At 43.2% G+C, this 72089-nt stretch overlaps 1 protein-coding gene and 1 pseudogene across 1 annotated transcript; both read left to right on the forward strand.

Annotated features, from left to right (window-relative positions):
* Positions 1-11819: 11819 nt before the first annotated feature.
* LOC148007061 (sperm motility kinase Y-like) lies at positions 11820-48599 on the forward strand. The gene is made up of 5 exons (XM_087602445.1): positions 11820-11907; positions 13047-13169; positions 27575-28495; positions 47737-47859; positions 48568-48599. The coding sequence occupies exons 1-5, from the start codon at positions 11820-11822 to the stop codon at positions 48597-48599; spliced, it is 1287 nt and encodes a 428-aa protein (XP_087458571.1).
* An 18024-nt stretch (positions 48600-66623) lies between these two features.
* Positions 66624-68163, forward strand: LOC148007062 (sperm motility kinase Y pseudogene; annotated as a pseudogene).
* Positions 68164-72089: the final 3926 nt, after the last annotated feature.

The raw sequence follows: 72089 nt of genomic DNA on the forward strand, positions 1-72089 counted from the left end.
ATAGTATATTTAAGTGATCCCAAAAGTTCCACCAGAGAACTACTAAAGCTGATAAACAACTTCAGCAAAGTGGCTGGGTATAAAATTAACTCAAATAAATCAGTAGCCTTCCTCTACACAAAAGAGAAACAAGCCGAGAAAGAAATTAGGGAAACACCACCCTTCATAATAGACCCAAATACCAAAGTACCTCGGTGTGACTTTAACCAAGCAAGTAAAAGATTTGTACAATAAGAACTTCAAGACGCTGAAGAAAGAAATTGAAGAAGACCACAGAAGATGGAAAGATCTCCCATGCTCATGGATTGGCAGGATTAATATAGTAAAAATTGCCATTTTACCAAAAGCGATCTACAGATGCAATGCAATCCCCATCAAAATATCAATACAATTCTTCAAAGAGTTAGACAGAACAATTTTCAAATTCATCTGGAATAACAAAAAACCCAGGATAGCTAAAGCTATCATCAACAATAAAAGGACTTCAGGGGGAATCACTATCCCTGAACTCAAGCAGTATTACAGAGCAATAGTGATAAAAACTGCATGGTATTGGTACAGAGACAGACAGATACACCAATGGAACAGATTTGAAGACCCAGAAATGAACCCACACACCTATGGGCACTTGATTTTTGACAAGGGAGCCAAAACCATCAAATGGAAAAAAGATAGCATTTCCAGCAAATGGTGCTGGTTCAACTGGAGGTCAACATGTAGAAGAATGCAGATCGATCCATGCTTATCACCCTGTACAAAGCTTAAGTCCAAGTGGATCAAGGACCTCCATATAAAACCAGATACACTCAAACTAATAGAAGAAAAACTAGGGAAGCATCTGGAACACATGGGCACTGGAAAAAATTTCCTGAACAAAACACCAATGGCTTATGCTCTAAGATCAAGAATCGACAAATGGGATCTCATAAAACTGCAATTCTTCTGTAAGGCAAAGGACACTGTGGTTAGGACAAAACGGCAACCAACAGATTGAGAAAAGATCTTTACCAATCCTACAACAGATAGTGGCCTTATATCCAAAATATACAAAGAACTCAAGAAATTAGACCGCAGGGAGACAAATAACCCTATTAAAAATGGGGTTCAGAGCTAAACAAAGAATTCACAGCTGAGGAATGCCGAATGGCTGAGAAACACCTAAAGAAATGTTCAACATTTTAGTCATAAGGGAAACGCAAATCAAAACAACCCTGAGATTTCACCTCACACCAGTGAGAATGGCTAAGATCAAAAACTCAGGTGACAGCAGATGCTGGCGAGGATGTGGAGAAAGAGGAACACTCCTCCATTGTTGGTGGGATTGCAGATTGGTAAAACCATTCTGGAAATCAGTCTGGAGGTTCCTCAGAAAATTGGACATTGAACTGCCTGAGGATCCAGCTATACCTCTCTTGGGCATATACCCCAAAAATCCCCCAACATATAAAAAAGACACGTGCTCCACTATGTTCATCGCAGCCTTTATTTATAATAGCCAGAAGCGGGAAAGAACCCAGATGCCCTTCAACAGAGGAATGGATACAGAAAACGTGGTACATCTACACAATGGAATATCACTCAGCTATCAAAAACAATGACTTTATGAAATTCGTAGGCAAACGGGTGTAACTGGAAAATATCATCCTGAGTGAGGTAACCCAATCACAGAAAAACACACATGGTATGCACTCACTGAGAAGTGGCTATTAGCCCAAATGGTTGAATTACCCTAGATGCCTAGAACAAATGAAACTCAAGACAGATGATCAAAATGTGAATGCTTCACTCCTTCTTTAAAAGGGGAACAAGAATACACTTGACAGGGAATAGAGAGACAAAGATTAAAGCAGACACAGAAGGAACACCCATTCAGAGCCTGCCCCACATGTGGCCCATACATATACAGCCATCCAGTTAGACAAGATGGATGAAGCAAATATGCGCAGGCTGACAGCCGGATGTAGATCGCTCCTGAGAGACACAGCCAGAATACAGCAAACACAGAGGCGAATGCCAGCAGCAAACCACTGAACTGAGAATAGGACCCCCGTTGAAGGAATCAGAGAAAGAATTGGAAGAGCTTGAAGTGGCTCGAGACCCCATATGAACAACAATGCCAAGCAACTAGAGCTTCCAGGGACTAAGCCACTACCTAAATACTATACATGGACTGACCCTGGACTCTGACCTCATAGGTAGCAATGAATATCCTAGTAAGAGCACCAATGGAAGGGGAAGCCCTGGGTCCTGCTAAGACTGAACCCCCGGTGAACCAGATTGTTGGGGGGAGGGTGGCAATGTGGGGAGGATGGGGAGGGGAACACCAATAAAGAAGGGGAGGGTGAGGGGGATGTTTGCCCGGAAACCGGGAAAGGGAATAACACTAGAAATTTAAATAAGAAATACTCAAATTAATAAAAAAAAAAAAAAACAGTGGGGAAAAAAGGCAGCATCAATGCACAGCAGCATTCCTCACACCACACAGTCCGTGCACAGCAGCATCCCTCACACAACACAGTCAGTACACAGCATCATTCCTCACACCACACAGTCAGTGCACAGCCGCATTCCTCACACCACACAGTCAGTGCACAGCAGCATTCCTCACACCACACAGTAAGTGCACAGCAGCATTCCTCACACCACACAGTCAGTGCTCAGCAGTATTCCTCACACCACACAGTCAGTGCACAGCAGCATTCCTCACACCACACAGTCAGTGCACAGCAGCATTCCTCACACAACACAGTCAGTGCACAGCAGCATTCCTCACACCATATTCAATGAACTGCAGTGTTCTTCACACCACACAGCATCCACAGCCATGAGCATCTGCACACTTTTTCACAAAGCTCGAGTGCAGAATGCCCTTCACTGATTCCTTTAAAACAAATACTGGCCACATCTGCAACACTGCCTTGGACAACGACTTAACATACATTTCCAGTTTATACCGGCCAGCACCCTATGCAAAAACAAGGTCAGAACAGCACAATGAAATCATACAGCAGGAAATGAGCAAAATCCTACCCACATATACCCTGGAATCTTGACTAGTTAGGAAAATTTCTAATTTATGGTTCCAAACTTCTAAGAAAAATACTCCTGTAAAATGGACAATTGGGTCAGAAAATGCCTATGGACTTGGAATACTCAAAATGATTATTTATAAAGTCTAAAACAGCTACAAATCTAAAGGAATGAGAAACATAACAAGTGACCAGCCCTTACCCACATCAGGACAGAAAACCAGCTTGGAACTATATAATCCAGCATCTGCCTTCTCTATCTTCCATTTAAACATAATTTATAAATTTTAAAACAAGAAATTAACTTCTTGGAGGAAGCAGTTAACAGCATTTTGTAAGGAAATATTATCAAGAAAGTACTCTACTGGAATTCATACCCTGGAAGTGAACAGTCAAATGCACTTACAATAGCATTCTATGGAAAGGTAATGAAATGTTTGAGAAAAATCTTAGGTATTGTATATAATTTCAGGATCATCAATATTCTGCTTAGAGATCATAATATAACAACAAAAGAGTTTTTGGATCCCATAGGGAAATATTATACAATGCAGTCATGTGCATGAAGCCTTACCCGGACATTACTGGAATTAGCAAACATTATGTGTATACTTTTGTACTAACAATAAAAATAACTTACCTTAATAACTGTGAGATAGTATATCATATAATAATGTATCATAAAAAGTGACTTCAACAAATGAAGAAAAATTTCTAAAGAAGGAATCAAGAAGATGTTATTTTATATGCACACCATCTGTATTTCCACCCAGTAGTTAACATTTTAGTTTACCTTTTTCATTGGTGAGACTGGTCCATTTTCTCCCCTGCAGTAGGGAGTAGGGACAAGGCAGCAGTCATCAAGTATGCAGTGTGTTACCGTTTCATAGGCATACAACCTGTGTTTTATTTACATATAAATATATGGATGTGTGTAATAAAATTATGAATAAAGTAATAAATTACATTGTACATTAATATATAAATAGAAATTATATATTATAAAAGAGAATTGTCTTATATAGGGTTCTTTAGAGTTACAGAACTTATGGGTAATCTCTGTACAGAGAGACAATTGGTTGATGACTTGCAGTCTGTAGTCCAACTCCCCAACCATGATCAGCAGCAGGTATGAATGGGAGTCCAAGGATCTAGCAGTGGCTCAGTCCCACAAGGCAGGCAGACAGGCAGGTGAAAAAGAGAGACTCTTCCTTCTTCCAATGCCCTCATGTAAATCCCCAGCAGAAGGTGTGTCCCAGGTTAAAGGTGCATACAACCACAGCTGGATCTGGGACTTGCTTTGTCCCAGGTGACCTTGAACTCAGAGACCTCCTTGCCTTAAGCTCCTGAGATTCCTAGCCACTTTGCCTCATGATCTCCATGCCAAGATGCAGTTCAGAAACTTGTATCTCCCAGCCTCAACATCAGGATCAAAGGTGAGCTTTACAATTCTGGATTGTAGTTCATTCCACTTATAGTCAAGTTCACAACCAGGAATAGCCACTACGAGTATATACGATGTGTCATTATACATGCACAATATATATATATATATATATATATACACATATACATATATATGTATACATATAAATTTGAAAACACCACAACATTTTATTAGTATATGTTAACCGAGTAAAGTGACAGATGTGGCATTTGTCTGCACATCATGCATGGGTGGGAGAAGAAATTATAAGCCCTTGCATCAAATCAGGAGCTGCAGTTAACAGCAGCTGATAGAAATTCATTCTTCCTTGGGGGAAGGCCATTGGTACGACTTCCAGTGAACAGCTGTATACACAGTATGCAAGCCCGACCAGGTCTAACAGGGCTTAATGAGATACAAAAAAATGTGTTTATGTGTATTTCTGTACACACACACACACAGACAAACACACACACACACACACACACACACACACACACACACACACACACACACACACACACAGAGGGGTGGTTTAGTGGTGCTGACTTTTAACCCAGGATCTGATTCCGGTGGACCTCTGTGAGTTCTAGACTAATCTGATTTACACAGCCAGTCCCAGACTAACCAGGGCTATAGAGTCAAAAGGGGGATTCTGAGAGGAATCTTTTAGAATTTGGAGGAGAGAAGTTAGGGTTGATAAGACCATATTTTACTGTATAGATGTATGGAAATTTAAATAAGTGAGAAAATACATGAAGTAACTGAGAGGAAAAAAGTACACTCAATAATGGCAACTTTTTGAACTGACTTTTGTCCAGTTACTTGGCAAAGCAGAAATAAATATGCCTTTAACTGATTTCATCTATGGCAATGCCACTTTCCTTGAGTCAAAACACTTAACATAGATGATTGGAAATGACCTTGAAATCACAGTTACCCTCAGCATCCATGGGCTACATTGAAAATTTATAGTTCTGATTAAGAAGCTGGAAGATATTTCATAACTTTGTATTATCCACTGCGGATTATTTTATAGATCTATAGAATTCCACAACTCAGCTGTTAATTCATTCAATTCTCCCAGTAAACATCCATGATACAGTAATGATGCCCTAATCTCTTTGAACAGGTGCTCTGGTGCAGAGTTTGCCTGAGATAGCCCAACAGCTGCATCCTCTCTTGTCTCCTTCTAGAGAGCTTCATGACTCTGCTGAACAGAATATAAAGTTGGTTATTTGTTTGGATTTTACTTGGGATTTTTGTTTTTAGCCTTTTCCCTGATATCTTTCCATGATATATATTCTATTTTTCTAACTTTGATTTTAGTTCATTTCAAGCACATTATGCTACATGCAAAATTAAAATAACCCAGCACTAAGTCTGGCTAAACACAGGCATCAGAGTTTCACGCAGCCTCCATGGCTACTTCTATGCACTTGTTACTCTGCATCCTAAGGCTCGATTGCTAAGCCGATTGTGAACCAGTTTAACATAAAATACCTTGACTACTCAAGATGAAATTGCTCTTTGTTTGAGCATGTGAAAAGATAGTCTTTTTATGAGCCAAATTTAATAATAACCAATCATAAGTCTTTTCTCATGCCTTGTGAAGGATGGCATAAGGAATCTTTACCTTTCTTGTTTGGTTCTCTAGAATTTTCTAGTTCTTCAGGGTGGCTCCCTCTGCCCTTTCTGATCCAGAGAACTCTGGAAGGAGTCCAGGGCCTAATTACTTTTCCTATAAGCAGAAACATAAGGTCTTTCTCCCAAACTAGCATGTCCTTTAGCCAGTAACCAGAAAGATTTTTAGCTTGACATCTTTCCCAGAAAAATAGTAAAATAACCAGAAAATTCAAAAAAACACACATTTTGAAAATTAACTTCTCAACAAAGTAACTAAACCAAACAAGCACAGTAGAAACCTTTCTTTCCGGCCTTTTCTAATCTGCCAGGCCAGGATATTGAACCCACTTTTGAGAGAACAGGAACATCCTGTGAGACACTGAGACTTTCCTAGAGGATTTTATCCTCATCCAATCTCTGTTGTCTGCTTTGCAGGTTGTAGTTTTTCTGTTAGCTCAGCTTCTCCCTGCACAGCAGGAGCTCCCAGATAATCTGGGCCCATTTTCCCTGAGTTAGCTCTGAACCTCAGGAGGAATTCCCCAGGTGACTGAGGCCAAAATTGTGTCCTCTTCTATCCAATTAAACCAAATTAGCAACAACTAAACCAAACTTTATTAAAAGCAGGCACCCTTTACTTTCCCTCTCTGCCTGGAGCCATTCATTATACTGATTCTTTTTACAGGAGGAGAACTCAGAGCCTGATTTGGGTCTGTCTATCCCTGTGTTTAAGATTCCCATGTGCTGGAGTCCCTTGACTCATCTCTGCTCATTCAGGAATCTAATTCTCTCATCCCTAGGACAAGAATCCTAACTCCCTAGTGGATTGTTGACTACCACACTCGACGTCATCTATTGCATGTAGTTTTAAATTAAACCCATGCTAATTCATTCTATACTCTGGTATCAGTGGTTAGGTTCACCCTACATGGCTAGTTCTATGCAGCCATCTTGTCTTGGTTCCTGCTGTTAGTTTGCTAATTTAACCAAACAAATTTTAACTGAAGTGCCTGGAGTGCTGTTGCATTTCTCATCCCACCCACACCCTCTGGCTGGCCTGCAGAAGGCTGGGAAAAGTTCCTCTCACAGGACTTGCCTTCGTCATTTGAAATGAAAATACAAGAGGTTTATACTAACCAGATTTACATGGGTAAATCTCCAAACCAAAAACGCCAATGCAAGGAACATAAAACTCAATAATATAATGACAAAGTGTGCGATTAGATTGGACAAATACACCTCTACACCACTCTATTGCCCATTTATGAAATCTCTAGCTACTTGTGGCTCCTCCAGGCCACAGGAGTCTGCTCCATTTTCAACCTCTTCCTCCTCCATCTACTTATTGCCCACATCCTCCATCTCTATTTTTCTTTCTCTCCCTTTTCCAATGCATTCTGCTCTACCTTTTCCTTCCATTGTCCAATCAGAGGAAGTAACCTTTATTTGGCTAATTACTATTTCACCTGACATCATCTGAATATGTGATCTATTGCACTACAGGTCCACCCTGTTGGGAAAGCAAAAATACAAAGAGCAATCCACAAGACATTTTGCTCATTTTGAGTTAACACATATAGTAATTTCACTACATCTTTTTCATCATTTTTATTCTATTCTTATTAATTTATTTCTAGGGAATATTTGTAGTTTTTAACTACAATGCTTACACATAGTAAGGAGGAGTTACAACACCCTAGACCTGAGCAGAATCTCTGAGGAGGTATACTTCCACTGTCAATACAAAGACTTAAGGACCATGGGACACAGGAGCAACACCAAGGTCCCAATACCACACCATCAGCTCCCTGGCAGCCCCATGACCATCAAACTGCTTCTAAAGAAGCAATGGTGCCAGCCACTCATGACCAAGGCAGAGACAATGATGATGGTCGACCACCTGAACAGCATCTTATTTCCCCAAGTAAGAGCTCATTGAAGGACAACAGTTTTATGAAAACACCAGAAAATGGGGGTAAGGTAGAGGAGGATAAAGTCAGGCAAATATTTAGGCAAATTAGAGCAACTGTAAGCTAATGCCATGAGCACGGTATAGTACACAGTGAACTCAAACCATATAAGATTATGTTGGACATAAATGGATAAGTTAAAATCATAGACTTTCTTTCGCCTTAGAACACAAGTTGAACCAGGGCAATGCTGAACTGGCACTGTGGTGCTTTGTCTTTTGGAACGCCTGAACTCTTGCCCAGCAAACTTTATGATAGTCCACAAAATGACATTTGGACCTTAGTTTTACATGGTACTTAAAAAGTTAAGATCTTTACTCTGTATTCATACTAGATTTGAAAAGACTTGTTGTGGCAATTGTATTCTGCCACCTGTTGGGTGTTAGAAGAGATGGATAACCTGCTTAGCCTCTTAATGATACTCAACATGAAATATAGGATGACAGTCACTGATGTGATGATGTACCGCTGGTTAAAGGAAGACCGGAAGGCTTTCTCAAATCCCTATGAGGACTGAGCTCCATCACACAAGACCCTGTAATTGTGGACGACATGGAACATATTGAGTCCAGAGCCTAAGATATTACAATGTATAATCAACCCATGGGATCATGTTGCTTACTGTCCTGGCAAGTTCTCCAGGTGCAAGGCTGAACAACAGAGGCTCACACATTGAGTTCAGTTATTCCCTACCCTTAATGATAATGATTCATTCCCTTTGGGCTCAAGAGGAGTGGAAGCTACCCCACCCTAAGCACACTGGTCTCATCATCCTCCAATGGCTTTCTGTTTCTCTGCGGCCATAAACTGGTCCATGATTTGGCATAAGAGCCCCTGGTGCTGCCCTTCTCTCTTCAGGCCACTCCAGATGACACCCACACTGGAGAAACATGCATCCATGCCTCCAGTGTCGCCTGAATACACTAAATAATCAGCCTCACTGAGAAGAACAATGGCAATAAGAACACAGAAGCCAATCTACTCTCCTGGTATGCCTCAGTAGGGAGAAAGTCTGTCCTCAGCTAGTGCCAGCCCAGAGGCTTTAGGGACAGACCAAGCAAAAGTGGTGTTCCTGACACAATGAGGTCCATTGTCAATGGAGGTCCTGGGACAGTGGATGTGCTTCAACAGTTGAGGTCCTCAGAATATAGAGTAGAAGCTATGGAGGTCCCAGGACAGGGGAAGTGCCATATCAATGGTGCTTCGACAACTGTGGAGGTGCTGCAACAGTCGAGTTCCTTCAAATTGGAAGACTTGTGACAGTGGAGTGGCTGAGTTTTTGGAGGTACTGCAAGAGTGGAGGTACTGTGACAGTTGAGGTGCTTCATCAGTTGAGGTCCTGTAACAGTGGAGTTCCTAAGACATTTCAGGTCCTTTGACAGTGGAGTAGCAGCTGGGACAGTGGATATGCTGCTACAGTGGAGGTCTTGAAAAACTTCAACTGATGCACGAGTCAGGATCTTTGACCTAGGAGGTGATGGGACAGTACAGGTGTAGGAGAGCCAGTAGAGGTGTGGCGACAATAGAAATGCTATAATAGTGAAAGCCTTGCAGCACTAGAGGTCCTGTGATAGTGGAAGTGCTTCGACAGTAGACGTACTGTGACAGAGGAGGTCCTGCCAATTCTAGTTTCAGAGGAAATAGATGTCCTGAAAAGTGGAGGTCGTTCAATAGTGGGCTTCATGTGATAGTTGAGGTGCTACCACAGTGAAAGTCCAACATCAGTGGGTGGACACGCTGTGCCAGTTGAGGTAATGGAACTTGGATTTCCTGAGTTATTGGAGGTCCTGTGACTGTGGGGTCCTGGGAGAGTAGAGGTGTTGAGACACTGCTCTGTGACACTGGATGATCTTGTGACAGTTTAGGTGCAGTGACAATGAAAGTCCAGCAACAGTACACATACTGTGACAGTAGATGTCCTGAAAATTGAGGGTTCTGACAATGCAGCCGCTGTTATTGAGAAGGTCCTATGACACTGGAGGTCCAGTGATAGTGGAGGTACTGGGACAGAAGCCACACTGGAACAGTGGATGTCCTGCTACAGTGCACATCAAAGTGCTTGTAACTATGATGATTTTTGACCACTCTAACTTCATTTCACTACGCAAGTAATTGAGTCTGAGATAAGATAATACCTTGTCATGGTGCTACTTGAATGCCACTAGTTTTACCGTTAAGTCTGAAGGTCTAGGCTGTGACAGAGGAGGTCCTTTGACAGTGATGGCCCTGCAAAATAAGACATCCTACAACACTGGAGCTCCTGCAACAGTGGAGGTCTTGAGACTCTAGATTTACATTGACATTGCAGGTCCTGCGGCAGTGGAATTTCTCTGCGAGCTGAGGTCCTGCAACATACTAGTTGCTGAGAGAATCAATTTTCTGCAACAGTGAAGGTCCTACAATAGTTCAGGTCCTGAAAAGTAGAGACTCTGTGAGAGTAGAAGTACAGGGAAAGTGTATGTCCTGTGCCAGGAGAGGCCCTGCAATTTGGAGGCCCTGAGAATGTGGAGTTGATTTGACAACAAAGTTTCTACCACACTGGTGTTCCTGTGACAGTGTCCAACAAAGTCCTTGTATTAGAGAAGAAATAATGCCAGCCAGCAATGACCATGGAAGTGATGATGATGGTTGATCACCCCAACATCATCTCGATTCTTCAAGTAATTTAGACCAAAACAATACATCTATTCATGGAGCTGGTTGAAGGGCAACAGCTTTACAAATACACCCAAAAGTATGGCTATCTAGAGCAAGGCAAGGCCAGCAAAATATTGTGTAAATAATAGCTGTGATGAGCTACTGCTATGGGCACACAATATTTCACAGGCTCCTAAAGCCAAAGAATATTGTGTTGTACATCAATGGGAAAGTCAAAATTACCAACTTTGGCCTTAGTATCCCATTCCAATCAGGGTAAATGATGAACCAGCACTGCAGTACTTATACTTTTTGTGTTCCTGAACTCTTCTTTGGCAAATTTTATGACGTTCCAAAGAACTAAATTTGAACCTTAGGTGGAGTTTTATATTTCATGGCAGTCAGAAAGTTTCCATTTGACTCTCTCTTCATTCTAGAGTTTAGAAGACAGGTTGTAGCAGGAGTGTGTGGTGCCTCTGGTGTGGTGTCAGAAGGACCTACTTAGCCTCGTAATGACAGTCAACCCTAGATATAGGCCAAAAGTCACTGTGGTCATGATGCAACCCTAGTTCAACTAAGGCTAGACGCAGTTCCCAAATCCCTATGAGCAACTGATCCCCCTCAGGCCAGACCCTGTAAGTATAAGAGCAATGGAATATATAGGATTCCAAGTGCTGGAAACTAAGGACACTTCAACTGAACAAAATTATAACCAGACCATGGCATCCTACTTCCTTCTGCAAAGGCAGGAAGTTCACAGGCAAGACAGCACAAAATAGGCTTGGACAGTCAGCACAGTGGAGGTGTGGGGAAAAAGCAGGTGCTAAGGCAGTGGATGTCCTGCTACAGTGGCCTCCAAGTCCTTGTGAGGAAGAAGCACTTATGCCATCCAATAATGACCATGGCAATGATGACAATTGTGGTTAACCACTCCAACATCATCTTCAATAATTGAGACAAAAACAAGTAGATACCTTGTCATGGAGCTGTGTGAGATTCAATGTCTTCATAAATGTATCTGAAAGTATGGCTACATAGTGAAAGACAAGGCATGGGAAATACTTATGCAGATATTAGCAGCCTGGATCTACTGTGAGGGGCACAGAATAAATACAGGACTTCAAAACAAATAAAATGGTGGATAAGAACAATAAAGTCAAAATCATCGACATTGGCCTTAGTACCCAAGACAAACCAGAGCAAATGCTGAACCTGTACTACGGTGCGAACACTTTTGATGCCCCTGAACTCTTCCTGGGTTATACTTATGATGGTCCAAAGAACCACATATGAATGTTAGTCTTACATTTTATGGTAGCTGAAAAAGTTACCTCTGTTTTAATATAAGAGCTGAAAAGACAGGTTGTGGCAGGTGTGCATCTTGACCACTGTGGGGTGTCAAGAGAGCTAGATGACCTGCTTAGCATTTAATAACAGTCAAACCCAGAAATATCAGTCATAGACATGATAATGCACCCCTGTTTCAAAGAAGATTGGGAGCGTTTCCCAAATCCCTATGAAGAAATGATACCTCTCAGGCCACACCCTGGAATTTTGGAAGTAGTGCAACATGTTCCATTCAAAACACAAGACAAAGATTCTTTACATCAAAGAAAGTCTAAGCGGATCATGGCATCCAACTGCTTACTGGAAGGACAGGCAATTCTGATGCCTGGCTTCATACCCAGCCTCAGACAGTGAGTCTAGTAATGGCTCCATTCCCTACCCTTAATGATTATGCTGCTGTCCCCCTAGGACTGGACTGCAGAGGAGTGGAAACCAACCCACCATTGACACATTGGACTTGTCAACCCCATGGCCTCATTTATGCCTTTGTCCCTATTCTAGTCATAGAGCTTTCAGAAGAACCACTGGGACTGGCTTTCTTCTCAGGCCGCTACAGATGACCTGGACAAAACATACATGCCAGAGTGTCTTCTTCCTTCATTCAACAAGCAGCCTCAGGCCGAACAGAAGCATCAATGAGAACACAGAAGACAACCTATTATCTCTCTGTGCATGAGGAGAGGGCGAGTCTGTCCCCATCAGTGGCTGGCTAAGAGGATTCAAGGGATGGTCCAAGAAATTAGGAATATCCAAATGAAGCAGTGTTCCTGTGCTCAATCAAGCAAGAAAACTCTCCTGGGACAGGACAGTATCTCTCCTGAGAAATGAGGGCTGGAGACAGCATCCAAAAAATAAGCGGCAGGCAGGCAAGGACAGGTACCTTTGTGCTTTGTTCTACCCAGTTTGCTCTGTGTTGCTTAGCTCTGTCTCTGGTATCCATTTCTGCAAAATCGTTTCTGTCTTAACTTTTTAAGTACTGTATGATTCTTCCACCAATTCTTCTCCCTCTTCTAGATTTCTCCTCTTCCGAACAAGGACTCAATATGACTGATGTGTACCCCAGACTTCAGAGTTGTCCTGTTAACCCATTCCTTTACCAGGACGGTATCACCACCAAAAGGAAACGGTTCCCACAAGGTGAGGTCTTGAGGCCTATGGATTCATGCCATCTTCTAGGGGCAACTGATCCTTGCACATATGGCAATTAATCACAAGCGGTTTGGAACAAATTCTTATTTTGTCAAAAGTAACATCATTCTCCATTAAGCTTCAAAATAAATAACCAGCAAAGCCTTGTAATAAGTGATAGTGGTGTTGATAAAACAGTGCAGCACCCGTGACATTGTAGGTCCTTCAACAGTGGAGGCACTGAGAGACATTGTAGTCCGTGCAACAGTGGAGGCACTGAGATAGCGAAGGTCCTTTTACATTCAAGATCATGCAACAGTGGAGGTCCTGAAAGAGTGGGCGTCCTGAGACATTAGAGATGGGATTGGTACAGTGGAGGTCCTGAGACAATGCAGGTGTTGCAAGAATGGATGTCCTGCAACAGTGGAGTTCCTTGCACAGTAAAGGTCCTGCAATAGGAGTTGTCTTTAGACAGAGGAGGTCCTGCTACAGTGGAATTCCTGTGATAGCTGAAGTTTTGAGACAATGTCAGACCAGGCACAATGGAGATGCTGTGCCAGGAGAGGTTCTACACAAGTCGAGTTGGTGATAGAGTGGATGTTCTAAGACAGTGGAGATCTGGTGACAGTGGAGGTCCTGCACCATTGGAGGTTCTGGAAAAATCGAGGTCCTGAGACAGTGCAGTTGCTCGGACATTGGAGTTTATGCACCATTGTAGGTCATGTGAGAGTGGAGGTGCTGGGACAGTAAAGGTGATGGGACAATGGAGGTCCTGTGACTGTTTTGGTGCTGCGATATTGGAGAACCTTCATCAGTTGAGGTCCTGGCACATTTGAGGTCCTGAAATATTGGATGTCCTGCATTATTGGAGGTCCTCAGTCAGTGGAGATGGGCCTGGGACAGCTGAGATCTGGTAAAAATGGGGGTGTTTCCACACTACAGGTCATGCAACAGTAAATGCCCTGATACAATGCAGTTGTTCCAACTCTGTAGGTTCTGCAATAGTTGGTTTGCTAGAACAGTGAAAGTGGAGATCCCGCATCAACAGAGGTCCTTTGACAGGGAATGCCCTGCAACAGTGAACATCCTTCAACATTGGATTCCTGCAACAGTGGATGTCATGAGTCAGTGCCATTGAACTGACGGTGGAGGTCCAACAACAGAGGAATTATTGTGCCAGTAGAGGTCCTGCAAAAGTCTGGCTGCTAAAAGAGTGCATGTTCTAAATTGGAGGTCCTGCAACAGTTAAGGTACTGCAACAGTCTAAGTATAGATACTGTGCATATACTGTGCTAGTAGAGGTCTTGCACATTGGTGTTGCTCACCGTGAAGTTGATGAGACACTGAAGGTCCTGCCACAGTGGAGGTCCTTATAACAGTTGAGGTCCTGCAACAGTGGAAAAGCAGTGTCAATGGATAACCTGTGCAAGCAGAGTTCCTGCAGCTTGGAGGTCCTGAGAAAGTGGAAGGGCTGAGACAATGGAGGTCTTTTGACAATGCAGGTCCTTATAACCGTGATATAGGAGGTCTTGCGACAATAGAGGTCCTTGAAACAGTTGAAGTGCTGTGACAGTGGATGTTCAGGGACAGTAGAATTCCTGTGCCAGTAGAGATCTTGCAGTTTGGAGGTACTGAGTCTGTGGAGTTTCCTGACAGCCGAGGTACTACCACAGTGGATGTCCTGTGACAAGGGAGTTCTTAGGGTAGTGCAGGTTCTGGGACAGTGGAAGTACTGCTACAATGGTTATCAAAATGCATGGAAAGAAGCAGCAAGGATGCCACCCAGACCAGACCATGGCAAATATAAGGAAGATATTAATCCACCCCAACATCATATTGCTTCACCAAGGAATTGAGTCTGAGACACGTCTATACCTTCTCACGGAGCTCTTTGAAGTTCTACAGCTTTACAAATTCATCTGAAAGTCTGTGATAGTGGAGGCCTTAGATAATGTAAGGCCAGCCACAATGGAGATCCTGTTCCAGTAGAAGTTCTGCAAAAGTCTAGTTGGTGATAGAGTGGATGTCCTGAGACAGTGGAAGTCTGGTGACAGTGGAGGTCCTGCACCATTAGAGGTTCTGGATCATTCGAGGTCCGGAGACATGCAGGTGCTCAGACAATGGAGTTCCTGCAACAGTGTAGGTCCTGTGAGAGTGGAGGTGCTAGGAAAGTGAAGGTGATGGACAGTGTAGGTCCAGTGTAGGAATATTGTGTTCCTACAACATTGGAGGTCCTGCAACAGTTGAGGCTCTCATACCGTGCAGTTCTTCCAACTTTGGAGGTCATGCAACTGAATAGGTCGTGGGAAAATTGAGGTTCTGGGACAGTAAGGGTGTTGGGACAATGGAGGTGCTATGTCACCTGAGGTCCTGGGACATTGAGGTCCTGCAATATTGGAGGTCCTAAGACACTGTAGATGACCTTGGAATAGTTGAAGTCTGGAATAAAGGGAGGCTCTGCACCAGTAAATGTCCTGAGACACTGGAGATCCTGCAGTTTGCCTGGACAGTGAAGGTCCTACAAAAGTGGAGGTCCTGTGACAATGGAGGTCATGAATCGGTGCATGGGCACTGACCGTAGAGAGCCAGCAGCAGTGGACTGTCTTTGCCAGTAGAGGTCCTGCAAGATTCTAGCTGTTGTGAAAGTGGATATCCTACAACATTGGAGAGCTGGCATTAGTGAATGCCCTGAGACAATGGAGATCCTGCAGGAGTTGGTTTGCTTGGACAGTGAAGGTGCTACAAAAGTGGAAGTCTTGCGTAAGTGGAGGGGCTTGGCAAAAATGAATGTGCTGCCACACTACTGGTCCAGCAACAGTGAATATCATGAGACAGTGCATTTGCAGTGACAGTGGAGCTCCAGCAACTGTGGAATTTTTGTGCCAGTAGAGGTCCTGCAAATTCTAGCTGCTGAGAGGGTCTATGTCCTGCAACCTTGTTGGTCCTGCAACAGTTGAGGTACTGCAACAGTGTAAGTCCAGCTACAGTGGATATCCTGTTATAGTAGAGGTCCTTTAAATTGGCCTTGGTGAGACAGTGGACGTCCTGTGATAGTGGAGGTCCTATGACATTGGAGGGGCTGGAACACTGGAGCTCATGCCAAAATTGCAGTTCTTGTAATGGTTGCGGTGTTGTGACAGTGGAAATCTAGCGACAGTGGACATTCTGTAGGACAGTAGAGGTCCTACAATATAAAAGTCCTTGGACAGTGGAGGTACTGACGCACTGGAGGTCCTGTGAGAATGGAGGTTCTTATAACAGCTGTGACACTGGAAGTACAGAAAATGTAAATGTCCTCTGATAGGAGAGCTCCAACAAACTGAAGTTGCTGAGAGACAGGAGGTCCTCCAACAGCAGTGGTCCTAAGACAGTAGAGATCCTGTAACAGTGGAGAGGCTGAGACCATGGAGGTCCTTTGACAGTGGAATACTTTGTAACAATAGACGTGCTATGACAAGGGGGTTGTACAGTAGTAGAGGTCCTTGTTATAGTTGAGGTATTCCAACAGTGGAAGTTTATGGCCAGTGACTTCCAGTGCCCGTAAAGGTCTTGCAATTTGGAGGGTCTGAGACAGAGGAGTTGCCTGACCACAGACGCCCTACCACAATATTGGTCCTTTGACTGTAGAGGTCTTGGGATAGTTCAGGTGCTGAGAGAGTGGAAGTTCTTCTACAGGGGTTATCAAAGTGCATGCAAAGAAAAAGAAATGGTGCCAGCCAAACATGACCATGGCAAATATAATGAAGTTTTTCATCCACCCCAACATCATCTTGCTTCTCCAATTGAGTCTGAGACAATTCTAATAACTTATCGTGAAACTGGTTGAAATTTTACAGCTTTACAAATACATCTGAAATTCTTTCCACCAAGAAGAGGAAGGAGCCAAGGAAATATTTAGGCAAATGTTAGCAGGCTTTATCTATGGCTATGGGCACTGTATAAGTTCACAGTGACCCGAAACCAGATTATATTTTGTTAGAGAAGAACGGAAAAGTCAAAAGCATCGACTTTGGCCTTCAACTCAAGACAAACCTGGGCAAATGCTGAACTGGCAGCATGGTGCTTACCCTATTGGTGCACCTGATCTCTTCCTAGGACAACTTTATGATGGTGCAAAAAAAAAAAAAAAAAAAACAACAACATATGGATCTTAGGAGTAGGCTTATATTTCACTGTTGTATTTGACTCTGTTGTCATACAACATTTCAGAAGACAGGTTGTAGCAGGTGTGTACCCTGCTCACTGTGGGGTGTCAGAAGAGGCAGCTTAGCCTCTTAATAAAAGTCAATCCGAACTATGGGCTGACAGTCTCAGAGGTGATGATGTACCCCTGGTCAATGAAAACTGGAAGAGGTTCACAAATCCTTATGAAGAAGTGATCCCTCCCATGCCAGATACTCCAAAAGAGGAAGAAACGTAATATATTGAGGTTTGAGGTAAAATATTATAGATTCATTGCATCAAAAAGGTATAACCAGAACATGGCATCCTATTGCTTAATGTAACAGCAAGGAATTGCTTCACAACACAGGCTCAGCAGCTTTGTCCAGTTACGGTCCCATTCTCTACCCTTGCTGATTTCCCTCTAGGACTAAATAGGAATAGAAGTGAACACAACATAGACACATTGTTCTCCTCATCTTCCAATGGCCTAGTGTATCCCTATGATCATAAGGCTAGTCAAAGAGGAAGCATAGAGCCATTGGGCATGCCCTTCTTTTCAGGACACTCCCGACAACACCCACAGTGAACAAAGCATACATACACACCAGAAGTATCCTGTGTCTTCACTCAACAATCAGCCACACTTAGAAGAGCTGTAGCAACGAGAAAACAGAGGACAACCTACTTTCCTGATGTCTCTCAGCAGAGAGCAGGACATTCCCCAGCTGGGGATTTCCCAGAGGCATTAAAGGATGAACCAATTCCAATGGGGAAATTCACTGATGAAGTTGTGTTGCTGCTTTCCTTCAAGAATGAAACATTACAAGGGGGTGGAGGAAGAGTTTTCTCCCAGAAATGAGGCCAAGGGAGATTGTCCAGAGAACACGCAGATGGCAAAACCCACGTGCCTTTGTACTTTGTCCTTCCCAGGTTGCTCTGTGCTCATTCTTCCTCTGGCTCTGTTTTCCAGTTCCCCATAATTCTTACCTTCTTATATCCTCTAAGTATTTTATGATTCTTCCCCCAACCCAACCATCTCCCTCTTCTGGATTTCTTCTCTTCCCAGCAAGGACTCAATATGACTGCTGTGTAGCCCACTCTAGAGCGTGGTGCAGCTGAATGCATCCATTCACCTGAAGTTTATCACACTCTAAAAACATCAGCTTCCACAAAGTGAGGTGGAGAGTGGTATGAGCTCATGAAGTCTTCCATAGGTTACTGGTCCTAGCACACACAGCATTTATCACAAGAGCTATAGAACAAATTCTTATGCGGTCAAAAGTAGCATCACATTTCATTCAGCCTTAAATCTAATAACCAGCAATGACTTTGAAAAATTGAAATTACAGTTGCTGCAACAGTGCAGATCCTGTGAAGAGGTAGGTCCTGCGACAGTGGAGGCACTGAAATAGCGCCGGTTCTGTGACAGTGAAGGTCCTTTGAAAGTGGAGGCACTGAGATCGTGGCGGTCAATCTATTTACAGGGGAGCTGCTGCACAATTGAAGGTTCTGCTACAGTGGAGGTCCTGCAAAATTGGAATTGCTGATACAGGGGTATTCCTGTCACTGTAGAGATCCTGTGGCAGTGAAGTTGCAGAATCATGGGAGATCTTGCTTCAGTTGATGTCCTGAAACACTTTAGTTGCTACGGGTGGTGCTATGACAGTGGAATTCCTGGGATAGTGGAGGTTATAGGACAGTGGGTGTACTGAGACAGTTGTAGTGCTCCTACAGTGGAGGTCCCGCAATAGTAGTGTTGCTTGGACAGTCCAGTTCTTGGACAAAGGAGGTCCTGTGACACTTGAGATGCTGAGACTCCTGAGCTCCTGAACAGTAGAAGTGCTGTGATAGTTGAAGTGCTGAGACACTTGTGGTCCTGTAACAGTGGAGTTGACACACAGACAGTGGACTTCCTGAGGTAGTGGTGGTGCTTAAACAGTGGATGTCCTGTGACAGAGGAGGTCCTGCAATAGAGGAAGAACAATATATGCTGGCTGATGACCCAGAGCTTCCAGAAAATAGACCACCAACCAATATATATCAGAGGATGGCATTATTTGAAACCAATGGGATGGAAGGCCCTTTGTCCTGTGGAGATGTGATGCTCGAACATAGGAGGAGGCTGGAGTGGTGGGTTTCGAAAAGTTGGGTGACTTTAGGAGCAGCATCATAGTGGCAAAATGGAGGGAGGAGGGAGAAGATGTAGGAGTGGGCATTTGTGGATTGGCACCTAGGACGTTGGACATCATTTGAGTTGTTAAAAACAGTGGAAATGATAAGGTTTACATTGTCTGACCCAAACCTAAGGGATACTACATAAGGAACACAAAAACCCACAGGTGCTCACCAACATTCAGATAAAATTTGGCCTTTGGCGGTCTACTCCAAAGAAACTCTTCCAAGAACACTGTTTAATTTTTTCAAACAAAGTTTAAGACTCTTAAGTGTACTCTCAAATCTGCCCTAATTTGCATAAATCGGTCAAAACTGTTGGCTTTGTAAATATTTCTATCTTGTCCCAATAGTCACATGCTGGTCATCCCAACAACAAGATACTTGTCAAGGTGGGAGTCAATCAACATGGGATCCTTTTTCCAACTCGGCATGCAGACCCTCAGCTCACCTTCACACACACACACACACACACACACACACACACACACACACACACACACACACAGAGAGAGAGAGAGAGAGAGAGAAAGAGAGAGAGAGAGAGACAGACAGACAGAAACACAGACACAGATTCACAAACACATGCACACACAAACACACACAGACACACACACCCATGAGAGAGTGATAGATCGAAAGTGAGGTAGAGAGAGAGAGAGAGAGAGAAAGAAAGAAAGAAGGAAAGAAAGAGAGTCCTTATCATCTACTATCTAATGCATATTGTGTGCTCTTGGAGCTGAGCACAGAGACTTGCACATATAAACCAGTCCTGTACACCTAGGAACATTTTCTGATCAGTATTTTCTCTTCTTTATGCAGTTCTTAAATTATCTTTAAGAGAGTGTAGGGCATTGACCTACTATGAAATCTTGGACCTAAAGGTACATTTTAATACAAAGCTTACATATCACTTACAGATGACTCTAGTAGGAAGTACATTAAGTTCAGAATCTTTCAGTCAGAAACCCTTAATGTATATACCCCATTCTAACTGCCTTCACTTAACCTCATGTTTGGACCACTGTTCCTAGCTGGAGATTCCTGTTTATCTCCCAGAATAAAAGGGAGGCTCCATGCAAAAGTGGAACAGCAGATTCAAGGTGGGACTGTTGGGTGACATTACCGTGAACACCAGGGACTGCCCCACAGAGGCAGGTATGGGCCCTTTCTTTCCTCCTGGGGAATCATTAGCTACATTGTCCTGAGCAGGGAAGGATCCTCTCATTCTAGCAGATGTTCTGGATGACACAAGGAATGTGAATAGATTATGAAATCACTTTACCACATTTCTTTCTGAGGCAGAGACCCTTGAGACCCTTGGCTCAGGAGTAACAGTTCCAGATAGCAAGGTGAGGTCAGTGTGGGCCCTGTGTTGACCTATGAATAGTTATTTATGTTAATCACCAAATCTTTAAAACTTACAGCATGTGAGAGAGAAGACTCCCAGGAGTCTCAGCTAAAACTAATCAGTGAGTTTTTAAGAACAAGAACAAGTAGGAAATTTAAATTCATGTGATTGCTACAAATAAAGCAAGACACTGTCACTAGATCACCTTTGTGTAAGGGCCCTGACGACATACACAACTTAAGATGTGAAGTGCTCAGCTAGCACTCTTCGTGGCATGAACCCAAGACACAGTTTCTCTGTGTCTCATCACCTCTGAAGCATGGTCCACAAACAATGGCAACAAACCTTCTCTTCCTTAGAGTTCAAAGTTACCTTTATTGTTAGTGATAGTTTCCACAGTTAACTAACCTCTACTGGATAGACTAACCTTCTCTGAGCTTCTCCCAACCATGTACAGATGGTACATTCCTCTGCACATGAGGCCTGTTCCTCTCAGGCCTGCTGTTCTCCTTCCCAGATTAGAAACTGGATACCTTTCAAGCCTATATTCTTAAGTCATCTATCAACTTTGGGTACATGATAAGCACAACATGACATTGGGTGCCAAATAACACTTTCATACCTGACAATGAATATGATCCAGGGGTACCAAACATGGAAACTGGTCAGGTAAGGTCTGGTAACCCCCATGCTATCTCCATGTAAAGATGAAGATTGACACACCTTTCCAAGCAGACTTTCTCAGTTTTCTCAGCCCACACAGCAGTCCTTTGCTGAGCTTCCTAACTCCCAGTGACTGATGAGAGTACATGAGAAGATGCCTGATTTCTGGAAAGCCCTGGGCCTCATGACCCACAGTAGCAGCAGCTTCTGATCACAGGTGATTTCAGGAACTGAAAATGCCTAATGTTCCTGTGTTGATTTGAAGATGCTCAGCCCAGGGAGTGGGACTATTTGCAGATGAGCCCTCATTGGATAGGTGTAGCCTTGATTGAGGAAGTGTGTCACTGTTGATGTGACCCTTATGTTTCTTGTCCTAGCTGCATGAAAATCAGTTTTCTAGTAGCGGCCTTCAGATGATGATGTAGAACACCCAGCTCCTCCTGTACCATGTCTGCCTAGATGCTGCCATGCTCCCACCTTGATGATATTGAACCCAACTGCTGAACTTGTAAGCCAAACCCAAAGCAGTGTTCTTCTTATAAGATTTGCATTGGTCATGGTGTCTGTTAATAGCAGGAAAACCCTAAGTAAGTCACTTTCTACCACAGATTACGAGGTTAATTGAGTGATGTCATCACCTGAGGAGACATGGCCTCTTATTAAGGTTCTAATGTCCTAAGTAATTGCAGGCTCTCTTCTGGCCTAGGCATTGGCTATAATATTAATCTTCCCAGTGTCTTTTTCTCTGTAAACTGTACATTTTGCATTTCTATTTGCCCCATTTGCTCTTTTTCATTGAAGTCCTATACCTCAGTATAACAGAGGCCATACTGGGCTCTCTTCAAATTTTCATCGAAGAAATTTGTTTATTACTTTTTAATTTAGCCTCAGGTAGGTTTTTACGATGTGGGCGGAAGGAAGCCACATTTTTGTAAAAGCATCATACAAATTATCCCAGACCAGTTACAAGTATTATTGCCTTCTGAATCCACTTGTCCTGGGCTTCCACATTCTGAATACGTCTTGGCACTCCTGACTCCCAAGCTCCTGCCAGTATACCCCATTAAACTCTTCTTAGAGCACTGGGCCACTTCTAGTTCAAAGTTCTGAATTCTTGCATATTTTCCAAAACAAGTAACAAGCACAAACTGGCAAGGTCAGGTATCACAGAGCAAGAGTCCACTCTATTACATCCCCTTCTGCATTAGTTACCTTTGTATTTCTGTGACAGATATGCCATGAGCACAGCAAACTATAAAACATGTAGGCGATTAGTGATCCTATTTCACAGACCACCTGTTACCACAGGTTAAGTTCCATGACTACAGGGCACAGTGGAAGGAGCAGGAAGCAGAGGACTCACATCTGGAATCACAAGTACAAAGCAGAGAGTGCACATGGAGTGGTGCAGTGCACTAAAACCTCAAAGCCCAGCCCCACTGGCATTCTTTCTCCAGCAAGGGCACACCTCCTGAGTCTTCCCAAACAGAGTCACCAACTGGGAAAGGAGTACTCAAATGCCCGAGACAGTGGAGGATAGCTCATGCAAAATGTCATGATGATTCAGGAATTCGAATCAGTAACATAGAGAACCTTCACTCTGGGTCAATGTGTGTTGCTGCAAAGCCAGAAAGCTGCTCTCCCTCCTCTTGAACATAAGATGTGGATTAAGTACAAATGTAAACAAGCATCTCCATGGAAAATCAACAGCCCTGTTAATCTGGTAATACTTATAGGATAAGTCCAGAGGTGCTGGATACTTAAATCACAGAAGAAGCCAACACAAACTCAAACCGTTTAGTCTATAGGAATAAAAATACCACAGAAACCAAAATGGGTAACGATATGGAGCAAACGCTCACTCACTCAGCAGATAAAATTACACCTAGCCCTTACTCACAGACCTACTTCATAAACAGTGTACATTCTGCTGGTACCTACTCAACACAATCCTAAATGCTGCAATCAAACCAAATGGTTTCTTACTTTGTTGAGTAGGACTTAAAAACACTGAAGTACTCTGAAGGAGGTTAATGGAAACTTCTCAGGGCCTGGGGAAGATGGCTAAGGGAGTACAGATTAACAAAGCAACACAACCCAATTTCCCCACCAGCAAGCAGAAACCGGCCTGATGTCAGTTGCCAATTCCTGAGGGTTTAAGAGAAGCCTACAGACTGGAAGGACAGAGGTAGGTGAGATTAAAGTACAGTTACACTGAATGCTCACTTGAGGAATGGGAAGGGTAGCAACCTGAAAGTGCTCGTGTGTGTTTGTGTGTGTGTGTGTGTGTGTGTGTGTGTGTTCCATGCATGTGTTTCTGTGTGCGTGTGGTTGGGTTGTTGCTGTTGTGTGCTTAATTTGAGACAGAGTGTTACCACAAACTGAAGCTGTCCTAAAACTCACCCTGTACACAAGGGTGGTTTGGACAGTAAAGAGACCTTCTCTCTCCTGACAGGGGGATTAATGATGTGTAGCACAAGCTATGTGTGAATGTAAATTTCAAAATCTGAAGATTTTATAAATCTCCTTTGGCTTGCTTTAACAATGCTGGTGATTATAGCAATACATGGTACACAGAGGACAGAACAGAATATATAGTGTGAGCTTTTGAGATGGTTCAGAGGTGAAAGGAATAGCTGATGATCTGAGTTTAGTTCCAGAGGCACTGTTAATAATCAAACACAAATGTAGCCGACTTTTATCCTGTGTAAAAATCAGTCAGGGCATCCACTCATCTAAAGTCTGGAAGCTGGGGAAGGGAACATGGAAAATGAATATCCTAGTAAGAGCACCATTGGAAGGGGAAGCCCTGGGTCCTGCTAAGACTGAACCCCCAGTGAACTAGATTGTTGGGAGGTGGTCGACAAGGGGGGGAAGGATGGGGAGGAGGGAAGGGGATGTTTGCACGGAAACTGGGAAAGGGAATACTGGAAATGTATATAAAAATACTCAAGTTTATATATATATATACACACACACACACTGAGGTCAACCCAAGATAGGGCATAGAGCAATCCACACATCATGGGATTCAACGGGGCATTTTATGAAAGAGCTATTTCCCAGGAGCACACCTGTGTGTCAAGGCCTCCCTTCCAGCTAGGCCTTTGGAATCTCCAGGGCTAAACACTGTCTCTTCCTTTGCAGAAGTGAAACATAATAAAAATTCACACTTCACAGTACAGTGAATAGCAGTAATCGCGAAAGGTGTAAATAGAACCGATGAGTACCAGAGTATGTGGATTGATGTTATATGAAATGTGTTTGGATGCCGTGCAGTATCCTCTTCCATGTACCTACATACTGAGCAACGACCCTGTACAATTTCTCTCTAGACAGAACCATCTGGAATTCACTCACTGAGGGACTTATGCCCTGGAGTGGCAGCTAAAGGTAGGACTTGTGCAACCATGTCACGAAGCGAAGAGACAGAGATGCCTGGATTAAATGGAGAGAAGCAGATTGGAATGGTGGAGAGGCTAACCTGCCAACAACTCCAAACCCCCAGCAGGATGACAATGGAGAACAGCGAGCAGTTTCCCAGCCAGCCTCACTCACCATAGCCAGACTTCTTCCAGTCCTTCCATTTTCCCAAGGAAAGAAAAGTTCAAAAAGCAGGGGCAGGGAAAGAAAAACTGCTCTACTCTCAGGAGCCAAGGGCAAATCCCCTGGCACCTCCCTGTCTGAGCCCATAAGCAGAGACAGCCCAGTCCTGGGATCATCTCTAGAGGCTCAGGACCCAGGCAGATGAGCCCTTGAATCACAAAGGGTTCCTCTACAGCATTCTATGGCTGTCAGTCCTGAGTCCCTGAGCCTGAGGTGCTCTGCACAGCTATTCAGAGAAGCCTTCTCCTGATCTCTGTACAAAGATCTCTGTGTTGGATGTCAAAGGAGAGTGTCCACCCAGCATGGGTGGGGCTCTGGCCCTCTAATCTGTTGGTCCATGTTAACTTCTCCACAGAGAAAGCTTATGAGCTTTGCTGATGCATCCATTAGGCGTTTGGGGGATTCAAACTCAAGTCTCTGCCTAGTCCTGCAGCTTTGTCTCAGGTGTTTGATGATAACCTAGAGCCTTTCTGAGGACTTATGAGAACAGTGTCCTCTTGATGGGTCAGTTTAGAAACAGCTTTGTCTTTAAAAAAAGAAAACTATACCATCAGTTTGAGGCTAATCTTTCAGTATTCAAAGATAACGTGACACCCTGAGTGTAGACATCAGGACTTTAAAGCAGGATGCAGAGTAAACATTCAAAACAGAGAACTATGGACAGCTAAACATCTTACAGGGTTTTATTTCTAACAGCCTAAAGTCTTTCCATAGCCCATAGAAGCCATGGTCTCAGAGTCCTTCCCAACCATGTTGACAGGTCCTATTGTGACCTCATGCGGAGCGATTGTGAGGCGGCCCAGCAAACACATATTAAGCTGTTGCCAGGTCTGGAATTCTTTGAGTGTTTTGAGAGGAGGTGTGGAGTGGAGCCCTCTGCGACTTGGTTGTATCTAGTGAGCTGTGTGTGGTTGTATCGAATTTTACTGAACTGTGTATATGTGTATGTATCAGTGTGTGTAAGAGAGTGTGTGTTGACAGATTGGCCTGTGTGTGAGTGCGTGTACACTTTTGCCTGTGTGTTTGTCAGTATATGTAGGAGTGTGTGAGTTTACAGGTTTGTATGTGTGTATGTGTTTGTATGTGTGTATGTCTTCTTGTGAGTATGTGTATCCCTGTGTGTATGTGTGTATGTGTCTGACGTGTGTTTTTCCAGGTTTGCTTGTGTGTAAGTATGCGTGTTTTGTGTGAATCTGGGTGTTTGTAAGAGTTTGTGTGAGTATAAGTTCACTTCTGTGTATTTCTGTGTGTGTGCCTATGTGTGTGCCTGTGCCTGTGTGAGTGCCTGTGTGTGTGTGTGTGTGTGTATGTGTGTGCACGTGCCCATCCCCTTTTGCCCCTTGTATCTATATTACCTGCACCTCAGTGCAAGAGAGTGTAGAGGCCAGAAGTCACCCTGGCTGCTGTTCCTGAGGCAGGTTCTCAACCGTATTTTCAAGACAGGCTCTCTCACTGGCCTGCAGCTGCCCAAGTATCTGGGCTGGCTGACCAGTCGCTCCCAGGCATTTGGTATGCCAGCCCCATAATATCAGTTTAAAGGCCTATGTAGATGGCTGGCTGCCTATTTCTTGATTGATTGATTTTTGGATGACTTCAAGAGAAAGAATTAGGTCACATATTGCCACGCCACTGGCTATTTCCTTATTGGGGTTTTGTTTTTTGTTTTATTTATTTATTTATTTATTATGGATTGCTGGTTTCATTTTTTAGTGGTTTTTATGTTCTCACATGCTATATTACTGCTTTGATTATTTACGGTTCTGCAGTCGGATGATTAACTCTATCTCCATTTTCAATGCCCTGCGGTTTCATCCTTTTACATTATTCCTGTTTCTCTATTTATTGAGTACAAGTAATCATTGGCGTAGACTTGATATAAATTTGCCCTTTGTGACACTTTGACTCTTCGGCCTTTGTTTAAGGTTTACTATTCACTGATATTTAACTGCCTTATTCCTTGTGGTTGGTTAATTTTAATTTTCAGTATTTTGCTCTGGAGAGTTGTGGATTTTTGTGGATCACTAGGTCCTGAAATTCAATGGAGTTTTCCCTTAAGTGTTGGCTTTTTACATTTGTTTGTTTTGTCTTATACTCAGTCTTTCTCCTCTCATTTCTTTTATCTGACCTTTTTCTTCAAACAATCCATTCACAGTATTGATCAGCTTTGGCCGCCCAATCCTATTGTAGTATAACGATTTTTATTTTCATCATTACATTTAGTATTTGTGTGCTCTTGGCTTTCTCTTTTGGGGATGGTTATTTGGGTGGCTTTTACTGATGATTCTTCATATTTCCCCCTGTTCATAATTTTACTCTATTTTTCTAGTCTAGTCTTTTCTTTGTTATTATTTTTTTCTTTTTGTTTCGTTTGTTTCTTTTAGGTTCCACATTTGTAATTTTAGTTCCTGAATTGCTCCATCTTTTTCATTATTTGATTCCATTTGTTTGTTATTTTTAGGTAGCATTAGTACTGATAAAATGCCTACAGAGACTGAGGAGGAGTTACCACCTTCTAGTCCCGATCCCAGTATCTCTCAGGAGGGAACCTTTCATTCCCAATATAAAGTACTGAAGACTATTGGAAAAGGAAGCTATGCCAAGGTCCTCCTGGCCCACCACCAGCTCACAGGAACCCCAGTGGCGGTCAAAGTTCTCCGAAAGAACAAGCAGTGGTTCCGGCCAGCCATGACAGAAGAAAACATAATGAGAAAGATCAAGCACCACAACATTGTTTCTCTCTTACAAGTCATTGAAAACAAAACTAGAATATACCTCATAATGGAGCTGGTGGAAGGCCAACAACTCTACCAGTACATCAGAGAGTCAGGGCACATAGAGGAGGATGAGGCCCGGCAAATATTTGAACAGATATTATCAGCAGTGAGCTACTGCCATGGAAAGGGGATTGTTCACCGAGACCTCAAACTGGACAATATAATGATTGATAAAAACAAAAAGGTCAAAGTCATCGACTTTGGGCTTAGCACCGAAACACAACCTGGACAAATGCTAAACCAGCACTGCGGTGCATATTCTTTTGGTTTCCCGGAACGCTTCCTTGGACTTCTGTATGACGGGATGAAGAATGATATGTGGACAATAGGAGTGGTCTTGTATTATATGGTAGTGGGAAAGCTCCCATTTGATTCTGTGATCATCCAAGAATTACAAAAACAAGTTGTTGCAGGGGTGTATCCTGCCCCCTGTGGGGTTTCAGAAGAACTGGAGAACCTCCTTAGTGAATTACTAACAGTAAATCCAATGTATAGACCAACAGCCAGCGAGGTGATGAAACACGCCTGGTTCAAAGAACACGGGAAGGGGTTCACAGTTCGTTGTGAAGAACTGCTTCCCCTCAGGCCAGACCCTGAAATTTTGGGTGCGATGAAATGCATGGGATTTCAAGCCTCTGTAATAAAATACTCCCTAATAAAAAGAAAAATATAATGTGGAAATGGCAACTTATTGCTTCCTACAACAGCAGGCTCTCCCGGGGTATGGCTGCAAGCCCAGGCACAGCAAGTGAGTCCCATTGCAGCCCCATTTCCTAGCCTTGATCCTGCTGCTGCTTTTAGATTACAAAGAAAGAGGAGTGGAAGCTTGCCAGTCCTTGACACCTTGCAGGTGTCATTCTCCCAAGGTCACATATCTCATTATGGCCAGAAGGTTCATACAAAAGGAGGAAGAAAGTCCACTGTGGCTGGTCGTCTCAGGCCACTATCGATGACACCTACACAGGACCACTATCACAAATGTGCCATGAGTGTCCCATACATTCGAACAACAAGCATCTTCAGTGAGAAGAGTAGCAACAAGGAAATAAAAGAAGATAATCTAGTCTCCCACAGAGCCCCATTAGAGGATAAGCCCATCTCCAGCAGGGTCCGGCAGAGAGGTTTTAAGGTGTGGACCATGAATATAGCAAATGCCCTGATTAATCTTTGTTGCTGCTTGCCAGGGAGAAAGAAACCTCGCCTGGGGCAGAACAGCATCTCACCCGAGAAATGAACCACAGGGAGAGTCCAGAGAACAAGCAGCAGGCATAGCCCAGGTATCTTTGTGCTTTGTCCTTTCCAGTTTGCTCTATGCTCCTCCTTCCTCTTGTCTCTGGTTTCCATTTTCCCCACAATTCTTACCTTGTATCTTCTCTAAGTTCTTTTATGAGGTTTCCCCAACACCAAGCCTTCTCCCTCTTCTTGATTTCTCCTCTTCCCAGCAGGGACTCAATATGAATTCCCCACTCTACAGAGTTTTCTTGTTGACCCATCCCTTCAGATGGACTACAGCTCCCCCTTAGGCCAATAGCTCCCACAGGGTGAGGACTAGAGATTCATGGGCTCATGGACTCATCCATGGGCTACTGGTTCTAGCACATGTGGTCATCAATCACAAGTGCTGCAGAACAGAGTCTTATGTTTTCAAATGTAACATCCCACTCCTTTAAGCCTTAAAATTAATAACAAGGTTTGTCACTGAATAAGTATCAACAACCTAGTTTGTTGGTTATTGTTGATGGTCAGAATCCTGCATGCATGCATATTGTTTTGCATACTGATTTTTTCATTCCTAAGACCTAGCAATTGATATATATATATATATATATATATGTAACATTTCTAAATGATTTCTTTCAAAAATCTTAACTGAGAAGTAGAAGAGAAGATTTGATAAAATAATAAGGCAATCAAAGCTCCAAATGGTAATCTAAGTATTCTACTGCATAAGATTTTTGCTTAGAATAAATTGACTTTTTTTCTCTCACAGTGCCATCTTGAAATTCTGTCATGTCCTGAGAATAAACAGGAGGTGATTTCAGACACATGGCCAAGGAAAAGACACCAGTAGAAGCTACAGCACCAACAGGAGAAACAGCAATAGCACCAGCAGCATTAGCAGCAGAAGAGGAGGAGGAGGAGAAAGAGGAGGAAGAGGAGGATTCCCCAACACCAATCTCCTCCCTCCTCTTGATTTCTCCTCTTCTCAGCAGGGACCCAATATGAATGATGAGTTCCCCACTCTACAGAGTTGTCTTGTTGACTCATCCCTTCAGATGTACTCCATCTCCCCCTTAGGCCAATAGCTCCACAGGGTGAGAACTAGAGGGTCATGGGATCATGGACTCTTCCATGGGCTACTAATCCATAGAGAAATGGGCCTGTAATACCAGACACTCAAGACACACAGTAGGTAGGGGGATCAGAACTTCAAGGCTAGCCTGGTCTACATCATGAGTTTAAGATCAAGAATCGACAAATGGGATCTCATAAAACTGCAAAGCTTCTGTAAGGCAAAGGACACTGTGGTTAGGACAAAACGGCAACCAACAGATTGGGAAAAGATCTTTACCAATCCTACAACAGATAGAGGCCTTATATCCAAAATATACAAAGAACTCAAGAAATTAGACCGCAGGGAGACAAATAACCCTATTAAAAATGGGGTTCAGAGCTAAACAAAGAATTCACAGTTGAGGAATGCCGAATGGCTGAGAAACACCTAAAGAAATGTTCAACATTTTAGTCATAAGGGAAATGCAAATCAAAACAACCCTGAGATTTCACCTCACACCAGTGAGAATGGCTAAGATCAAAAACTCAGGTGACAGCAGATGCTGGCGAGGATGTGGAGAAAGAGGAACACTCCTCCATTGTTGGTGGGATTGCACACTGGTACAATCATTCTGGAAATCAGTCTGGAGGTTCCTCAGAAAATTGGACATTGAACTGCCTGAGGATCCAGCTATACCACTCTTGGGCATATACCCCAAAAATGCCACAACATATAAAAAAGACACGTGCTCCACTATGTTCATCGCAGCCTTTATTTATAATAGCCAGAAGCTGGAAAGAACCCAGATGCCCTTCAACAGAGGAATGGATACAGAAAATGTGGTACATCTACACAATGGAATATCACTCAGGTATCAAAAACAATGACTTTATGAAATTCGTAGGCAAACGGGTGTAACTGGAAAATATCATCCTGAGTGAGGTAACCCAATCACAGAAAAACACACATGGTATGCACTCACTGAGAAGTGGCTATTAGCCCAAATGGTTGAATTACCCTAGATGCCTAGAACAAATGAAACTCAAGACAGATGATCAAAATGTGAATGCTTCACTCCTTCTTTAAAAGGGGAACAAGAATACACTTGACAGGGAATAGAGAGACAAAGATTAAAACAGACAGAGAAGGAACACCCATTCAGAGCCTGCCCCACATGTGGCCCATACATATACAGCCATCCAATTAGACAAGATGGATGAAGCAAATAAGTGCAGGCTGACAGCCGGATGTAGATCGCTCCTGAGAGACACAGCCAGAATACAGCAAACACAGAGGCGAATGCCAGCAGCAAACCACTGAACTGAGAATAGGACCCCCGTTGAAGGAATCAGAGAAAGAATTGGAAGAGCTTGAAGTGGCTCGAGACCCCATATGAACAACAATGCTAAGCAACTAGAGCTTCCAGGGACTAAGCCACTACCTAACTGGACTGACCCTGGACTCTGACCTCATAGGTAGCAATGAATATCCTACTAAGAGCACCAGTGGAAGGGGAAGCCCTGGGTCTTGCCAAGACTGAACCCCCAGTGAACTAGATTGTTGGGGGGAGGGTGGCAATGTGGGGAGGATGGGGAGGGGAACACCAATAAAGAAGGGGAGGGGGGAGGGGGATGTTTGCCTGGAAACCGGGAAAGGGAATAACACTTGAAATGTAAATAAGGTGGGGTTGGGGATTTAGCTCAGTGGTAGAGTGCTTGCCTAGAAAGAGAAAGGCCCTGGGTTCTGTCCCCAGCTCCGGAAAAAAAAAAAAAAAAAAAAAAAGAACAAAAAGAAATGTAAATAAGAAATACTCAAGTTAATAAAAAAAAAAACAGTGGGGAAAAAAGGCAGCATCAATGCACAGCAGCATTCCTCACACCACACAATCAGTGCACAGCAGCATCCCTCACACCACACAGTCAGTACACAGCAGCATTCCTCACACCACACAGTCAGTGCACAGCAGCATTCCTCACACCACACAGTCAGTGCACAGCAGCATTCCTCACACCACACAGTCAGTGCACAGCAGCATTCCTCACACAACACAGTCAGTGCACAGCAGCATTCCTCACACCATATTCAATGAACTGCAGTGTTCTTCACACCACACAGCATCCACAGCCATGAGCATCTGCACACTCTTTCACAAAGCTCGAGTGCAGAATGCCCTTCACTGATTCCTTTAAAACAAATACTGGCCACATCTGCAACACTGCCTTGGACAACGACTTAACATACATTTCCAGTTTATACCGGCCAGCACCCTATGCAAAAACAAGGTCAGAACAGCACAATGAAATCACACAGCAGGAAATGAGCAAAATCCTACCCACGTATACCCTGGAATCTTGACTAGTTAGGAAAATTTCTATTTTATGGTTCCAAACTTCTAAGAAAAATACTCCTGTAAAATGGACAATTGGGTCAGAAAATGCCTATGGACTTGGAATACTCAAAATGATTATTTATAAAGTCTAAAACAGCTACAAATCTAAAGGAATGAGAAACATAACAAGTGACCAGCCCTTACCCACATCAGGACAGAAAACCAGCTTGGTACTAAATAATCCAGCATCTGCCTTCTCTATCTTCCATTTAAACATAATTTATAAATTATAAAACAAGAAATTAACTTCTTGGAGGAAGCAGTTAACAGCATTTTGTAAGGAACTATTATCCAGAAAGTACTCTACTGGAATTCATACCCTGGAACTGAACAGTCAAATGCACTTACAATAGCATTCTATGGAAAGCTAATGAAATGTTTGAGAAAAATCTTAGGTATGGTATATAATTTCAGGATCATCAATATTCTGCTTAGAGATCATAATATAACAACAAAAGAGTTTTTGGATCACATAGGGAAATATTATACAATGCAGTCATGTGCATGAAGCCTTACCCGGACATTACTGGAAGTAGCAAACATTATGTGTATACTTTTGTAGTAACAATAAAAATAACTTACCTTAATAACTGTGAGATAGTATATCATATAATAATGTATCATAAAAAGTGACTTCAACAAATGAAGAAAAATTTCTAAAGAAGGAATCAAGAAGATGTTATTTTATATGCACACCATCTGTATTTCCACCCAGTAGTTAACATTTTAGTTTACCTTTTTCATTGGTGAGACTGGTCCATTTTCTCCCCTGCAGTAGGGAGTAGGGACAAGGCAGCAGTCATCAAGTATGCAGTGTGTTACCGTTTCATAGGCATACAACCTGTGTTTTATTTACATATAAATATATGGATGTGTGTAATAAAATTATGAATAAAGTAATAAATTACATTGTACATTAATATATAAATAGAAATTATATATTATAAAAGAGAATTGTCTTATATAGGGTTCTTTAGAGTCACAGAACTTATGGGTAATCTCTGTACAGAGAGACAATTGGTTGATGACTTGCAGTCTGTAGTCCAACTCCCCAACCATGATCAGCAGCAGGTATGAATGGGAGTCCAAGGATCTAGCAGTGGCTCAGTCCCACAAGGCAGGCAGACAGGCAGGTGAAAAAGAGAGACTCTTCCTTCTTCCAATGTCCTCATGTAAATCCCCAGCAGAAGGTGTGTCCCAGGTTAAAGGTGCATACAACCACAGCTGGATCTGGGACTTGCTTTGTCCCAGGTGACCTTGAACTCAGAGACCTCCTTGCCTTAAGCTCCTGAGATTCCTAGCCACTTTGCCTCATGATCTCCATGCCAAGATGCAGTTCAGAAACTTGTATCTCCCAGCCTCAACATCAGGATCAAGGGTGAGCTTTACAATTCTGGGTTGTAGTTCATTCCACTTATAGTCAAGTTCACAACTAGGAATAGCCACTACGAGTATATACGATGTGTCATTATACATGCACAATATATATATATATATATATATATACATATATATATATATATATATATATATATAAATATTTGAAAACACCACAACATTTTATTAGTATATGAGTAAAGTGACAGATGTGGCATTTGTCTGCACATCATGCATGGGTGGGAGAAGAAATTATAAGCCCTTGCATCAAATGAGGAGCTGCAGTTAACAGCAGCTGATAGAAATTCATTCTTCCTTGGGGGAAGGCCATTGGTACGACTCCCAGTGAACAGCTGTACACACAGTATGCAAGCCTGACCAGGTCTAACAGGGCTTAATGAGATACAAAAAATGTGTTTATGTGTATTTCTGTACACACACACACACACACACACACACACACACACACACACACACACAGAGGGGTGGTTTAGTGGTGCTGACTTTTAACCCAGGATCTGATTCAGGTGGACCTCTGTGAGTTCTAGACTAATCTGATTTACACAGCCAGTCCCAGACTAACCAGGGCTATAGAGTTAAAAGAGGGATTCTGAGAGGAATCTTTTAGAATTTGAGGGAGAGTAGTTAGGGTTGATAAGACCATATTTTACTGTATAGATGTATGGAAATTTAAATAAGTGAGAAAATACATGAAGTAACTGAGAGGAAAAAAGTACACTCAATAATGGCAACTTTTTGAACTGACTTTTGACCAGTTACTTGGTAAAGCTGAAATAAATATGCCTTTAACTGATTTCATCTATGGCAATGCCACTTTCCTTGAGTCAAAACACTTAACATAGATGATTGGAAATGACCTTGAAATCACAGTTACCCTCAGCATCCATGGGCTACATTGAAAATTTATAGTTCTGATTAAGAAGCTGGAAGATATTTCATAACTTTTTATTATCCACTGCGGATTATTTTATAGATCTATAGAATTCCACAACTCAGCTGTTAATTTATTCAATTTCCCCGTAAACATCCATGATATAGTAATGATGCCCTAATCTCTTTGAACAGGTGCTCTGGTGCAGAGTTTGCCTGAGATAGCCCAACAGATGCATCCTCTCTTGTCTCCTTCTAGAGAGCTTCATGACTCTGCTGAACAGAATATAAAGTTGGTTATTTGTTTGGATTTTACTTGGGATTTTTGTTTTTAGCCTTTTCCCTGATATCTTTCCATGATATATATTCTATTTTTCTAACTTTGATTTTAGTTCATTTCAAGCACATTATGCTACATGCAATTTTAAAATAACCCAGCACTAAGTCTGGCTAAACACAAGCATCAGAGTTTCACACAGCCTCCATGGCTACTTCTATGCACTTGTTACTCTGCATCCTAAGGCTCGATTGCTAAGCCGATTGAGAACCAGTTTAACATAAAATACCTTGACTACTCAAGATGAAATTGCTCTTTGTTTGAGCATGTGAAAAGATAGTCTATTTATGAGCCAAATTTAATAATAACCAATCACCGGAAGTCCCACACCCGCGGATCCCGGCCCGCAGCAGCTCTCTGCTCCCAAACCCTGTGGGAGAGAGACCTCACCGCCTGATCAGGTGGGCACTCCTGAGGCTGCAGAGCGGAGGAGACCACCAACACTGCCCACCCCTGCCCACATCCCTGGCCCAAGAGGCAACTGTATAAGGCCTCTGGGTTCCCGTAGGGGAGGGCCCAGGAGCGGCAGGATCCCTGCGCCTGAGACACCGCCGGAACCTGAAGGAAACAGACCGGATAAACAGTTCTCTGCACCCAAATCCCGTGGGAGGGAGAGCTAAACCTTCAGAGAGGCAGACACGCCTGAGAAACCAGAAGAGACTGCACTCTGTGCACATCCAGACGCCAGAGGAAAACACCAAACGTCATCTGGAACCCTGGTGCACGGAGCCTCCCGGAAAGAGCGGCGCAGATCTTCCCAGTTGCTGTCGCTGCGGAGAGGACTTGGGCAGTACCCCACGAGCAAACTTGAGCCTTGGAACCACAGGTAGGACCAACTTTTCCCCTGCAAGAAACCTGCCTGGTGAACTCAAGACACAGGCCCACAGGAACAGCTGAAGACCTGTAGAGAGGAAAAACTACACGCCCGAAAGCAGAACACTCTGTCCCCATAACTGGCTGAAAGAAAACAGGAAAACAGGTCTACAGCACTCCTGACACACAGGCTTATAGGACAGTCTAGCAACAGTCAGAAATAGCAGAACAAAGTAACACTAGAGATAATCTGATGGCGAGAGGCAAGCGCAGGAACCCAAGCAACAGAAACCAAGACTACATGGCATCATCGGAGCCCAATTCTCCCACCAAAGCAAACACGGAATATCCAAATACACCAGAAAAGCAAGATCTAGTTTCAAAATCATATTTGATCATGATGCTGGAGGACTTCAAGAAAGACATAAAGAACTCCCTTAGAGAACATGTAGAAGCCTACAGAGAGGAATCGCAAAAATCCCTGAAAGAATTCCAGGAAAACACAATCAAACAGTTGAAGGAATTAAAAATGGAAATAGAAGCAATCAAGAAAGAACACATGGAAACAAACCTGGACATAGAAAATCAAAAGAAAAGACAAGGAGCTGTAGATACAAGCTTCACCAACAGAATACAAGAGATGGAAGAGAGAATCTCAGGAGCAGAAGATTCCATAGAAATCATTGACTCAACTGTCAAAGATAATGTAAAGCGGAAAAAGCTACTGGTCCAAAACATACAGGAAATCCAGGACTCAATGAGAAGATCAAACCTAAGGATAATAGGTATAGAAGAGAGTGAAGACTCCCAGCTCAATGGACCAGTAAATATCTTCAACAAAATCATGGAAGAAAACTTCCCTAACCTAAAAAAAGAGATACCCATAGGCATACAAGAAGCCTACAGAAATCCAAATAGATTGGACCAGAAAAGAAACACCTCCCATCACATAATTGTCAAAACACCAAACGCACAAAATAAAGAAAGAATATTAAAAGCAGTAAGGGAAAAAGGTCAAGTAACATATAAAGGCAGACCTATCAGAATCACACCAGACTTTTCGCCAGAAACTATGAAGGCCAGAAGATCCTGGACTGATGTCATACAGACCCTAAGAGAACACAAATGCCAGCCCAGGTTACTGTATCCTGCAAAACTCTCAATTAACATAGATGGAGAAACCAAGATATTCCATGACAAAACCAAATTTACACAATATCTTTCTACAAATCCAGCACTACAAAGGATAATAAAGGGTAAAGCCCAACATAAGGAGGCAAGCTATACCCTAGAAGAAGCAAAAAACTAATCGTCTTGGCAACAAAACAAAGAGAATGAAAGCACACAAACATAACCTCACATCCAAATATGAATATAACAGGAAGCAATAATCACTATTCCTTAATATCTCTCAACATCAATGGCCTCAACTCCCCAATAAAAAGATATAGATTAACAAACTGGATACGCAATGAGGACCCTGCATTCTGCTGCCTACAGGAAACACACCTCAGAGATAAAGACAGACACTACCTCAGAGTGAAAGGCTGGAAAACAACTTTCCAAGCAAATGGTCAGAAGAAGCAAGCTGGAGTAGCCATTCTAATATCAAATAAAATCAATTTTCAATTAAAAGTCATCAAAAAAGATAAGGAAGGACACTTCATATTCATCAAAGGAAAAATCCACCAAGATGAACTCTCAATCCTCATCTTCGATTGGTTTCCAGATGATGATTGAGAAGCTAATTTAAAAAAAAATGGTGCCAGGTACCACAAGAGTAAGCACTACTTGGCATCTCCTTCCTTGGAGGTCTCACTGTTTAAACATAACAGATTTGATAGCTTGTTGGTAAGGTGAGGTCCAGCTTGTCTCCACTAGGTCATCTTCATGTGAATCCGGTAGTTATACGGTTTTGTTCTAGGGATATTTCATTTTTTTAATAACGGTTTTAGCTGACATTCATGGAGAGAATGAATCCTTAGAAGTGTGCCACTAGTGAAAGGAAATCCTGTCTAGAGTATGTTTCTTTACAAAGCTGTGTCACACCATCCTTTGGGCCCTCTGCTGGAAAAGTAGAATCAAGTCTCAAATAATGCCTTTTAAATTGTATCCTCTAGTATTATAGATGTAGGACAGTACTGTATCATACCTCTGTGGATGTAAAATAGCTTGTACCTGCTTTATGATACGTAGTAGTGACCGTGCTTTATCAGAGCTGTTTTTAATGATGTTGCTCAGAATGTTTTCTTTCCAGATGATGATTGAGAAGCTAATTAAAAAAAAATGGTGCCAGGTACCACAAGAGTAACAGAACTGTGCTGTTTTCTCGTGTTTTGTTTTTTTACTTTTTTTTTTTAATGGAGTGTGCTGGATGTCTCTACAGTTTTGTTCAGATGACTGCAGAACCTGGAAAAGCTGTTGCTGCTGTTGATGCATAACACACTGCTATTATTGGTCTTTTTATATAAATATAAATATATATATACAGATATATAATTTGAATTTTTTGAAACTTTAGCTGTGCTGTCAACTTCGGAAAAAGTATCCCTGTTTACTGTGTTGAGTTGGCACTGTACAGAAATTAACAGCCATATTGGTCTAGAAATGTTGAACTTAAGTTTTTTCCATTTGTACAGGGGTAACACACTGTATTAAATATGTAAGGTCTTATATACGTGGGTTTGATTACAAAAACTAATAAAGTATTCTCTAAATTAAAAAAAAAAGGACTTCTGGGGGAATCACTATTCCTGAAGTCAAGCAGTATTACAGAACAATAGTGATAAAAACTGCATGGTATTGGTACAGAGACAGACAGATAGACCAATGGAATAGAATTGAAGACCCAGAAATGAACCCACACACCTATGGCTACTTGATTTTTGACAAAGGAGCCAAAACCATCCAATGGAAAAAAAGATAGCATTTTCAGCAATGGTGCTGCTTCAACTGGAGGTCAGCATGTAGAAGAATGCAGGTCGATCCATGCTTATCACCCTGTACAAAGCTTAAGTCCAAGTGGATCAAGGACCTCCACATCAAACCAGATACACTCAAACTAATAGAAGAAAAAGTGGGGAAGAATCTGGAACACATGGGCACTGGAGAAAATTTCTGAACAGAACACCAATGGCTTATGCTCTAAGATCAAGAATCGACAAATGGGATCTCATAAAACTGCAAAGCTTCTTCTGTAAGGCAAAAGACACTGTCATTAGGACAAAACAACAACTAACAGATTGGGAAAAGATCTTTACCAATCCTACAACTGATAGAAGGCTTATATCCAAAATATACAAAGAACTCAAGAAGTGAGACTGCAGGGAGACAAATAACCCTATTAAAAATGGGGTTCAGAGCAAAACAAAGAATTCACAGCTGAGGATTATCAAATGGCCAAAAAGCACCTAAAGAAATGTTCAATATCCTTAGTCATCAGGGAAATGCAAATCAAAACAACCCTGAGATTCCACCTCACACCAGTCAGAAATGGCTAAGATAAAAACTCAGGTGACAGCAGAGGTTGGCGAGGATGTGGAGAAAGAGGAACACTCCTCCATTGTTGGTGGGATTGCAGGCTGGTACAACCATTCTGGAAATCAGCCTGTACGTTCCTCAGAAAATTGGACTTTGAACTAACTGAAGACCCAGCTATACCTCTCTTGGGCATGTACCCAAAAGATGCCCCAACATACAACAAAGACACACATAGCACCCTTATTCATAATAGCCAGAAGCTGGAAAGAACCCAGATGTCCTTCAACAGAGGAATGGATACAGAAAATGTGGTACATCTACACATGGAATACTACTTAAACAATTATCAAAAACAATGACTTCATGAAATTCATAGGCAAATGGATGGAAGTGGAAAATATCATCCTGGGTGAGGTAACCCAATCACAGAAAAACACACATGGTATGCACTCATTGATAAGTGGATATTAGCCCAAATGCTCAAATTACCCTAGATGCACAGAACACATGAAACTCAAGAAGGATAACCAAAGTGAGAATGCTTCACTCCTTCTTTAAAAGGGGAACAAGAATACCCTTGGGAGGAGATAGGGAGGCAAAGTTTAGAACAGAGGCAGAAGGAACACCCATTCAGAGCCTACCCCACATGTGGCCCATACATATACAGCCACCCAATTAGACAAGATGGATGAAGCAAAGAAGTGCAGGCCGACAGGAACTGGATGTAGATCTCTCCTGAGAGACACAGCCAGAATACAGCAAATACATAGGCGAATACCATCATTAAACCACTGAACTTAGAATGGGACCCCCGTTGAAGGAATCTTAGAAAGGAATGAAAGAGCTTGAAGGGGCTCGAGACCCCATATGAACAACAATGCCAACCAACCATATCTTCCAGGGACTAAGCCACTACCTAAAGACTATACATGGACAGACCCTGCTCTCCAACTTCATAGGTAGCAATGAATAGTCTAGTAAGAGCATCAGTGGAGGGGGAAGCCCTTTGTCCTGCCAAGACTGAACCACCAGTGAACAAGATTGTTGGGGCGAGGGTGGTAATGGGGGGAGGATTGGGAGGGGAACACCCATCGAGAAGGGGAGGGGGAGGGTCTAGGGGGATGTTGGCCTGGAAACCAGGAAAGGGAATAACAATCAAAATGTAAATAAGAAACACCGAAGTTAATAAAGATGAAAAAAAAAAATAATGGACTAAACCTCTGAACTGTAAGTCAGCCCCAATTAAATGTTGTTTTCCTTAAAAAAAAATAACCAATCATAAGTCTTTGCTCATGCCTTGTGAAGGAATCTTTACCTTTCTTGTTTGGTTCTCTAGAATTTTCTAGTTCTTCAGGGTGGCTCCCTCTGCCCTTTCTGACCCAGAGAACTCTGGAAGGAGTCCAGGGCCTAATTACATTTCCTATAAGCAGAAACATAAGGTCTTTCTCCCAAACTAGCATGTCCTTTAGCCAGTAACCAGAAAGATTTTTAGCTTGACATCTTTCCCAGAAAAATAGTAAAATAACCAGAAAATTCAAAATCACACACATTTTGAAAATTAAATTCTCAACAAAGTAACTAAACCAAACAAGCACAGTAGAAACCTTTCTTTCCGGCCTTTTCTAATCTGCCAGGCCAGGATATTGAACCCACTTTTGAGAGAACAGGAGCATCCTGTGAGACACTGAGACTTTCCTAGAGGATTTTATCCTCATCCAATCTCTGTTGTCTGCTTTGCAGGTTGTAGTTTTTCTGTTAGCTCAGCTTCTCCCTGCACAGCAGGAGCTCCCAGATAATCTGGGCCCATTTTCCCTGAGTTAGCTCTGAACCTCAGGAGGAATTCCCCAGGTGACTGAGGCCAAAATTGTGTCCTCTTCTATCCAATTAAACCAAATTAGCAACAACTAAACCAAACTTTATTAAAAGCAGGCACCCTTTACTTTCCCTCTCTGCCTGGAGCCATTCATTATACTGATTCTTTTTACAGGAGGAGAACTCAGAGCCTGATTTGGGTCTGTCTATCCCTGTGTTTAAGATTCCCATGTGCTGGAGTCCCTTGACTCATCTCTGCTCATTCAGGAATCTAATTCTCTCATCCCTAGGACAAGAATCCTAACTCCCTAGTGGATTGTTGACTACCACACTCGACGTCATCTATTGCATGTAGTTTTAAATTAAACCCATGCTAATTCATTCTATGCTCTGGTATCAGTGGTTAGGTTCACCCTACATGGCTAGTTCTATGAAGCCATCTTGTCTTGGTTCCTGCTGTTAGTTTGCTACTTTAACCAAACAAATTTTAACTGAAGTGCCTGGAGTGCTGTTGCATTTCTCATCCCACCCACACCCTCTGGCTGGCCTGCAGAAGGCTGGGTAAAGTACCTCTCACAGGACTTGCCTTCGTCATTTGAAATGAAAATACCAGAGATTTATACTAACCAGATTTACATGGGTAAATCTCCAAACCAAAAACGCCAATGCAAGGAACAGAAAACTCAATAATATAACGACAAAGTGTGCGATTAGATTGGACAAATACACCTCTACACCACTCTATTGCCCATTTATGAAATCTCTAGCTATTTGTGGCTCCTCCAGGCCACAGGGGTCTGCTCCATTTTCAACCTCTTCCTCCTCCATCTCCTTCTTGCCCACATCCTCCATCTCTATTTTTCTTTCTCTCCCTTTTCCAATGCATTCTGCTCTACCTTTCCCTTCCATTGTCCAATCAGAGGAAGTAACCTTTATTTGGCTAAATACTATTTCACCTGACATCATCTGAATATGTGATCTATTGCACTACAGGTCCACCTTGTTGGGAAAGCAAAAATACAAAGAGCAATCCACAAGACATTTTGCTCATTTTGAGTTAACACATATAGTAATTTCACTACATCTTTTTCATCATTTTTATTCTATTCTTATTAAGTTATTTCTAGGGAATATTTGTAGTTTTTAACTAAAATGCTTACACATAGTAAGGAGGAGTTACAACACCCTAGACCTGAGCAGAATCTCCTCTGAGGAGGTATACTTCCACTGTCAATACAAAGACTTAAGGACCATGGGACACAGGAGCAACACCAAGGTCCCAATACCACACCATCAGCTCCCTGGCAGCCCCATGACCATCAAACTGCTTCTAAAGAAGCAATGGTGCCAGCCACTCATGACCAAGGCAGAGACAATGATGATGGTCGACCACCTGAACAGCATCTTATTTCCCCAAGTAAGAGCTCATTGAAGGACAACAGTTTTATGAAAACACCAGAAAATGGGGGTAAGGTAGAGGAGGATAAAGTCAGGCAAATATTTAGGCAAATTAGAGCAACTGTGAGCTAATGCCATGAGCACGGTATAGTACACAGGGAACTCAAACCATATAAGATTATGTTGGACATAAATGGGTAAGTTAAAATCATAGACTTTCTTTCGCCTTAGAACACAAGTTGAACCAGGGCAATGCTGAACTGGCACTGTGGTGCTTTGTCTTTTGGAACTCCTGAACTCTTGCCCAGCAAACTGTATGATAGTCCACAAAATGACATTTGGACCTTAGTTTTACATGGTACTTAAAAAGTTAAGATCTTTACTCTGTATTCATACTAGATTTGAAAAGACTTGTTGTGGCAATTGTATTCTGCCACCTGTTGGGTGTTAGAAGAGATGGATAACCTGCTTAGCCTCTTAATGATACTCAACATGAAATATAGGATGACAGTCACTGATGTGATGATGTAACGCTGGTTAAAGGAAGACCGGAAGGCTTTCTCAAATCCCTATGAGGACTGAGCTCCATCACACAAGACCCTGTAATTGTGGACAACATGGAACATACTGAGTCCAGAGCCTAAGATATTACAATGTATAATCAACCCATGGGATCATGTTGCTTACTGTCCTGGGAAGTTCTCCAGGTGCAAGGCTGAACAACAGAGGCTCACACATTGAGTTCAGTTATTCCCTACCCTTGATGATAATGATTCATTCCCTTTGGGCTCAAGAGGAGTGGAAGCTACCCCACCCTAAGCACACTGGTCTCATCATCCTCCAATGGCTTTCTGTTTCCCTGCGGCCATAAACTGGTCCATGATTAGGCATAAGAGCACCTGGTGCTGCCCTTCTCTCTTCAGGCCACCCCAGATGACACCCACACTGGAGAAACATGCATCCATGCATCCAGTGTCGATGAATACACTAAATAATCAGCCTCACTGAGAAGAACAATGGCAATAAGAACACAGAAGCCAAACTACTCTCCTGGTATGCCTCAGTAGGGAGAAAGTCTGTCCTCAGCTAGTGCCAGCCCAGAGGCTTTAGGGACAGACCAAGCAAAAGTGGTGTTCCTGACACAATGAGGTCCATTGTCAATGGAGGTCCTGGGACAGTGGATGTGCTTCAACAGTTGAGGTCCTCAGAATATAGAGTAGAAGCTATGGAGGTCCCAGGACAGGGGAAGTGCCATATCAATGGTGCTTCGACAACTGTGGAGGTGCTGCAACAGTCGAGTTCCTTCAAATTGGAAGACTTGTGACAGTGGAGTGGCTGAGTTTTTGGAGGTACTGCAAGAGTGGAGGTACTGTGACAGTTGAGGTGCTTCATCAGTTGAGGTCCTGTAACAGTGGAGTTCCTAAGACATTTCAGGTCCTTTGACAGTGGAGTAGCAGCTGGGACAGTGGATATGCTGCTACAGTGGAGGTCTTGAAAAACTTCAACTGATGCACGAGTCAGGATCTTTGACCTAGAAGGTGATGGGACAGTACAGGTGTAGGAGAGCCAGTAGAGGTGTGGCGACAATAGAAATGCTATAATAGTGAAAGCCTTGCAGCACTAGAGGTCCTGTGATAGTGGAAGTGCTTCGACAGTAGACGTACTGTGACAGAGGAGGTCCTGCCAATTCTAGTTTCAGAGGAAATAGATGTCCTGAAAAGTGGAGGTCGTTCAATAGTGGGCTTCATGTGATAGTTGAGGTGCTACCACAGTGAAAGTCCAACATCAGTGGGTGGACACGCTGTGCCAGTTGAGGTAATGGAACTTGGATTTCCTGAGTTATAGGAGGTCCTGTGACAGTGGGATCCTGGGAGAGTAGAGGTGTTGAGACACTGCTCTGTGACATTGGATGACCTTGTGACAGTTTAGGTGCAATGACAATGAAAGTCCAGCAACAGTACACATACTGTGACAGTAGATGTCCTGAAAATTGAGGGTCCTGACAATGCAGCCGCTGTTAGTGAGAAGGTCCTACGACACTGGAAGTCCAGTGATAGTGGAGGTACTGGGACAGAAGCCACACTGGAACAGTGGATGTCCTGCTACAGTGCACATCAAAGTGCTCGTAACGATGATGATTTTTGACCACTCTAACTTCATTTCAAATTCATTTCAATTACGCAAGTAATTGAGTCTGAGACAAGATAATACCTTGTCATGGTGCTACTTGAATGCCACTAGTTTTACAGTTAAGTCTGAAGGTCTAGGCTGTGGCAGAGGAGGTCCTTTGACAGTGATGGCCCTGCAAAATTGGACATCCTACAACACTGGAGCTCCTGCAACAGTGGAGGTCTTGAGACTCTAGATTTACATTGACCTTGCAGGTCCTGCGGCAGTGGAATTTCTCTGCGAGCTGAGGTCCTGCAACATACTAGTTGCTGAGAGAATCAATTTTCTGCAACAGTGAAGGTCCTACAATAGTTCAGGTCCTGAAAAGTTGAGACTTTGTGAGAGTAGAAGTACAGGGAAAGTGTATGTCCTGTGCCAGGAGAGGCCCTGCAATTTGGAGGCCCTGAGAATGTGGAGTTGATTTGACAACAGAGTTTCTACCACACTGGTGTTCCTGTGACAGTGTCCAACAAAGTCCTTGTATTAGAGAAGAAATAATGCCAGCCAGCAATGACCATGGAAGTGATGATGATGGTTGATCACCCCAACATAATCTCGATTCTTCAAGTAATTTAGACCAAAACAATACATCTATTCATGGAGCTGGTTGAAGGGCAACAGCTTTACAAATACACCCAAAATATGGCTACCTAGAGCAAGGCAAGGCCAGCAAAATATTGTGTAAATAATAGCTGTGATGAGCTACTGCTATGGGCACACAATATTTCACAGGCACCTAAAGCCAAAGAATATTCTGTTGTACATCAATGGGAAAGTCAAAATTACCAACTTTGGCCTTAGTATCCCATTCCATTCAGGGTAAATGATGAACCAGCACTGCAGTACTTATACTTTTTGTGTTCCTGAACTCTTCTTTGGCAAATTTTATGACGTTCCAAAGAACTAAATTTGAACCTTAGGTGGAGTTTTATATTTCATGGCAGTCAGAAAGTTTCCATTTGACTCTCTCTTCATTCTAGAGTTGAGAAAACAGGTTGAAGCAGGAGTGTGTGGTGCCTCTGGTGTGGTGTCAGAAGGACCTACTTAGCCTCCTAATGACAGTCAACCCTAGATATAGGCCAAAAGTCACTGTGGTCATGATGCAACCCTAGTTCAACTAAGGCTAGACGCAGTTCCCAAATCCCTATGAGCAACTGATCCCCCTCAGGCCAGACCCTGTAAGTATAAGAGCAATGGAATATATAGGATTCCAAGTGCTGGAAGCTAAGGACACTTCAACTGAACAAAATTATAACCAGACCATGGCATCCTACTTCCTTCTGCAAAGGCAGGAAGTTCACAGGCAAGACAGCACAAAATAGGCTTGGACAGTCAGCACAGTGGAGGTGTGGGGAAAAAGCAGGTGCTAAGACAGTGGATGTCCTGCTACAGTGGCCTCCAAGTCCTTGTGAGGAAGAAGCACTTATGCCATCCAATAATGACCATGGCAATGATGACAATTGTGGTTAACCACTCCAACATCATCTTCAATAATTGAGACGAAAACAAGTAGATACCTTGTCATGAAGCTGTGTGAGGTTCAATGTCTTCATAAATGTATCTGAAAGTATGGCTACATAGTGAAAGACAAGGTATGGGAAATACTTATGCAGATATTACCAGCCTGGATCTACTGTGAGGGGCACAGAATAAATACAGGACTTCAAAACAAATATATGGTGGATAAGAACAATAAAGTCAAAATCATCGACATTGGCCTTAGTACCCAAGACAAACCAGATCAAATGCTGAACCTGTACTACGGTGCTAACACTTTTGATGCCCCTGAACTCTTCCTGGGTTATACTTATGATGGTCCAAAGAACCACATATGAATATTAGTCTTACATTTTATGGTAGCTGAAAAAGTTACCTCTGTTGTAATATAAGAGGTGAAAAGACAGGTTGTGGCAGGTGTGCATCTTGACCACTGTGGGGTGTCAAGAGAGCTAGATGACCTGCTTAGCATTTAATAACAGTCAAACCCAGAAATATCAGTCATAGACATGATAATGCACCCCTGTTTCAAAGAAGATTGGGAGCGTTTCCCAAATCCCTATGAAGAAATGATACCTATCAGGCCACACCCTGGAATTTTGGAAGTAGTGCAACATGTTCCATTCAAAACACAAGACATAAAGATTCTTTACATCAAAGAAAGTCTAAGCGGATCATGGCATCCAACTGCTTACTGGAAGGACAGGCTATTCTGATGCCTGGCTTCATACCCAGGCTCAGACAGTGAGTCTAGTAATGGCTCCATTCCCTACCCTTAATGATTATGCTGCTGTCCCTCTAGGACTGGACTGCAGAGGAGTGGAAACCAACCCACCATTGACACATTGGACTTGTCAACCCCATGGCCTCATTTATGCCTTTGTCCATATTCTAGTCATAGAGCTTTCAGAAGAACCACTGGGACTGGCTTTCTTCTCAGGCCACTACAGATGACCTGGACAAAACATACATGCCAGAGTGTCTTCTTCCTTCATTCAACAAGCAGCCTCAGGCCGAACAGAAGCATCAATGAGAACACAGAAGACAGCCTATTTTCTCTCTGTGCATGAGGAGAGGGCGAGTCTGTCCCCATCAGTGGCTGGCTAAGAGGATTCAAGGGATGGTCCAAGAAATTAGGAATATCCAAATGAAGCAGTGTTCCTGTGCTCAATCAAGCAAGAAAACTCTCCTGGGACAGGACAGTATCTCTCCTGAGAAATGAGGGCTGGAGACAGCATCCAAAAAATCAGCGGCAGGTAGGCAAGGACAGGTACCTTTGTGCTTTGTTCTACCCAGTTTGCTCTGTGTTGCTTAGCTCTGTCTCTGGTATCCATTTCTGCAAAATCGTTTCTGTCTTAACTTTTTAAGTACTGTATAATTCTTCTGACAATTCTTCTCCCTCTTCTAGATTTCTCCTCTTCCGAACAAGGACTCAATATGATTGATGTGTACCCCAGACTTCAGAGTTGTCCTGTTACCCCATGCCTTTACCAGGACGGTATCACCACCAAAAGGAAACGGTTCCCACAAGGTGAGGTCTAGAGGCCTATGGATTCATGCAATCTTCTAGGGGCAACTGATCCTTGCACATATGGCAATTAATCACAAGTGGTTTGGAACAAATTCTTATTTTGTCAAAATAACATCATTCTCCATTAAGCTTCAAAATAAATAACCAGCAAAGCCTTGTAATAAGTGATCGTGGTGTTGATAAAACAATGCAGCACCCGTGACATTGTAGGTCCTTCAACAGTGGAAGCACTGAGAGACATTGTAGTTCGTGCAACAGTGGAGGCACTGAGATAGCGAAGGTCCTTTTACATTCAAGATCATGCAACAGTGGAGGTCCTGAAAGAGTGGGCGTCCTGAGACATTGGAGATGGGATTGGTACAGTGGAGGTCCTGAGACAATGCAGGTGTTGCAAGAATGGATGTCCTGCAACAGTGGAGTTCCTTGCACAGTAAAGGTCCTGCAAAAGGGTTTGTCTTTAGACAGAGGAGGTCCTGCTACAGTGGAATTCCCGTGATAGCTGAAGTTTTGAGACAATGTCAGACCAGGCACAATGGAGATGCTGTGCCAGGAGAGGTTCTACACAAGTCGAGTTGATGATAGAGTGGATGTTCTAAGACAGTGGAGATCTGGTGACAGTGGAGGTCCTGCACCATTGGAGGTTCTGGAACAATCGAGGTCCTGAAACAGTGAAGTTGCTCGGACATTGGAGTTTATGCACCATTGTAGGTCATGTGAGAGTGGAGGTGCTGGGACAGTAAAGGTGATGGGACAATGGAGGTCCTGTGACTGTTTTGGTGCTGCGATATTGGAGGTCCTTCATCAGTTGAGGTCCTGGCACATTTGAGGTCCTGAAATATTGGATGTCCTGCATTATTGGAGGTCCTCAGTCAGTGGAGATGGGCCTGGGACAGCTGAGATCTGGTAAAAATGGGGGTGTTTCCACACTACAGGTCATGCAACAGTAAATGTCCTGATACAATGCAGTTGTTCCAACACTGTAGGTTCTGCAATAGTTGGTTTGCTATAACAGTGTAAGTGGAGATCCTGCATCAACAGAGGTCCTTTGACAGGGAATGCCCTGCAACAGTGAACATCCTTCAACATTGGACGTCCTGCAACAGTGGATGTCATGAGTCAGTGCCATTGAACTGACGGTGGAGGTCCAACAACAGAGGAATTATTGTGCCAGTAGAGGTCCTGCAAAAGTCTGGCTGCTAAAAGAGTGCATGTTCTAAATTGGAGGTCCTGCAACAGTTAAGGTACTGCAACAGTCTAAGTATAGATACTGTGCATATACTGTGCTAGTAGAGGTCTTGCACATTGGTGTTGCTCACCGTGAAGTTGATGAGACACTGAAGGTCCTGCCACAGTGGAGGTCCTTATAACAGTTGAGGTCCTGCAACAGTGGAAAAGCAGTGTCAATGGATAACCTGTGCCAGTAGAGTTCCTGCAGCTTGGAGGTCCTGAGAAAGTGGAAGGGCTGAGACAATGGAGGTCTTTTGACAATGCAGGTCCTTATAACCGTGATATAGGAGGTCTTGCGACAATAGAGGTCCTTGAAACAGTTGAAGTGCTGTGACAGTGGATGTTCAGGGACAGTAGAATTCCTGTGCCAGTAGAGATCTTGCAGTTTGGAGGTACTGAGTCTGTGGAGTTTCCTGACAGCCGAGTTACTACCAGAGTGGATGTCCTGTGACAAGGGAGTTCTTAGGGTAGTGCAGGTTCTGGGACAGTGGAAGTACTGCTACAATGGTTATCAAAATGCATGGAAAGAAGCAGCAAGGATGCCACCCAGACCAGACCATAGCAAATATAATGAAGATATTAATCCACCCCAACATCATATTGCTTCACCAAGGAATTGAGTCTGAGACACGTCTATACCTTCTCATGGAGCTCTTTGAAGTTCTACAGCTTTACAAATTCATCTGAAAGTCTGTGATAGTGGAGGCCTTAGACAATGTAAGACCAGCCACAATGGAAATCCTGTTCCAGTAGAAGTTCTGCAAAAGTCTAGTTGGTGATAGAGTGGATGTCCTGAGACAGTGGAAGTCTGGTGACAGTGGAGGTCCTGCACCATTAGAGGTTCTGGATCATTCGAGGTCCTGAGACATGCAGGTACTCAGACAATGGAGTTCCTGCAACAGTGTAGGTCCTGTGAGAGTGGAGGTGCTAGGAAAGTGAAGGTGATGGACAGTGTAGGTCCAGTGTAGGAATATTGTGTTCCTACAACATTGGAGGTCCTGCAACAGTTGAGGCTCTCATACCCTGCAGTTCTTCCAACTTTGGAGGTCATGCAACTGAATAGGTCGTGGGAAAATTGAGGTTCTGGGACAGTAAGGGTGTTGGGACAATGGAGGTGCTATGTCACCTGAGGTCCTGAGACATTTGAGGTCCTGCAATATTGGAGGTCCTAAGACAGTGTAGATGACCTTGGAATAGTTGAAGTCTGGAATAAATGGAGGCTCTGCACAAGTAAATGTCCTGAGACACTGGAGATCCTGCAGTTTGCCTGGACAGTGAAGGTCCTACAAAAGTGGAGGTCCTGTGACAATGGAGGTCATGAATCGGTGCATTGGCACTGACCGTAGAGAGCCAGCAGCAGTGGACTGTCTTTGCCAGTAGAGGTCCTGCAAGATTCTAGCTGTTGTGAAAGTGGATATCCTACAACATTGGAGAGCTGGCATTAGTGAATGCCCTGAGACAATGGAGATCCTGCAGGAGTTGGTTTGCTTGGACAGTGAAGGTGCTACAAGAGTGGAAGTCTTGCATCAGTGGAGGGGCTTGGCAAAAATGGATGTGCTGCCACACTACTGGTACAGCAACAGTGAATATCATGAGACAGTGCATTTGCAGTGACAGTGGAGCCCCAGCAACTGTGGAATTTGTGTGCCAGTAGAGGTCCTGCAAATTCTAGGTGCTGAGAGGGTCTATGTCCTACAACCTTGTTGGTCCTGCAACAGTTGAGGTACTGCAACAGTGTAAGTCCAGCTACAGTGGATATCCTGTTATAGTAGAGGTCCCTTAAATTGGCCTTGCTGAGACAGTGGACGTCCTGTGATACTGGAGGTCCTATGACACTGGAGGGGCTGTAACACGGGAGGTCATGCCAAAATTTCAGTTCTTGTAATGGTTGCGGTGTTGTGTCAGTGGAAATCTAGCGACAGTGGACATTCTGTAGGACAGTAGAGGTCCTACAATATAAAAGTCCTTGGACAGTGGAGGTACTGACGCACTGGAGGTCCTGTGAGAATGGAGGTTCTTATAACAGCTGTGACACTAGAAGTACAGAAAATGTAAATGTCCTCTGATAGGAGAGCTCCAACAAACTGAAGTTGCTGAGAGACAGGAGGTCCTCCAACAGCAGTGGTCCTAAGACAGTAGAGATCCTGTAACAGTGGAGAGGCTGAGACCATGGAGGTCCTTTGACAGTGGACTACTTTGTAACAATAGACGTGCTATGACAAGGGGGTTGTACAATAGTAGAGGTCCTTGTTATAGTTGAGGTACTCCAACAGTGGAAGTTTATGGACAGTGACTTCCAGTGCCCGTAGAGGTCTTGCAATTTGGAGGGTCTGAGACAGAGGAGTTGCCTGACCACAGACGCCCTACCACAATATTGGTCCTTTGACTGTGGAGGTCTTGGGATAGTTCAGGTGCTGGGACAGTGGAAGTTCTGCTACAGGGGTTATCAAAGTGCATGCAAAGAAGAAGCAATGGTGCCAGCCAAACATGACCATGGCAAATATAATGAAGTTTTTCATCCACCCCAACATCATCTTGCTTCTCCAATTGAGTCTGAGACAATTCTAATAACTTATCGTGAAACTGGTTGAAATTTTACAGCTTTACAAATACATCTGAAATTCTTTCCACCGAGAGGAGGAAGGAGCCAAGGAAATATTTAGGCAAATGTTAGCAGGCTTTATCTATGGCTATGGGCACTGTATAAGTTCACAGTGACCTGAAACCAGATTATATTCTGTTAGAGAAGAACGGAAAAGTCAAAAGCATCGACTTTGGCCTTCAACTCAAGACAAACCTGGGCAAATGCTGAACTGGCAGCATGGTGCTTACCCTATTGGTGCACCTGATCTCTTCCTAGGACAACTTTATGATGGTGCAAAAAAATAAACAACAACAACGTATGGATCTTGGGAGTAGGCTTATATTTCACTGTTGTATTTGACTCTGTTGTCATACAACAGTTCAGAAGACAGGTTGTAGCAGGTGTGTACCCTGCTCACTGTGGGGTGTCAGAAGAGGCAGCTTAGCCTCTTAATAAAAGTCAATCCAAACTATGGGCTGACAGTCTCAGAGGTGATGATGTACCCCTGGTCAATGAAAACTGGAAGAGGTTCACAAATCCTTATGAAGAAGTGATCCCTCCCATGCTAGATACTCCAAAAGAGGAAGAAACGTAATATATTGAGGTTTGAGGTAAAATATTATAGATTCATTGAATCAAAAAGGTATAACCAGAACATGGCATCCTATTGCTTAATGTAACAGCAAGTTATACACAGGAATTGCTTCACAACACAGGCTCAGCAGCTTTGTCCAGTTACGGTCCCATTCTCTACCCTTGCTGATTTCCCTCTAGGACTAAATAGGAATAGAAGTGAACACAACATAGACACATTGTTCTCCTCATCTTCCAATGGCCTAGTGTATCCCTATGATCATAAGGCTAGTCAAAGAGGAAGCAAAGAGCCATTGGGCATGCCCTTCTTCTTTTCAGGACACTCCCGACAAAAACAGAGTGAGTGAGAGAGAGAGAGATAGAGAGAGAGAGAGAGAGAGAGAGAGAGAGAGAGAGAGAGAGAGAGAGAGAAGGGAGTGCTTATCATCTACTTTCTAAGGCATATTGTGTGCTCTTCGCGTTGAGCACATAGACTTGCACATGTCAACCAGTCTTGTACACCTAGGAACATTTTCTGTTCTGTATATACTCTTTTCTATCCAGTTTTTAGGATATCTTTAAAAGCAAGTAGGGCATTGTCCTACCATGAAATCTTGGACCTAAAGGTACATTTTAATACAAAGCTTACATGTCACTTACAGATGACTCTAGTAGGAAGTACATTAAGTTCAGAATCATTCAATCAGAAACCCTTAGTGTGTATACATCATTCTCACTGCCTTCACTTAACCTCATGTTTGGACCACTGTTCCTAGCTGGAGATTCCTGTTTATTCCCAGAATAAAAGGGAGGCTCCATGCTCAAGTAGAACATCAGATTCAAGGTGGGACTGTTGGGTGACATTACAGTGAACATCAGGGACTGTCCCACGGAGGGAGGACATGGCCCTTTCTTTCCTCCTGGGGAAGCAGTATCTACATTGTCCTGAGCAGGGAAGGATCCTCTCATTCTAGCAGATATTCTGGATGACACAAGGAATGTAAATAGATTATGAGATCACTTTTCCACATTTCTTTCTGAGGCAGAGACCCTTGAGACCCTTGGCTCAGGAGTAACATTTCCACATAGCAAGGTGAGGTCAGTGTGGGCCCTGTATTGACCTATGAATAGTTATTTATGTTAATCACCAAATCTTTAAAACTTACAGCATGTGAGAGAAAAGTCTCCCAGGAGTCTCAGCTAAAACTAATCAGTGAGTTTTTAAGAACAAGAACAAGTAGGAAATTTAAATTCATGTGATTGCTACAAACAAAGCAAGACACTGTCACTAGATCACCTTTGTGTAAGGGCCCTGACGACCTACACAACTTAAGATGTGAAGTGTTCAGCTAGCATGCTTCCTGGCATGAACCCAAGACACAGCTGCTCTGTGTCTCATCACCTCTGAAGCATGGTCCACAAACAATGGCAACAAACCTTCTCTTCCTCAGAGTTCAAAGTTACCTTTATTGTTAGTGATAGTTTCCACAGTTAACTAACCTCTACTGGATAGACAGCTTTGACTAACCTTCTCTGAGCTTCTCCCAACCATGTACAGATGGTACATCCCTCTGCACATGAGGCCGGTTCCTCTCAGGCCTGCTGTTCTCCTTCCCAGATTAGAAACTGGATAACTTTCAAGCCTGCATTCTTATGTCATCTATCAACTTTGGGTACATGATAAGCACAACATGACATTGGGTGCCAAATAACACTTTCCTACCTGACAATGAATATGATCCAGGGGTACCAAACATGGAAACTGGTCAGGTAAGGTCAGGTAACCCCCATGCTATCTCCATGTGGAGATGGAGATTGACACACCTTCCCAAGCAGACTTTCTCAGTTTTCTCAGCCCACACAGCAGTCCTTTGCTGAGCTTCCTTACTCCCAGTGACTGATGAAAGTACATGAGAAGATGCCTGATTTCTGGAAAGCGCTGGGCCCCATGACCCACAGTAGCAGCAGCTTCTGATCACAGGTGATTTCAGGAACTGAAAATGCCTAATGTTCCTGTGTTGATTTGAATATGCTGAGCCCAGGGAGTGGGACTATTTGCAGATGAGCCCTCATTGGATAGGTGTAGCCTTGATTGAGGAAGTGTGTCACTGTTGATGTGACCCTTATGTTTCTTGTCCTAGCTGCATGAAAATCAGTTTTCTAGTAGCGGCCTTCAGATGATGATGTAGAACACCCAGCTCCTCCTGTACCATGTCTGCCTAGATGCTGCCATGCTCCCACCTTGATGATAATGAACCAAACTGCTGAACTTGTAAGCCAAACCCAAAGCAGTGTTCTTCTTATAAGATTTGCATTGGTCATGGTGTCTGTTAATAGCAGGAAAACCCTAAGTAAGTCACTTTCTACCACAGATTACGAGGTTAATTGAGTGATGTCATCACCTGAGGAGACATGGCCTCTTATTAAGGTTCTAATCTCCTAAGTAATTGCAGGGTCTCTTCTGGCCTAGGCATTGGCTATAATATTAATGTTCCCAGTGTCTTTTTCTCTGTAAACTATACATTTTGCATTTCTATTTGCCCCATTTGCTCTTTTTCATTGAAGTCCTATAACCTCAGTATAACAGAGGCCATACTGGGCTCTCTTCAAATTTTCATCGAAGAAATTTGTTTATTACTTTTTAATTTAGCCTCAGGTAGGTTTTTAGGATGTGGGCTGAAGGAAGCCACATTTTTGTAAAAGCATCATACAAATTATCCCAGGCCAGTTACAAATATTATTGCCTTCTGAATCCCCTTGTCCTGGGCTTCCACATTCTGGATAGGTCTTGGCACTCCTGACTCCCAAGCTCCTGCCAGTATACCCCATTAAACTCTTCTTAGAGCACTGGGCCACTTCTAGTTCAAAGTTCTGAATTCTTGCATATTTTCCAAAACAAGTAACAAGCACAAACTGGCATGGTCAGGTATCACACAGCTCTATTACATCCCCTTCTGCATTAGTTACCTTTGTATTTCTGTGACAGAAATGCCATGAGCACAGCAAACTATAAAACATGTAGGCGATTAGTGATCCTATTTCACAGACCACCTGTTACCATAGCTTAAGTTCCATGACTACAGGGCACAGTGGAAGGAGCAGGAAGCAGAGGACTCACATCTGGAATCACAAGTACAAAGCAGAGAGTGCACAGGGAGTGGTGCAGAGCACTAAAACCTCAAAGCCCAGCCCCACTGGCATTCTTTCTCCAGCAAGGGCACACCTCCTGAGTCTTCCCAAACAGAGTCAGCAACTGGGAAAGGAGTACTCAAATGCCAGAGACAGTGGAGGATAGCTCATGCAAAATGTCATGATGATTCAGGAATTTGAATCAGTAACAGAGAGAACCTTCACTCTGGGTCAATGTGTGTTGCTGCAAAGCCAGCAAGCTGCTCTCCCTCCTCTTGAACATAAGATGTGGATTAAGTAAAAATGTAAACAAGCATCTCCATGGAAAATCAACAGCCCTGTTAATCTGGTCATACTTATAGGATAAGTCCAGAGGTGCTGGATACTGAAATCACAGAAGAAGCCAACACAAACTCAAACCGTTTAGTCTATAGGAATAAAAATACCACAGAAGCCAAAATGGGTAACGATATGGAGCAAACGCTCACTCACTCAGCAGATAAAATTACACCTAGCCCTTACTCACAGACCTACTTCATAAACAGTGTACATTCTGCTGGTACCTACTCAACACAATCCTAAACGCTGCAATCAAACCAAATGGTTTCTTACTTTGTTGAGTAGGACTTAAAAACACTGAAGTACTCTGAAGGAGGTTAATGGAAACTTCTCAGGGCCTGGGGAAGTTGGCTGAGGGAGTACAGATTAACAAAGCAACACAACCCAATTTCCCCACCAGCAAGCAGAAACCGGCCTGATGTCAGTTGCCAATTCCTGAGGGTTTAAGAGAAGCCTACAGACTGGAAGGACTGAGGTAGGTGAGATTAAAGTACAGTTACACTGAATGCTCACTTGAGGAATGGGAAGGGTAGCAACTGGAAAGTGCTCGGTGTGTGTGTGTGTGTGTGTGTGTGTGTGTGTGTGTGTGTGTTCCATGCATGTGTTTCTGTGTGAGTGTGGTTGGGTTGTTGCTGTTGTGTGCTTAATTTGAGACAGAGTGTTACCACAAACTGAAGCTGTCCTAAAACTCACCCTGTACACAAGTGTGGTTTGGACAGTAAAGAGACCTTCTCTCTCATGAAAGGGGGATTAATGATGTGTAGCACAAGCTTTGTGTGAATGTAAATTTCAAAATCTGAAGATTTTATAAATCTCCTTTGGCTTGCTTTAACAATGCTGGTGATTATAGCAATACATGGTACACTGAGGACAGAACAGAATATATAGTGTGAGCTTTTGAGATGGTTCAGAGGTGAAAGGAATAGCTGATGATCTGAGTTTAGTTCCAGAGGCACTGTTAATAATCAAACACAAATGTAGCCGACTTTTATCCTGTGTAAAAATCAGTCAGGGCATCCAGTCATCTAAAGTCTGGAAGCTGGGGAAGGGAACATGGAAAATGAATATCCTAGTAAGAGCACCATTGGAAGGGGAAGCCCTGGGTCCTGCTAAGACTAAACCCCCAGTGAACTAGATTGTTTGGAGGAGGGTGACAAGGGGGGGAGGATGGGGAGGAGCGAAGGGGATGTTTGCACGGAAACTGGGAAAGGGAATACTGGAAATGTATATAAAAATTACTCAAGTTAATATATATATACACTGAAGTCAACCCTAGATAGGGCATAGAGCAATCCATGGGATTCAACGGGGTGTTTTATGAAAGAGCTATTTCCCAGGAGCACACCTGTGTGTCAAGGCCTCCCTTCCAGCTAGGCCTTTGGATCTCCAGTGCTAAACACTGTCTCTTCCTTTGCAGAAGTGAAACATAATAAAAATTCACACTTCACAGTACAGTGAATAGCAGTAATCACGAAAGGTGTAAATAGAACCGATGAGTACCAGAGTATGTGGATTGATGTTATATGAAATGTGTGTGGATCCCGTGCAGTATCCTCTTCCATGTTCCTACATACTGAGCAACGACCCTGTACAATTTCTCTCTAGACAGAACCATCTGGAATTCACTCACTGAGGGACTTATGCCCTGGAGTGGCAGCTACAGGTAGGACTTGTGCAACCATGTCACGAAGCGAAGAGACAGAGATGCATGGATTAAATGGAGAGAAGCAGATTGGAATGGTGGAGAGGCTAACCTGCCAACAACTCCAAACCCCCAGCAGGATGACAATGGAGAACAGCGAGCAGTTTCCCAGCCAGCCTCACTCTCCATAGCCAGACTTCTTCCAGTCCTTCCATTTTCCCAAGGAAAGAAATGTTCAAAAAGCAGGGACAGGGAAAGAAAAACTGCTCTACTCCCAGGAGCCAAGGGCAAACCCCCTGGCACCTCCCTGTCTGAGCCCATAAGCAGAGACAGCCCAGTCCTGGGATCATCTCTAGAGGCTCAGGGACCCAGGCAGATGAGCCCTTGAATCACAAAGGGTTCCACTACAGCATTCTATGTGTGTCAGTCCTGAGTCCCTGAGCCTGAGGTGCTCTGCACAGCTATTCAGAGAAGCCTTCTCCTGATCTCTGTACAAAGATCTCTGTGTTGGATGTCAGAGGAGAGTGTCCACCCAGCATGGGTTGGGGCTCTGGCCCTCTAATCTGTTGGTCCATGTTAACTTCTCCACAGAGAAAGCTTATGAGCTTTACTGATGCATCCATTTGGCGTTTGGGGGATTCAAACTCAAGTCTCTGCCTAGTCCTGCAGCTTTGTCTCAGGTGTTTGATGATAACCTAGAGCCTTTCTGAGGACTTATGAAAACAGTGTCCTCTTGATGGGTCAGTTTAGAAACAGCTTTGTCTTTAAAAAAAGAAAACTATACCATCAGTTTGAGGCTAATCCTTCAGAATTCAAAGATAACGTGACACCCTGAGTGTAGACATGAGGACTTTAAAGCAGGATGCAGAGTAAACATTCAAAACAGAGAACTATGGACAGCTAAACAGCTTACAGGGTTTTATTTCTAACAGCCTAAAGTCTTTCCATAGCCAATAGAAGCCACAGTCTCAGAGTCCTTCCCAACCATGTCTTGACAGGTCCTATTGTGACCTCATGAGGAGCGATTGTGAGGCGGCCCAGCAAACACATATTAAGCTGTTGCCAGGCCTGGAATTCTTTGAGTGTTTTGAGAGGAGGTGTGGAGTGGAGCCCTCTGCGACTTGGTTGTATCTAGTGAGCTGTGTGTGGTTGTGTCGAATTTTACTGTACTGTGTATATGTGTATGTATCAGTGTGTGTAAGAGAGTGTGTGTTGACAGATTGGCCTGTGTGTGAGTGCGTGTACACTTTTGCCTGTGTGTTTGTCAGTATATGTAGGAGTGTGTGAGTTTACAGGTTTGTATGTGTGTATGTGTTTGAATGTGTGTATGTCTTCTTGTGCGTATGTGTATCCCTGTGTGTATGTGTGTATGTGTCTGACGTGTGTTTTTCCAGCTTTGCTTGTGTGTAAGTATGCGTGTTTTGTGTGAATCTGGGTGTTTGTAAGAGTTTGTGTGAGTATAAGTTCACTTCTGTGTAGTTCTGTGTGTGTGCCTGTGTGTGTGCCTGTGCCTGTGTGAGTGCCTGTGTGTGTGTGTGTGTGTGTGTGTGTGTGTCTGTGTGTGCACGTGCCCATCCCCTTTTGCCCCTTGTATCTATATTACCTGCACCTCAGTGCAAGAGAGTGTAGAGGCTAGAAGTCACCCCGGCTGCTGTTCCTGAGGTAGGTTCTCAACCTTATTTTCAAGACAGGCTCTCTCACTGGCCTGCAGCTGCCCAAGTATCTGAGCTGGCTGACCAGTTGCTCCCAGGCATTTGGTATGCCAACCCCATAATATCAGTTTAAAGGCCTATGTAGATGGCTGGCTGCCTATTTCTTGATTGATTGATTTTTGGATGACTTCAAGAGAAAGAATTAGGTCACATATTGCCATGCCACTGGCTATTTCCTTATTGGGGTTTTGCTTTTTGTTTTATTTATTTACTTATTTATTTATTATGGATTGCTGGTTTCATTTTTTAGTGGTTTTTATGTTCTCACATGCTATATTACTGCTTTGATTATTTACGGTTCTGCATTCGGATGATTAACTCTATCTCCATTTTCTTTTTTTTTTTTTTATTAACTTGAGTATTTCTTATATACATTTCGAGTGTTATTCCCTTTCCCGGTTTCCGGGCAAACATCCCCCTCCCCCCTCCCCTTCCTTATGGGTGTTCCCCTCCCAACCCTCCCCCCATTGCCGCCCTCCCCCCATAGACTAGTTCACTGGGGGTTCAGTCTTAGCAGGACCCAGGGCTTCCCCTTCCACTGGTGCTCTTACTAGGATATTCATTGCTACCTATGGGGTCAGAGTCCAGGGTCAGTCCATGTATAGTCTTTAGGTAGTGGCTTAGTCCCTGGAAGCTCTGGTTGCTTGGCATTGTTGTACTTTTGGGGTCTCGAGCCCCTTCAAGCTCTTCCAGTTCTTTCTCTGATTCCTTCAATAGGGGACCTATTCTCAGTTCAGTGGTTTGCTGCTGGCATTCGCCTCTATATTTGCTGTATTCTGGCTGTGTCTCTCAGGAGCGATCTACATCCGGCTCCTGTCGGTCTGCACTTCTTTGCTTCATCCATCTTGTCTAATTGGGTGGCTGTATATGTATGGGCCACATGTGGGGCAGGCTCTGAATGGGTGTTCCTTCAGTCTCTGTTTTAATCTTTGCCTCTCCCTTCCCTGCCAAGGGTTTTCTTTTTCCTCATTTAAAGAAGGAGTGAAGCATTCACATTTTGATCATCTGTCTTGAGTTTCGTTTGTTCTAGGGATCTAGAGTAATTCAAGCATTTGGGCTAATAGCCACTTATCAATGAGTGCATACCATGTATGTCTTTCTGTGATTGGGTTAGCTCACTCAGGATGATATTTTCCAGTTCCAACCATTTGCCTACGAATTTCATAAACTCGTCGTTTTTGATAGCTGAGTAATATTCCATTGTGTAGATGTACCACATTTTCTGTATCCATTCCTCTGTTGAAGGGCATCTGGGTTCTTTCCATTTTCTGGCTATTATAAATAAGGCTGTGATGAACATAGTGGAGCACGTGACTCTTTTATATGTTGAGGCATCTTTTGGGTATATGCCCAAGAGAGGTATAGCTGGATCCTCAGGCAGTTCAATGTCCAATTTTCTGAGGAACCTCCGGACTGATTTCCAGAATGGTTTTACCAGTCTGCAATCCCACCAACAATGGAGGAGTGTTCCTCTTTCTCCACATCCTCGCCAGCATCTGCTGTCACCTGAGTTTTTGATCTTAGCCAATTGCACTGGTGTGAGGTGAAATCTCAGGGTTGTTTTGATTTGCATTTCCCTTATGACTAAAGATGTTGAACATTTCTTTAGGTGTTTCTCAGCCATTCGGCATTCCTCAGCTGTGAATTCTTTGTTTAGCTCTGAACCCCATTTTTAATAGGGTTATTTGTTTCCCTGCGGTCTAATTTCTTGAGTTCTTTGTATATTTTGGATATAAGGCCTCTATCCGTTGTAGGATTGGTAAAGATCTTTTCCCAATCTGTTGGTTGCCGTTTTGTCCTAACCACAGTGTCCTTTGCCTTACAGAAGCTTTGCAGTTTTATGAGATCCCATTTGTCGATTCTTGATCTTAGAGCATGAGCCATTGGTGTTTTGTTCAGGAAATTTTTTCCAGTGCCCATGTGTTCCAGATGCTTCCCTAGTTTTTCTTCTATTAGTTTGAGTGTGTCTGGTTTGATGTGGAGGTCCTTGATCCACTTGGACTTAAGCTTTGTACAGGGTGATAAGCATGGATCGATCTGCATTCTTCTACATGTTGCCCTCCAGTTGAACCAGCACCATTTGCTGAAAATGCTATTTTTTTTCCATTTGAAGGTTTTGGCTCCTTTGTCAAAAATCAAGTGACCATAGGTGTGTGGGTTCATTTCTGGGTCTTCAATTCTATTCCATTGGTCTATCTGTCTGTCTCTGTACCAATACCATGCAGTTTTTATCACTATTGCTCTGTAATACTGCTTGAGTTCAGGGATAGTGATTCCCCATGAAGTCCTTTTATTGTTGAGGATAGCTTTAGCTATCCTGGGTTTTTTGTTATTCCAGATGAATTTGCAAATTGTTCTCTCTAATTCTTTGAAGAATTGGATTGGTATTTTGATGGGGATTGCATTGCATCTGTAGATTGCTTTTGGTAAAATGGCCATTTTTACTATATTAATCCTGCCAATCCATGAGCATGGGAGATCTTTCCATCTTCTGAGGTCTTCTTCAATTTCTTTCCTCAGTGTCTTGAAGTTCTTATTGTACAGATCTTTTACTTGCTTGGTTAAAGTCACACCGAGGTACTTTATATTATTTGGGTCTATTATGAATGGTGTCGTTTCCCTAATTTCTTCTCGGCTTGTTTCTCTTTTGTATAGAGGAAGGCTACTGATTTATTTGAGTTAATTTTATACCCAGCCACTTTGCTGAAGTTGTTTATCAGCTTTAGTAGTTCTCTGGTGGAACTTTTGGGATCACTTAGATATACTATCATGTCATCTGCAAATATTGATATTTTGACTTCTTCTTTTCCGATCTGTATCCCTTTGATCTCCTTTTGTTGTCTGATTGCTCTGGCTAGAATTTCAAGAACTATATTGAATAAGTAGGGAGAGAGTGGGCAGCCTTGTCTAGTACCTGATTTTAGTGGGATTGCTTCAAGTTTCTCTCCATTTAGTTTAATGTTAGCAACTGGTTTGCTGTATATGGCTTTTACTATGTTTAGTTATGGGCCTTGAATTCCTATTCTTTCCAGGACTTTTATCATGAAGGGGTGTTGAATTTTGTCAAATGCTTTCTCAGCATCTAATGAAATGATCATGTGGTTCTGTTATTTCAGTTTGTTTATATGATGGATCACGTTGATGGTTTTCCGTATATTAAACCATCCCTGCATGCCTGGGATGAAGCCTACTTGATCATGGTGGATGATTGTTTTGATGTGCTCTTGAATTCGGTTTGCCAGAATTTTATTGAGTATTTTTGCGTCGATATTCATAAGGGAAATTGGTCTGAAGTTCTCTTTCTTTGTTGTGTCTTTGTGTGGTTTAGGTATAAGAGTAATTGTGGCTTCGTAGAAGGAATTCGGTAGGGCTCCATCTGTTTCAATTTTGTGGAATAGTTTGGATAATATTGGTATGAGGTCTTCTATGAAGGTTTGATAAAATTCTGCACTAAACCCGTCTGGACCTGGGCTCTTTTTGGTTGGGAGACCTTTAATGACTGCTTCTATTTCCTTAGGAGTTATGGGGTTGTTTAACTGGTTTATCTGTTCCTGATTTAACCTCGATACCTGGTATCTGTCTAGGAAATTGTCCATTTCCTGAAGATTTTCAAATTTTGTTGAATATAGGTTTTTATAGTAAGATCTGATGATTTTTTGAATTTCCTCCGAATCTGTAGTTATGTCTCCCTTTTCATTTCTGATTTTGTTAATTTGGACACACTCTCTGTGTCCTCTCGTTAGTCTGGCTAAGGGTTTATCTATCTTGTTGATTTTCTCAAAGAACCAACTTTTGGTTCTGTTGATTCTTTCTATGGTCCTTTTTGTTTCTATTTGGTTGATTTCAGCTCTGAGTTTGATTATTTCCTGCCTTCTACTCCTCCTGGGTGTATTTGCTTCTTTTTGTTCTAGAGCTTTTAGGTGTGCTGTCAAGCTGCTGACATATGCTCTTTCCTGTTTCTTTCTGCAGGCACTCAGCGCTATGAGTTTTCCTCTTAGCACAGCTTTCATTGTGTCCCATAAGTTTGAGTATGTTGTATCTTCATTTTCATTAAATTCTAAAATGTCTTTAATTTCTTTCTTTATTTCTTCCTTGACCAGGTTATCATTGAGTAGAGCATTGTTCAATTTCCACGTATATGTGGGCATTCTTCCCTTATTGTTATTGAAGACCAGTTTTAGGCCGTGGTGGTCCGATAGCACGCATGGGATTATTTCTATCTTTCTGTACCTGTTGAGGCCCGTTTTTTGACCAATTATATGGTCAATTTTGGAGAAAGTACCATGAGGAGCTGAGAAGAAGGTATATCCTTTTGCTTTAGGATAGAATGTTCTATAAATATCCGTTAAGTCCATTTGGCTCATGACTTCTCTTAGTCTGTCGACATCACTGTTTAATTTCTGTTTCCATGATCTGTCCATTGATGAGAGTGGGGTGTTGAAATCTCCCACTATTATTGTGTGAGGTGCAATGTGTGTTTTGAGCTTTAGTAAGGTTTCTTTTACGTATGTAGGTGCCCTTGTATTTGGGGCATAGATATTTAGGATTGAGAGTTCATCTTGGTTGATTTTTCCTTTGATGAATATGAAGTGTCCTTCCTTATCTTTTTTGATGACTTTTAGTTGGAAATTGATTTTATTTGATATTAGAATGGCTACTCCAGCTTGCTTCTTCTGACCATTTGCTTGGAAAGTTGTTTTCCAGCCTTTCACTCTGAGGTAGTGTCTGTCTTTGTCTCTGAGGTGTGTTTCCTGTAGGCAGCAGAATGCAGGGTCCTCGTTGCGTATCCAGTTTGTTAATCTATGTCTTTTTATTGGGGAGTTGAGGCCATTGATATTGAGAGATATTAAGGAATAGTGATTATTGCTTCCCGTTATATTCATATTTGGATGTGAGGTTATGTTTGTGTGCTTTCATTCTCTTTGTTTTGTTGCCAAGACGATTAGTTTCTTGCTTCTTCTAGGGTATAGCTTGCCTCCTTATGTTGGGCTTTACCATTTACTATCCTTTGTAGTGCTGGATTTGTAGAAAGATATTGTGTAACTTTGGTTTTGTCATGGAATATCTTGGTTTCTCCATCAATGTTAATTGAGAGTTTTGCTGGATACAGTAATCTGGGCTGGCATTTGTGTTCTCTTAGGGTCTGTATAACATCAGTCCAGGATCTTCTGGCCTTCATAGTTTCTGGCGAGAAGTCTGGTGTGATTCTGATAGGTCTGCCTTTATATGTTACTTGACCTTTTTCCCTTACTGCTTTTAATATTCTTTCTTTATTTTGTGCGTTTGGTGTTTTGACAATTATGTGACGGGAGGTGTTTCTTTTCTGTTCCAATCTGTTTGGAGTTCTGTAGGCTTCTTGTATGTCTATGGGTATCTCTTTTTTTAGGTTAGGGAAGATTTCTTCTATGATTTTGTTGAAGATATTTACTGGTCCTTTGAGCTGGTAGTCTTCACTCTCTTCTATACCTATTATCCTTAGGTTTGATCTTCTCATTGAGTCCTGGATTTCCTGTATGTTTTGGACCAGTAGCTTTTTCCGCTTTACATTATCTTTGACAGTTGAGTCAATGATTTCTATGGAATCTTCTGCTCCTGAGATTCTCTCTTCCATCTCTTGTATTCTGTTGGTGAAGCTTGTATCTACAGCTCCTTGTCTCTTCTTTTGGTTTTCTATATCCAGGGTTGTTTCCATGTGTTCTTTCTTGATTGCTTCTATTTCCATTTTTAATTCCTTCAACTGTTTGATTGTGTTTTCCTGGAATTCTTTCAGGGATTTTTGTGTCTCCTCTCTATGGGCTTCTACTTGTTTATTTATGTTTTCCTGGTATTCTTTCAGGGATTTTTGTATCTCCTCTCTATGGGCTTCTACTTGTTTATTTATGTTTTCCTGGAATTCTTTCAGGGATTTTTGCGATTCTTTCAGGCATTTTTGCAATTCCTCTCTGTAGGCTTCTACTTGTTCTCTAAGGGAGTTCTTCATGTCTTTCTTGAAGTCCTCCAGCATCATGATCAAATATGATTTTGAAACTAGATCTTGCTTTTCTGGTGTGTTTGGATATTCCATGTTTGTTTTGGTGGGAGAATTGGGCTCCGATGATGGCATGTAGTCTTGGTTTCTGTTGCTTGGATTCCTGTGCTTGCCTCTCGCCATCAGATTATCTCTAGTGTTACTTTGTTATGCTATTTCTGACAGTGGCTAGACTGTCCTATAAGCCTGTGTGTCAGGAGTGCTGTAGACCTGTTTTCCTCTCTTTCAGTCAGTTATGGGGACAGAGTGTTCTGCTTTCGGGCGTGTAGTTTCTCCTCTCTACAGGTCTTCAGCTGTTCCTGTGGGCCTGTGTCTTGAGTTCACCAGGCAGCTTTCTTGCAGCAGAAAATTTGGTCTTACCTGTGGTCCCGAGGCTCAGGTTCGCTCGTGGGGTGCTGCCCTGGGGCTCTCTGCAGCGGCAGCAACCAGGAAGACCTCTGCCGCCCCTTCCGGGGGCTTCAGTGCACCAGGGTTCCAGATGGTCTGTGGCTTTTTCCTCTGGCGTCCGAGATGTGTGTGCAGGGAGCAGTCTCTTCTGGTTTCCCAGGCTTGTCTGCCTCTCTGAAGGTTTAGCTCTCCCTCCCACGGGATTTGGGTGCAGAGAACTGTTTATCCGGTCTGTTTCCTTCAGGGTCCGGCGGTGTCTCTGGCAGGTGTCCTGCTGCTCCTGGGCCCTCCCCCACGGGAGCCCAGAGGCCTTATACCGTTTCCTCTTGGGCCAGGGATGTGGGCAGGGGTGAGCAGTGTTGGTGGTCTCTTCCGCTCTGCAGCCTCAGGAGTGCCCACCTGACCAGGCGGTTGGGTCTCTCTCTCACCGGGTCTGGCTATCTCCATTTTCAATGTCCTGCGGTTTCATCCTTTTATATTATTCCTGTTTCTCTATTTATTGAGTACAAGCAATCATTGGCTTAGACTTGATACAAATTTGCCCTTTGTGACACTTTGAACTCTTCGGCCTTTGTTTAAGGTTTACTGTTCACTGATATTTAACTGCCTTATTCCTTGTGGTTGGTTAATTTTAATTTTCAGTATTTTGCTCTGGAGAGTTGTGGATTTTTGTGGATCACTAGGTCCTGAAATTCAATGGAGTTTTCCCTTAAGTGTTGGCTTTTTATATTTGTTTGTTTTGTCTTTTACTAATTCTTTCTCCTCTCGTTTCTTTCATCTGTTTTTTTTTTCTTCAATGAACATCTATTCATAGTATTGACCATCTTTGGCCGCCCAATCCTATTGTAGTATGACGATTTTTATTTTCATCATTGCATTTAGTATGTGTGTGCTCTTGGCTTTCTCTTTTGGGGTTGGTTATTTGGGTGGCTTTTACTTATGACTCTTCATATTTTCCCCTTAACTTTTTCATAATTTTGCTCTATTTTTCTAGTCTAGTTTTTACTTTGTCTTTGTTTGTTTTTTTTTTTTCTTTTTCTTTTGTTTGTTTCTTTTAGGTACCACAAGTGTAATTTTAGCTCCTATATTGCTCCATCTTTTTCATTATTTGATTCCATTTTTGTTATTTTTAGGTAGCATTAGTACTGATAAAATGCCTACAGAGACTGAGGAGGAGTTACCAACCCCTACACCCGAGCCCAGTATCTCTGAGGAGGGCAATTTCCATTCCCAATACCAAGTATTGAGGACAATTGGGCAAGGGGGCAACGCCAAAGTCCTCCTGGCCCACCACCGGCTCACAGGAACCCCGGTGGCTGTCAAAGTTCTGCGAAAGGACAAGCAGTGGTTCCAGCCAGCCATGATGGAAGCAAACATAATGAGAAAGATCAACCACCCCAACATAGTGTCTCTCATACAAGTTATTGAAAAGGAAACGAGAATATACCTCATAATGGAGCTGGTGGAAGGCCAAGAACTCTACCAGTACATCAGAGAGTCAGGGCACATAGAGGAGGATGAGGCCCGGCAAATATTTGAACAGATATTGTCAGCAGTGAGCTACTGCCATGGAAAGGGGATTGTTCACCGAGACCTCAAACTGGACAATATAATGATTGATAAAAACAAAAAGGTCAAAGTCATCGACTTTGGGCTTAGCACCCAATTTCATCCTGGAAAAATGCTAAACCACCACTGCGGCACGTACTCCTTTGGTTCCCCTGAACTCCTCCTTGGCCATCGGTATGACGGGCCGAAGAATGATATGTGGATTATAGGAGTGGTCTTGTACTGTATGGTAGTGAGAAAGCTCCCATTTGATTCAGTGATCATCCAAGAACTGCAAAGACAAGTAGTGGCAGGGGCATATCCTGCTCCCTGTGGGGTTTCAAAAGAACTGGAGGACCTCCTTAGTAAATTATTGAGGGTAAATCCCAACTTTAGACCAACAGCAAGAAAGGCGATGAAACACCCTTGGTTCAAAGAACACTGGAACGGATTGATAGGTCCCTATGAAGAAATGCTTCCCCTCACACCAGACCCGGCCATTTTGGATGCCATGAAAAGCATTGGATTCCAAGCCTCTGTAGTAAAACACTCTTTAAAACAAAGAAAATATAATGAGGAAATGGCAACTTATTTCTTTCTACAAAAGCAGGCTCTCCAGGGGGATGGCTGCACAGCCCAGGCACAGCAAGTGAGTCCCGTTGCAGCACCATTCCCTAGCCTTGATCCTGCTGCTGCTTTTAGATTAGAACCAAAGAGGAGTGGAAGCCTGCCAGTCCTTGGCACCTTGCGGGTGTCATCCTCCCATGGTCACGTATCTCTCTATGGCCAGAATGCTCATCCAAAAGGAGGCAAAAGATCCACTGTGGCTGGTCGTCTCAGGCCTCTACCGATGACACCTACACAGGACCACTATCACAAATGTGCCGTGAGTGTCCCATGCATTCAAACAACAAGCATCTTCACTGAGAAGAGTAGCAATAAGGAAATCAAAGAAGACAACCCACTCTCCCACAGAGCCCCATTTGAGGATAAGCCCATCCCCAGCAGGGTCCGGCACAGAGGTTTAAAGGGGTGGACCAGGAATATAGCAAATGCCCTGATAAAGCTGTGTTGCTGCATGCCAAGGAGAAAGAAACCTCGCCTGGGGCAGAACAGAATCTCCCCCCAGAAATGAGCCACAGGGAGAGTCCAGAGAACAAGCAGCAGGCATAGCCCAGGTACCTTTGTGCTTTGTCCTTTTCAGTTTGCTCTATGCTGGTCCTTCCTCTGTCTCTGGTTTCCATTTTCCCCACAATTCTTACCTTGTATCTGCTCTAAGTTCTTTATGAGGTTTCCCCAACACCAAGCCTTCTCCCTCTTCTTGATTTCTCCTCTTCCCAGCAGGGACCAAATAGAATTGATGAGTTCCACACTCTACAGAGTTTTCTAGTTGGCCCATCCCTTCAGATGGACTCCAGCTCCCCCTTAGGCCAATAGCTCCCACAGGGTGAGGACAAGAGGTTCATGGGCTCATGGACTCCTCCAGGGGCTACTGATCTTTTCACATGTGGTCATCAATCACAAGTGCTGCAGAACAGAGTCTTATGTTTTCAAATGTAACATCCCATTCCATTAAGCCTCAAAACTAATTAACAAGGTTTGTCATTGAATGAGTATCAACAACCTAGTTTGTGGGTTATAGTTGATGGTCAGAATCCTGCATGCATGCATATTATTTTGCATACTGGTTTTTTTTGTTCCTAAGACCTAGTGATTTATTGAATTTTATAGGTTGTAGTTCTAAATGGTTTCTTTCAAAGACCTCAACTGAGAAGTAGAAAAAAGCAGTTATAATATAGTAAGGCAAATCAAAGCCCCAAATGGTAAGCTAAGAATTCTACCTCACTGTCTTTTTTGCTTGGAATAAATTGTCTTGTCTATTTCACAGTGTCATCTGGAAATTCTTTCATGTCCTCAGTATAAACAGTAGGTGATTTCAGACACATGGCAATGGAAAAGCCACCAGCAGAAACTACAGCAGCAACAGGATTAGCAACAATAGCAGAAGCAGCATTAGGCACAGCAGCAGCAGGAGGAGGAGAACGAGGAGGGTAGGAGGAGGAGGACGAGGAAGATGAAGAGAGGAGGAGAAAGGAGAGGAGGAGGAGGAAGAGAAGGAAGAGGAGGAGAAAGAGGAGGATGAAGAGCAGGGGGAATATTTTGATTCCCTGTCCCCGTGAGAATTGCTGATGACTACTTCTGGACACAGATATCATGCTGAGAACTGTTTATCAAAATGATTTAACAGAATATTAATTTTCATAGAAGACATGTCAATGTTCCTAAGGGCATGCAGCCCGGGAAAAGAGAGCAAGATGGCAGAGGCAAGCAGTGTGGAATGTTCTTAGTGAGGAAGACCTTCTCAAAGCTGATGATGTAATAGGTATGAAGGAGCATTTCATGGGAGTCACGGTCCCATGCCACTGTGTCAGGGCACACAGAGCTCCTAGCCTTGCATCCTGCGTGAGAGGGGTCCTGGAATATTCCCTGATCCCAACAGGGTCCTGGATTGCATGGTTCCCCCTCAGTTATGGTCCTCCCTGTGCCTCATGGGGTACGCAGCTTCTATGGGATGAACTTATATCAGTGATTAACTGGAGCTGGACCACAACCACACCACAGGCAAGCCCTGGACACTGAGGACATTAAGAGCAGCAGACAACATCTCCTCCACTGCTTCTGACTCTGCTCCACAAGGCAAGGCAGCTCCCACACAGCAGGCATCCAGCCTAACTCCCAGCAGGGAGAGTGTGAGATGTCTGTGGATGAGCCCACAGGGACTACAGGATTCTGTGGGAAGACATCTGGTAGCTTCTGGAGCAGCTGCAGCAGCCAGGACACATGAACTACAGTGGAGGTGAGCTATAGGAACAGGTAGCAAAGAGCCTGATCTGGCCAATGCTGATCTGAATCCCTGAGGACAGGCTGGAATGGTCACTCAGGGCTATTAGAGTGAAGGCCAGCCAAGGGCATACAATGTGTCACTAACATTCTCAAAGTCTTGTCCAGGAAATAAACCACTGGCCTTGACCACTAAAGTTGAGTCCAGACTCATGGGCTACAGGATAGCAGATTGAACTGAGTCTGAATTCCCATGAGTATGACCTCTGGCTGATCCCTAGGCTCATTATAGATGAGCATGAGAAGGCACCATTGCTGTGTTTGCAGGAGTAGCAGAGAGCTCGGAATACATGACCCACTCCTAACCCAGACTGGAGCCACTCTGGGGAGGAGATGGCATCATTTGAGAGATGGGCTTATGCGGGACACTGCTCTGGTTTGTGGCACATACATCTCCTGTCTTTCTTGCTGACAGTTCAGATCCTCAGCTGGCCTCATCACGGACAGTCCCATGAGGAGTGGGTGTTTGGTTCCTGCTTCCCAGTTAGGGTAGGAACAAGCCCAGTCGCAGTGAGTAAGGACAGTGCTTCTGTCTTGACCCAGCTTCCTTGTCCTCCCCCCTCCCCCAACTCATATCAGGAGCCACCCAGAGACCTTCATAGGAGTGTGGGTCATGTTAATCGGAATGCACAGCTGGAGATTAAATTCTGGGTAAGCTCTCCATACAGCCCTGGTGGCTCCCACACCCTGCCTACCTAAGTTTTCCCAATTGGGTCCTCAGGGTCGTGGAGAATCTTCTACAGGCTGCCATGAAGATACAGCCAGTTTCTTGGTAACATTGTGTTTAGCAGAGGTTCTCTGCTTCAGGCACAGAGCCTTCCAGTGAGAGGGTTTGCTGAGTAGCACACCAGAACCAGAAAAGTGTAGAGCCCTCCAGTGGTAGACATGAAGTACTGCAGGAGTTTATTTCCTGATTTCTTCACATCTACCTTGTTCTAAAGGCTTTTTGTCAGACACATAGGGACCTAAGAAACTTGAGTTTGCAACCCTATAGGGAACCCAGGACACTAAACCATCAGCCCTGTTAAACGTCGGCAGAGGACAGCCTGGGATCTGTGTTTGTAGAATGGCTCTAGAGTAGAATGAAGACTGATTGACCAGCCAGTCAAGGAGAGTTAGGGACAGTTAGAGACTTGGAGGAGAGCATGAGCGGCAGACACAGCAGAGTCCAGGCCAACAGTGGAACCAGTTCATTTAATAGAGACGCATATGCCCTCCCAAAAGGCTATCAGCTTAAGGCACTGCACTGAAGACCTGACCCAATAACATGCCCAATTTACCCATCACCCACCTGTGGCTTGTGTAGTGTCCTCAGGGTAGATCCTAAAGTCCATCATGGCTGAATGGCAGAAGTTTGCACATCATTGCAATGTGGAGGCTACCCTCTGCTGATGGGACCCACACAGTCTGTGAAAAAGTTTGCTTACGTGAAAGTTGGCCGTCCTTGAACTCTCTGGTCTTCCAGGGTAGTGTGTGTTGACCACATGCAGAGTCATTCCTGAAAAACATAAGTGCCAAAATTCAACAATAGGGAGAGAATCCTGTGCCAGATGGAATCCCTCAGGCCAGTGCGGATTTAGAGACATCCTATTCCATGGCATGGAGGCTCCCAAGGACTTCTAGGATCAATGTGAGCCACACAAGAGCCCACAGTCCATCCTGGGAGAACATTAAAGTATCTGGAATTATCAGGGACCCTAAGGTAGGTTCGTCAGGATATGGAGCTGATGCATGGTGGGATGCTTGGAGGATACAGCCTAAGGCAACGTAGAGGAAAGTGTGTTATGAGAGCTAAGACAGAGCAACCACACAGTCTGAAAACAAGTTTGCTTAAGTGCAATTTGGCCGTCCTTGAACTCTCTGTTCTTCCAGGGTAGGATGGCCTATCGGGCCCAGGACAGAGCGACTATGCCAGAATTACAATGGTCTGTAATAGAGATGGAGAAGGTGTCAGGATGGGACTTGGGCAGTGGATGGAGCTCTATGACTGCAAAGCCTGCCTAGGCTCCAAGGACCCAGAGCTGGCTGTTGCAGGAAGTCCTAGATCACAACTCTGCAGTTCCTCTTCCCAGGTCTTGCTTTTAACTACTGGACCCAACACAAAGCCTCCCTTGCAGGCTTACCAGAGCATGAAAATGAAATGGCCACCTCCTGTAACAA

The sequence above is a fragment of the Rattus norvegicus genome, chromosome 1 (assembly GCF_021556685.1).
Source record: "Rattus norvegicus strain SHRSP/BbbUtx chromosome 1, alternate assembly SHRSP_T2T, whole genome shotgun sequence".
Lineage (NCBI taxonomy): Eukaryota > Metazoa > Chordata > Mammalia > Rodentia > Muridae > Rattus > Rattus norvegicus.

Bases quoted from the DNA above. Each gene is read 5' to 3' on its own strand.
- LOC148007061 (XM_087602445.1), top strand. From the start codon at position 11,820: ATGGTGGATAAGAACAATAAAGTCAAAATCATCGACATTGGCCTTAGT. The intron at 11,908-13,046 runs GTGCGAACACTT...TCCCTCTTCTAG, and splicing joins AATGCTGAACCTGTACTACG to ATTTCTCCTCTTCCGAACAA. The intron at 13,170-27,574 runs GTGAGGTCTTGA...TGTTATTTTTAG, and splicing joins AAGGAAACGGTTCCCACAAG to GTAGCATTAGTACTGATAAA.